Source organism: Serinus canaria, chromosome 2 (assembly GCF_022539315.1).
Source record: "Serinus canaria isolate serCan28SL12 chromosome 2, serCan2020, whole genome shotgun sequence".
In the NCBI taxonomy this organism is placed as follows: Eukaryota; Metazoa; Chordata; class Aves; order Passeriformes; family Fringillidae; genus Serinus; species Serinus canaria.
This window is the reverse complement of record NC_066315.1, coordinates 27,591,621-27,663,709: the sequence shown is the minus strand read 5'-3', so window position 1 is coordinate 27,663,709 and position 72,089 is coordinate 27,591,621. Positions and strand designations below refer to the sequence as shown.

General features: G+C 38.8%; 1 protein-coding gene across 2 annotated transcripts; it reads right to left on the bottom strand.

The window, feature by feature from the left end:
- Window positions 1-21,602: 21,602 nt before the first annotated feature.
- TMEM106B (transmembrane protein 106B) lies at window positions 21,603-38,412 on the bottom strand. Of its 2 annotated transcripts, XM_050970590.1 has the most exons (9): window positions 38,296-38,401; window positions 35,852-35,911; window positions 34,983-35,204; window positions 32,223-32,286; window positions 30,744-30,903; window positions 29,804-29,944; window positions 29,653-29,702; window positions 28,059-28,112; window positions 21,603-27,326 (listed from the first exon to the last, which is right to left on the bottom strand). In XM_050970590.1, the coding sequence occupies exons 2-9, from the start codon at window positions 35,865-35,867 to the stop codon at window positions 27,188-27,190; spliced, it is 846 nt and encodes a 281-aa protein (XP_050826547.1). In that variant the 5' UTR covers window positions 35,868-35,911; window positions 38,296-38,401; the 3' UTR covers window positions 21,603-27,187. The 2 variants fall into 2 exon arrangements, with proteins under 2 accessions (XP_050826547.1, XP_030085860.1); XM_030230000.2 differs by lacking the exon at window positions 35,852-35,911 and having other exon boundaries at window positions 38,296-38,412.
- Window positions 38,413-72,089: the final 33,677 nt, after the last annotated feature.

The window sequence follows — 72,089 nt, the reverse complement described above, 5'->3', positions numbered from 1 at the left end:
AGTAGTACCAAACAAGGGAAGTTACAAAAATTAAAATTGTAGAAGCATGTGTTATGTTCCTGTTTCATAATAAGAATAAAAATAACAGCCTAGAAAAAGAAAGTTTTATTTCTTATTTTCAGTGTTAAGAACACCTACATGGAATAATTCCATATTCATAGCTGTTTCTCCTCTGCAGCTGTTATCTGTAAGCTGACATGGAAGCCAATACAGTCTAGTGCAGTGAATGGAGTCATTGTGAGAGTGTAAGAACTTTTGTCTTCTTTGAAACCCTCACACTAGCTACAGGCAATTATGAATTTGCAATAGAAGGAGAGGACCCAGCAATCTGCACAGCCCACATAGTGCATCCCATTGTCTCACAGGCACAGATTATGGATACAGCAGAGCTAAAGTGGAGAGTAAATACCTTCATGTCTTCCTTGCTTATGTCATTCCTGAGCATTAGCTCTCCATCAGTAGAGTACTGTCTGAGCTGCTACAGATATGTCTATTCAAATGTTTCTCAATATTCAGCTGACTGTGCCTTTTTGACATGTCCCATCAAATAGCCAATAATGATGTCTTTTTTGGCATTCCTAAAACTGCTCCCCATGTCTCTCAATTACTTGCCCCCAGCAAAATGGCTGCAGTTATTAGCTGGTGCTTCACTCTGTCATTTGTGTTATTCCTGTTCAGTGTGAAGTAGGACTTCCTGCCACTTATTTGCTGATGGCAACTAGCTGCCTTTCCTTCCCCCCTGAGGTTTTGTTTCCCCTCCAAAACATACTAGATTTTTCACTGGCCAGAAGCATAATTATTCTTCACTGTCAGTAAATTCCTCAGTTTCTGTTCTGTTTAGGTTCTGTTCACAACCAGCATATAGCTACCATACTTACTTAGTAACAAATAAACTTCTAGAGTATAATTAAGAGGTATTTTCAAAGTACCAAATCCAAAGAGCAAACAATATGCTATCTGACATGGTCAAAAAAAGACAGCCATAGAAAAATTACTTGGAACTTACGATTATGATTTTTTTGGTTGGTGTTGTTGATCACCTTGGATTGTAGTCTTTGACTCCAAAATAGAATTTCATATTAACATATGCACTGTAATGCTACAAACTGCTTTGGCAGAGGTTTTTTATTTTGGTTTTGTGCAGAAGAATGAGTGTTTAATTTAATCTTCTTAGAATCAGCTATAAATAAAGCCCACTGAAAATCATTCCTGTCTGTGTTATTTCCATTTGTCAGAAGAATATAACAATTTTGTAGATTTTTAAAATTCAATCTCCATTAAACACTGGTTGCAGAAAAAGTCTTTTGTCTATTTCTGGGCATCACACATAGCTATCTTGAAGTTTCTGATGAAACTCGTGGGGGATTGTAAACACCTAACAATACACTGAAAACAAATAAAATCCAAACAGTAAAAAGAAACAAACATCTGAAGTCAGGATAAAAGGCAGTCGAAGCATGGAGGCAACAGAAGCATGTCTATCCCACATAATCCCATGTTCTGGCCTACTTCATTTTTCCCTGTACTGTTTTCTGTACATTGCATTTCCAGATGATTGTGCAATTGGATGATTGATTGTTGACTGTACACATTACAAGTGGTACTTCAGCATTCTAGTGTTTACTGATCTGTTTAAATGACAAAGTGTGCCCAGGCCTCTCAGTGTTCAGCTTTGAATTCCCCCCTGTGCAGTCATCCTTCCCCTCCATACTCTGCTTGGCAAAGTGGCAGCTCTAATCCTTCAAACCACAAATGGGTCTGACATGATGAATTTGGGATCTGGTGAACCAAGTCTCTGGGTGAACAGCAAGAACAGATATGAAACCAGCACAAAGATCATGTTAAATATGTAGGTTTGCATTAAACAGTGCCAGGGACTATTACTAGGAAAATGATAAATTCTGAGTTCCCATGATCAGGTTGGTCCCTGGCCATATGAGCCAGTGTTCTGACAGGCCACCCCCACTTACAGGACACTTACAGGGATGAGCTCCTTGAGGACCACTCCCAGCAGGCAGTGTGTGCCCCACCACATTGTTTATAGCCTGTTTACATGGGCAGGGTAGATCAGGCCTCTTGGTCTCTTTAGCAGTAAACAAACCTTAATACTTTTAATACTCTAATCTAGATGTAACTTTACAGCCCTGGCATCCCTTAATGTACCATAGGGGTAGCTGCCCTAGACAGATAATAGCTACCCTATTATCTAATATGTCACTGTGTTAAGTTTTGGACACAGGAAAAAACACAATTGTGATCTATTTCTGACTGAAAGAGCATTTTATTTCAGTGGAACAGAAGCCAGGAGTTTAATTTTGTGCCATATATTATTATGTTTGTATATACTGGGTTAGATGTGTAAAGTATTAACTCCACATTATTTTGTCAGGGCAGAATTGCTCAGCATTCATTTGATATCATGTACAATATCAGATTTAAAAGGTTCAGGATGAGAAGTGTGAGAGGAAGTGATATAAACAGATTAATAGAGAGCTGTTTAGACCAATTTTTATGGTGTATCATCTAAATGGATATCTGTTTAGCTATTATTTATACTGTTGTTTAGTTACTACAATATTCTTCTCATACTTTTTGTTTGATAGCAAAAATTCAGCCTCTGTCTGGACTACATTTCAGACTAGAGAGTAGTAAAAATGTTCTGAGTAAGTTTCTTTATTACTATGACTACTTTTAGAGAGACTCCACAGATTGACATGATTTGGGAAGAAGATATTCACAGGAAACCTTGTGGAAGAATGAGAGACCTGTCATCTAGAGAGATTGGCTATTGACCTGAAAATAGAGGCAGGAGGAAAGCACCATTGGACTGTCTTTCACAGCTTTTTAATTCCCACTCTTTTCTCACAGCAACACAAATTCATTCCCCTTACAATTTCCCCCTCAAATCAGACTTACATTAGGTCTGCAGCCTAACATAAAAGCAACACAGAAATAGTTGCAAGGTTTACAAAACAAGTACTCTTCACAACATTAATCAATTGTCCTACATTTTATTGGGTAAAAGTCATCAGCATAGGCAATAATCATTAAAAAAAACAAGGAAAACAAATCTGTTTCTCCATCAGGTTCAATATTGCTAAAAAGCAAAGAAATGAGAAAACAAAACCAAACAATGTGAAAACTGTTTATAACCAAGATAGCTGGGTAAAACAAGCAATTTGAATACATCCTGGAGGCAGCAAATGTCCCTCTAAATTGCCTGCACCTGAGGGTCCCCATGTATATGCAATTCACATAGAAATCAGTGTAAAGCTCCAGCTATGCTTTCCATTGCTTAGCACCTCAGAGAAACACAGCATGAGTCCCCCAGAAGACAAAGAGAGGGTGAGACTTTTATCTTGGCACCCTTAATTTAACACAAAATGTAAAGAAAATGGATAAATTTTAAAATGTTTTATGTTTGTTCCAACAACATCTGAAAAACAAGGGCTGTAGGCTTCAGTTTGAGTTCAGTCCTGCCAAGTGCTAAGAAAGAAATCCTGGTGTCACCTCAGACACAGCTTAAAAAAAAAACCATCATCAAAAGGAAACCTCACATCCACCACACTTACCTTACTTGTTCTAGGAAAAGGTTATACATCTCCTCTGAAGTAAATGCAGCAAAATTTGCCTTCATTTTTAGCACAAGGAATAAGCACACACTGGAGAAAAAAATTCACCCTCCTAATCTGTATGTGGGGGGGGGTTGCAGACTTTCAAGCATTTCCCTACAGTGGTGCCAAAGGATTGGTTTTGGTAAGTGATTTTGAACAAGCTCCTCCGAATGAAGCCTGCTGAAGCTAATTGCAACCATATTAAATCGAGAGAATCAAATGGTTAAGTGGGGAGAAGTTAAATAACTTTAAAGCTACAATGGAAAGCTTGACCATTTCATTAGAAGTTGCTGTCTATAATGCTGCAAGGGATGGAAAAATCTGGTTTTCTCCTGGCAAATAATTTTGGCTGCCCTAGGCAAAGCCCTTCTTAATTAACCAGGTGACACACATGTAGCCTTTGAAGTCAGGGTATCTGATCACAAGGATTACTCACTCCTGTTTCTAAACAATACACTGTTAGTTAAACAGTGTCTTTTAGAAACAGCATCTACTTCTTTATTTAATGCCCATTTTGGGCTGGGCATTAAATAAAGTAAGAAGCAGAAGCTCCCTCACGTAGCTCTGTTGCAAACAGCTTTCAGAACAGTGAGGATTCAGCTTTCAAACAATGAGAGAGAGATTGTCCAAGTGAGAATGTACCATTTTGGTACACAGTACCACTGGCAAGAGGGACAGGTAATAGGAAGGAGGCTGGGAGCTGTCCCTGACTGATGAGTAGAGCACTTCTCTGCAGTCTAGGAGGCCAGCAGAAGTTGAGATGGTAGCTTTGGCAGCCAGCATGGAGCCTGTGAAATGGCTGCAACTTTTCACAGGTCTGTGAAGCAGAGACCTCTTGTGCCCCAGCATGTAATTGGATGCAATTGACAAAATGCTGTCCACAAAATGCACTTGTCCTGATGGATGGTCTTGGGCACAAAGCAGTGGAAGGGCCATGAAAACACGAAAGTGAGGTTAGGAAATGAGTTTCCCAGTTTTAACTGCAAAAGGATTTATATTGCCCACCACCAGCACTTACTGCCCCTGCAGTTTGATGAGCCTTTGATGTAGTTATGTGTGACAGTCTCACTGTGAGGTGAGGGAAACCTGCTAGAAGAGCTGGGTTTGCTGTGGGGACAGGGCAGAACTGGTGAGAAGCACCTCAAGCCCTTCCCAAGGGCTCTTTGACAGAGTGGGAGGATGTTTTTCAGAGGGTTCATCATCCTCATAGCCCAGAGGTCTGGACTTTTACCTACCCCACATAAGCAGCTTAGTCTGGGGGGACTCAGCTATCTTGAAAGATGTACAAGAAAATCCAACATATATAAAGTGGTGAAACAGTGGGATTGTTTGTGTCAGGTTGAAATGAAAATAAATAAATGAATAACGTTTTTGTTTGTGTTGCATGCTTTGGCTGATGTAGTTTATGGCTGTCAGCAGCTTGTGACATTGCAGAAACAGTCCTTGTGACTCTCAGGCAGGGTCCAAGTGACAGAGGTGACAGTGAGCAGTGTATTTCAGGAACCTGGTAACACTCTGCTCAGGGCTGCTCACTGCTTCAGCCCCTGGCACAGCACAGGTTGGAAAAGCAGGGCTATGCCCTAAACCCATGTTTCCTTCAATCTCTCACACACATTCCAAGCAATCTAGTTTGTGCTTCTCCTCTTAATACTGAAATTGTGGTGGGATCTGATTAACCTGCTCCTGGTGGATTCAAAACAGGCCCAGCAGCTGTGACTTGCACAGTCAAGAAGAAGGCAGGAGGTATCTTTCATGTTTGAGGGAGGCTGTATGTTTATCTGAAGAAGCTGGTGTTTCTGAGCTTAAAATTAAAACATGATGCCATGAAAAATGTCCATGTCCCACAGTACTTGTTAGATTTTCCATCACTCCACGAATGCAGGAAACACTGTCAGCCCATTTACACCTTTGTGGCTCAGTAATGAAAGTCTGTTGTGAGGGAAAAAGGAAGAAAAGCCTGGAAGAGCTAAGCCTAGAATCCAGTCATTACTCTTCCTGTCAGTGGCTCTATCTCAGTGAAACTTCATAAGTAATTCATGATGGTCCCTTTGGTTTTTTTACTCCACAGCACAGTGGGACTGTCCATTGAGACTGTGATTCCTTGTTGGGCTTTACAAAGAGTCAATGGTTGACCAGGAAGAGACAAAGGAGGTTTGTGAATCTGTTGAACTGAGGGGCTATTACATTTTTAGCTAAATTTGAGAGGAGGAAAACGTCATCTAGAATAAAAGGAGCATACTCAACCCATATGTCAAAACCTAATAAATCCTGTCTTTAATTTTGGGATTGTGAATGGATCAATTAAATGGATGTTACATTCCTGAATGAACCCTTGTAATTTTTATCCATTTGTAGCATAAAAGCATTTTCCTGAGTGGTAACCAGGGGCTCAGAAACAAAGGACTCTTGAGCCCACTTTCATTTCCTTTTCCCAAAAAGCTCAAGTCTGAAATAGTCTTCAGATTAAACCAGAAATGAGGACTCAACACTTAAGCAAAGTAATAAATGAAACCTCTCCACAACAGTGGCTAAATGATAAAATACATAGACAAAAGCTTTTCATTTGGAGCATTTCATGAACATATTTCTAAGAGGTAAGAGTACTTCAGAAGCTGAGAAACATTTTTTCCCTCCCTTTCACAAAAAACAGTTCTTCTATAGAACATAGTAAGTGGCAAGGAACATACTTTTCCTTCCCATTCTGGGGAAGGTGACAGGCTCTCCTCAGAGCCAGGAAAACAGGTGGAGCCAAATGCTGGCATGGTGCCTGCAGCACCAATTCACCTGTGCAGAGTCACACCATAAACTGAGCAGCCACAAAGGCACAGATGGGCAGGCCAGGACCAGCATGACTTCACCTTTGCACAGCCAAGATGACAAGCAGGCTTCACCCAGTGGGATATTGCCCAGAGGTGAAATCTGTTTAATGGAAACAGCTGGGAAGAAGAAAGGACAAGCAGAGGGCATCATGCCAAGGCAGTTCTGAGACACCTGGTGCCATGAGCTGTGAGTGAGCTGGGTGTGCTCTGCGTCAGCTGCTGCCCCCAACTCAGCTGGTGTGCACAGCAGGTCAGGGAGCCACACTTGTCTGAAATGAACCAGGGATGCAGCAAACCCCAAAGAACTATGTCATTAAAGACAGCAACCATGCTCCTGGCACCATTGCAGTTTCTTTCTGCTCTCCACAACTGTTGACACATATCAAAGGCAGAGATTTCAATTCCTCCTGGGTTTTGACCCTCCAACTTCCACTCTCCTCCCAGAGATTCACAAATACCAGCTACCTCCTCCTCATCTCAGAGCTAAAGTTAGCTCAGCATGTGAATATTTGCTCACTGCAATGACAAACAGGAAAAGTTAGCTTTAATTTTGTTGTTCTGTGTGACTATCTGCTTGCCTGTGTGACATCATTAACACCCCCTGCTCCAAAAAAATCACCAAGAGAATAAAGAATTTCAGCAGTTCCCATAAGAGACAGGCTGATCAGGGCATTAGGGAAGAAAATTTATTCATAACTTGCATTTACACAGGGCTCTTCCTTAGTGTCCAGGCAGCAGAAAAGGTGGGTTCATTTTCACCCCTCCTTTTTCAGATGTGGGAAGATTACAACATTGAGAGAGTAAATAATTACACTGAGGTCAGTCACCTGTGGAGCAGGACACAGGACCTGGGGCTGATTTACACCATCCTCTGACACCAACACAGAGTGAACTCAGCAGTGAAGCAAGTTTCAGAAACCAGCTCCAAATCTGGTGTATCAAAGCCACATGAACTGATGAGAGATGCCTATGTATCTCATGAATAAACTTGTTTATTCATGCTCCCTTTATCCCTCACCTGCAGGGCGTGGTGCAGAGGGTTTGTCAGGTTTTTCATGTTCGGTGAAAATTCAGTTATTTGACTCCTGCATCATGCAGAGCTCCATTCACACAAGGATTTGCAAGGCATCTCCAAATCAAAACGACATGAATAAAATCTGTGGGTGAAGCAGCTAACAAGTACAGTCATAATGGAACAGAGACTGTCAGATTTTAGCTTGGTTCTTGAGACCCAAATAAGCACACACAGAGTATCTGCCTGCCTCCAGCTTGCCTGTTGTCTTTGAACCTGCTCAACACCACCAAGCAAACACAGAAGCAAAGACAACTGAGATATCAGACCTTTGCAATTGCTGCAAAAATTGAGAGTCATGTAAAAGACAGATGTCAAAAGTGCTTCCATTGCAGGAAAATCCACCTTTTATGGACCACAGAAGACTCCATACAGAAACAGTCCAATTGCAAAATATCTAATCTAAAGGATTCGCTGATTTATCTGATACTGTAATTACTGTGAAAAAATGGAAAAGAGAAAGTGTAAGAAAAGTTTTAAAGGAAGGAAAATTAGGGGTGCCTGGATTTCCAGACACAGCATCCCTCCAAGAAATAAATCCCAAATTAGTCAGTGCCATAAATAATCCCCGAAGAGCCCGTGCTTCTGAGATTGTGACCTCAATTATTTTTGTCATGAGACTTAGAAGAGATTAAGCAGATAGGGGCAGAGCATGCTGATTAAGGAAAAAGTGGTTTGCTCAGCAGATGTCTTGTCAAAACCACATCCTTTAATCTGAAGTACAAACACGCTAAGACCAGCATTGCAATGATCTGTTTTAGCCATCAGAGCATAGAGTATTCTGGGGCACAGCAGCAGGAGCATGAAGGAGGTGTGGTCATTAGGGCACAGAGGAACTATATGGGAAATGTCTTTCTGTGCAAGGATAAACACGCTTGTCTAGGCAGTTTCCCACCAGGAAGAACATGGGCACAGCTCTCCCTTGTTGTCAACACTCAAGGGACATTGTGCTGCCCTGAAGATGTGCCAGGGATGGACTCATCTCTCTGTTTTTTCCAGGAAAAGGATGCTCTGTGCAGAGCCCATGAGCCAAGCAGCACTGAGGACAGGAACAGTGGTGTGACCCCAACAGAAACCATCCCAGCTCCTGGAAAGCTGGAGACAGAACAAACTCATCTCTCTCCAGAGAGCATTGAGAATGCAAAAGATTAACTTGGACATTGAGCTCAACTCCATGGCTGAGACTTTGTAGTCTGAAGAAATCTGCAGCCTAAGAGACTGAAGATGAGGCTAAGAAAGTGGAAATCTTAAGTTCTGTCGATGTGGTCACTCACATGACATGTAAACTTGTCTACATGAGAAAATCTTTCATTTTTATTGGCTGTAATCAAGTGCTTTAAAGTGTTTGTTCACACAAAATTGAAAACAGCAATTTTTGTCCAAGTGTGGGATAGATTCAGCTTGCTCTTCCACAGTTCAGAGGAGACTTTGTGTAAACAGGAGCTGTACAGTCAGGAACCAGGGGCTATAGAGAGCCTTTTGCAATGTTAATTCACAGTTCAATCATAATGACCAAAAAATAACTTTTTCAGCAAGAGACCTGGGATAAAAAGCCCATTGACAATTCTAGGGCTTGCTTCAAGCTGGCTGCAGCCAGTACATTGCATCAAGGTAGCCCAAGGAGGGATGGAACTTACATTTCTCTGCAAACTCTTAGTCTAAGAAATATCTTTTTTTCTTCCTCCAAATGTAATTAAATTCTGTGTACGATGTGCCAGAATTTGCTTGAAGCCTTGAATTTATGATGGGACACTAACTCATCTAAGCACATGTTGTTTAACAATATAAAACAGCATGGGAGTCATATTTGCAGTATGTAGCCCCCACAGCTCTTTCATTTGTCATTTTTGAAAATGTAGATACATGGCAAAGATTATCTTCTGTAAAGTATTTTATCCATCATAAATAATATTATATAAACCTAGTTCACCTGAGACTTAAAAAAAATAACGATGGTTACCTTTTTTTATGAATCTGATCAGTTTTCTGAACAGTTTGGTGAAAATTTTAATAGAGTTTGATTAAATATTAACAGTGTATTAGCCATACATGTGATCTTTATACCTAAATGTACAATGACCCAAGGGTGCAAGAATGTGAGTGTGAATATTTGAGGGAGTAAACATGTACACAAAACCATTGCCTTGAATGCAGGCATGAAATTAAGATTAAATAAGCAAGCAACTTCTGTCCAAGGACATGAAATCCCCACACTGATGTGGTCTGACAAGCAGGGTTTGTCACACTGGGTGTGGAGGTTTCCTGAGGAAAGGCTCAAGGGACTTTGCTGCAGGATGCACAGGATGTGTCAGAGAGCACATCTCTCCTGCCACCCCATGTCCATGGAGCACCTGCTGGGAAAAGGCAGAAGAGTGAGGAAAGCCACAGGGACTCAGGCAGAAGGGATGAAGTGGTGTGAGATGTATCAGAGCACCCTCCTCATGGGCACTGTGTCTGCACCTGAAACTGAAAGGACACTGCTACCCTGGCACTGCCACCCTGTCCTTCTATCCCTGCACTTCCAATGGGGAATGTGACTGACAAGTTCCCCAGATGAGCAGCCTGAAGGTACATCAAACAACCACAAAGCTAAGGGCTATTTTCCAGCTGTCCGACAGGATTGTCACATCCATTGCAGGAGCAAACGGAATGGGGCAGAGTGTCCAGACAGGATTTCACATTACATTACAACCTCTGGATATTATTTGCATCCAGCAGCCTCTCCTGTTTAACTCCTCTCCAGTTCCAGCTCTGTACTGCTTCTGAGCAGGAAGCAAATGTTATTGTAGCTCTAGAGGTGCCAGCCTTTCCAGATTACATTGAAGTCCTTGGCAGAGTGATGATTGCCCAAACCAAAACTGAAAGCTCATTATCTAATCTACAACATTCCTTTTGGCTCTAACAGAAAAAGCAGCTTCTTGTCTTATTTAAATTATATTAAAAGTTTCAATGACATTTTAGCATAACATTTGACCAAAGATCTCAACAAAATTTCATAAACTTCACAAAACTCTTAATAAAAGTTTTTAAAAATCAGATACCTAATAAAAGTTCTTTTTAAATATGTAACCAAGTACATGAACAAAGTTTTGGAAAAAATAATTTCCTTGATTCAACTAAATTGTGCTCCAAAATCCCTGTTCAGTGAGTCTTCTGCTGACTGTATTGGGGCTTACACCTAGTCCACAGTTAGTTTCTAGTAGAGCATTTTATTCTGCATTGACTGTTTACCTTGGTATTTGCAAAATGTGACACAAAAGGATATTTCTGACTGATTTCTTTAGGTTTGCCAGAGGTGCAGAAAAAAGTTTTGCTAATAATTTCTAAAATTAATATTATTGGCCTCATACTGTTCATGTTTTTTGCTGCAGATTCCACTACAATCTGATGTATAAGTCATGTATTCTGGATACATGCACAGGCATATGTATTCATATGATAAATAGAAACAGACAATATGGAAAACAATCTGTTAAACAATCTCCAGCCAGCAAAAAGGTGCAATTATTTTTGCTGGAAATAGCAAAAATTTAATGTAAGAAAATTATTCTTGAGATGCCTTTGTTGGAAAACACCGCAGCACAGAGGGGAAATGGAGGGATGGGTTTGTGTTCTGATTTCCTTCCTTCAAGTCTGTGAATGTGTTCTGTGGATATCAAGTGTTTCACTCACAGAATATAGAAGGCTTTAATGTTTGTTCCTCCCGCCTTCACAGTCCCACTTCTGCTGCTGGCCTGGGCAGCCTTTGGAGGTCTGCTCTCAGCTGACTCAGCTTTGTGAGCTAGGCACAAAAATGGTACCTAGATAGGAGAGTGTAAGGACCGTGAGGCTGTAAGACTCATTTTATGCATGAACAGATGGAAAGTTTTGTCCTGGATATCCCAGGGAAATGCACTTGGGTTACCTGTATTAGCAATAACTTTAATATTTGCTTTCAATGAATCTCAAATGACATCTAAACTAGAAACTGTTTTTCCAGCATCATCCACCTGACATGTCCTGGCTCATGGCTTCCAGGTACCATTGTGTTTTTGCTTAAGACGCTTTCAGATACAGCCTACAAGCCAGAAACTTCCATCACACACGTTATGAATGGATGCTGCACCATTTGAAGGCAGAAATTAGATCAGAGGAAAGCAGGAAAGGCTTTTGAATAAACTATGTCAGGGAATTATTTGGATAACAAAACACTGAGGAGAGGTGATGTATACCAATATACAGAATCTGCCTTCAGCTTGAAATACTGTCACATGAAGCCTTCAGTCTGTATGTCAATTCAGTTTGAGCCATTAGCCATTTTTCCCCAGTCACCCTGCTCTGGGAGGAACATCTCTCTAGAGACACTGGATGATACAGTCATTATTTATCATCATGACACCGCTCCCGGGACTGGGAACAAATGGCTCCTGAAAATCTGTCAAGACCATCAGTATATTACAAAGATGGCAGAGATGGTCATTATATAATAACTCTTCCACAAAAATGTAGTTTAAACAATGTGATATTAAACACTAATAGCCTATTCATCAGCAAAAAACCAGAACAATCCTTAGACTCAATGACCCCATCAATGTTTATGTCTTCTATCATGGGCCTTCAGAGCTTATTAACTAAAATGTTTGTTCATATATGTGTACACATACACATATACACACCTCTTCATGTGCTGGAGGTGAAAATGGCAGTGCACTTTTATGCACAGAAGAGAAGCAAACCTGATGGGTGAAGGCTGTCAGAACAGCAGTGGTGCTTGGTACTGCCAATGTCTAGTTCATAGTTTCTAATTGTTTTCTAGTAATCAAACCCTTCACTAATCAGTGGTCTCCTATTGTAGTCTTTACCAAATTCAAATGTCCCTGTCCTGGATTGCAATGCAAGATGTGCCATCTGTTAGAACCAGGTGGGGCAGTTATCTTCTGTCATGATAAAGCCAGGTGGGGCAGTTTGCCTTATCCCTTCCACAACCTATCCTCCCTCCAGGAGATATCTTCTGTTCCTGGGCCATTGAGTCTCACTGCAGGAATGATAAAAATTACATCATCCCATTGTAAAATGCTCCACCCAGGAGGAGGAGCCAAGCATTCCTACCTGGATATAAGCTGAGATTTGGAATACAGTCAGCCTTTTTCCACTGGATTCCCAGAGCAAGACCAGGCCCATCTACACCACCACTGGCCCTTCAGAGGAAACCTTACATCCTTTCTATGGGATCACTTCTTCAACAGGCTGAGTAGCCACCATTTGATAGGACTGATACCAATACCCGGACCAACAGGGTGTCAGGCTGTATTCTGACTCTGTCAGTGTTGTTTTCTATTCCTGTATTTTTATTTTTTTTTTAAATTTTCCTAATAAAGGGCTGTTATTCCTACTCCCATAGTTTTGCCTGAAAGACCCTTAATTTCAAAACAATAATAATTTGGAGGGATGGGGTTTACATTTTCCATTTTGGGAGAGGCTCCTGCCTTCCTTAGTAGGCACATCTACTAAGGACAAGACACTCTATTCCTGATTTAACCAATTTTATTCCTGATTTAACCAATTTTAGGTCTTCAAAATGCTGGGTTGAGCTATACCTAATAGATTCCATAGAATCTTCAGTGTTTTTCTGTAACCCAGATCCTGCACTCACAAACCACAATAAGGACTGAAGCTGCCAGGGGGACCGGGCTCCTACAGCTGAGTAAAATACATTACTTGATAACATCCTTATAATCTGAGTTTCCAAAATCTATTTTAATCAGCATTTTCCAGGCTTCCTGGAAAACTCATGATTTTTTTTCTGATTCATAATAAAATAAATTTTTTCCATGGATACCAAATGTCAGTTAACACAGGTAGTTTAATGCTAAGACTTAGGCATTTGAGTAGTTATTTGCAAACATCTATAGATTATACAGTCTATAAAAAGAAAGATCAAGATATTAAGATTACAAAAGACAAATGTGTCTTTGGAAAATTGCTTTGGACTTTTAGTATTGCACTACATTAATAAAACAGCTCTTCCTTCCTGTTTGTTTTATATTACTTTCTAATAGCAATAAGTGTGCAAGGGATAAATCATATTTTAACCCTACCAGGAAAAAGCAGTGTATCTTTCTATCCAACTTCTTGGAATTCTACTAACATTATTTTAATTACACTTCTCGCTGCATTTGAATGATTGCTTTCCTTATACATGGCACATTTAATATTTCATTAGAAGGACATTTAATTTAAAAATTACTTTAAATTATTTATTTTATATTTTTAATTTAATGATTAAGTTGACAAGGAAAACACCAGTGTATTTGTAACAGACAATGTCAAAAACCCCTCTACATGACAATAAAAAAAAAGAAAAAAAAACCCCAGAAATATTCTATTCAATCTGAGAAAATAACAGCTAAACAATGCTGCAAATTGATTTTTGTATCTACTTTAGCGTTCCTCCCTCTAATACCTACATACAGATAGTTTTGTTATGAAGGAGCTAATTTTCCTTTTGAATATTTTTTTTTAGTTAGTTAGTTCATTGACAGTGATTCTTTGAGCAATTTAATTTCTCCAGGTTCTGCTGTTTCCTGTCATTATCTGCCAAATGAAGAAGTGCAGAATCTAAATCTATTAAATGAGAAGTAATATTCCTGCCCAAGATCAAAGTCCAGAAGCCCACTGAGATGGGTATCCATTCATCTTTGAAATGAATGGTTTCATTTTGGAAGCTACAACACCAATGCAAATCTCATTAGCTGTCCAGGGGATATTTAAAAACCTGTCCACTTTATCAATGTATCAAATATAGATTCAACATTTCAGGCTAAAGTACTATCAAAAGTAACACATTTGTACTTCTTGCCTGGTAATTTCTGTTGGGATACACACACACACACACACACACACACATACATACATATATATATATATATATATATATATATATATATACATATATATATATATGGGTTTTTGGTGAGTGTGTATGTATTACATGTATTACCAAAAATATATATTATATAAAGCATGTGAACATTATTTATTTGATATATGTTACACATTGTATGGTATATTTATTATATACATAATCTACTTTTTAAACTTTTTTGTTTTTCAATAGGATTCACCAACAAACTTATTACATGATGTATTGCATCAACTCCAAAGAAGTTTATTTGCCATTTAAGAGGATTTTGTCTATACAGACTTAATATTTCCTTAACTTTGCACATACTTATATGGCTAGATCTTTCCTAATTATGACTATGCTTTACTATTTACACAAATATTCAATATTTGCCATTTTAATGCTTTTTTTCACAGGGACACTCAATGTTATTTGGTGAAAGTGCTCACTAACCTCAAGCTGAAGTTGCACCACTACATGACTACAGTGGTGCTGAGCAGAAATACAGATCTTCTGTGACATCATCAACTGTAAAGTCAGCTCCAAACTACCCTGATGACATCACTATTTAGCATTTGTGGAATACAAATGTTTTTTGGACATACAATTTGTTTGCTTGAATTAAAGGATAATCACAAAGAAAACACAAAGTATTGATTATCCTTCATATTACAGACCTGAAAAACACCTTTTGTGAACAGTCTTATGCTAATAATAAAATTTATTACCCCGAGTTTTCAGCATAGAAGTCACAAATCTCTACAGTAGTTATTTCAAATGGGCAGGCTCGGGTAATGAAACCGACAAAAAACGCCTGCTGCGCTGCACTACAGCAATTCACCAGAGGTCATGGCCACAGTGCCTGGCAACATGACCACATCAGCCTCACAACAGAAGCTGCCAACCCAGATCCAAGCTTTCCTGAAGATATAATGGCAAAGAATTGGAGTCTGGATTGCTGGATATCGTTAATCATACATACATGGACCATTGGTGTTGAACAATTATCCAGAAGCAGTAATGCATGAGATTCCACCCACTGATGTTTCAGTTTCAGTATCACATCATCAGCAGCACAGAAAGGCTCTCCAGAAGACTTTCCCAAAAAACAGGAATGCCAGGAATGTGCTAAGTGAAGTTAATCTTAAGTGTATTACATTGTCACGTGAAGGCTCCGCTGATTACCCTGTAAGGAAATACTGCTAATATTTATTATTCAAACAGTTCAGGAGACTAAGAAAAGAAATAAAATTAAACAAGATGCTATTCTCATCAACCTAAAATTCCAGACCAGTATGTCTGTTTTGTCGTCACTGCAAATATATTCTGCAGGAGCAGAGATGTTCTGCAGTGCCTTAGAGATGCAAAAACTACGGAGGAACATCTGACACACTAAGAAACCTGATTACTGCATTTGTTGTTACACTAAACTTTTACACCCTCCCAGGGAGATAACTCATTCACCCCAGGCTATTTTTTGGTGCAGGTATACATTTTATTACACAATTAAATGCCTCCAGGAAATAGATGCCACTCCACATACACTTGTACATGTAACTCTCAAATATGGTCCTGTTCATACAATAGGAAAATTGTTTTTCATATTCTGATTTGCATTAATAATGATGATTAACATGCAGTTCTTGAAAATATTATATCCTAATCAGTCTCTCTGTAATGAAGGAGTAAGACTTTCCACATTTTCAAAATAGGGCAGTTTGCTTTTTAAAGGTCACAATTCAAGAGCCTGGGAATTAATTCAGGAATTTCTTAGTTTTGAAGGCTAGGTCCAAGCCATTAAGCAGTATGGCATGACTAACTAACTTAATACATATTACTGCAGTTTTCTGAGGTCCCAGGATGAGGGAAGAGACGACAACGTTGACTCCATGTATCAGAAGGCTTTGATTTATTATTATATGATATATAAGATATAGAAACTATACTAAAAGAGTAAAGAGAAAGGTTTCACTACAAGGCTAAGCTAAGAATAGAAAAGAATGTGTAAACTGAAGTCTTCTCAGCCCGAGACGGGCCGAACAGGTGAATTGTGATAGGCTCTTAATTGGAAACAGTCTGACGGGGCCAATCACAGATTTTCCCGTGGCATTCCACAGCAGCAGATAAGAATTGTTTACCATTTTTCCTGAGGCTTCTCAGCTCTAAGGAAAGGAAAAATCCTAAGTAAAGGATTTTTCATAAATTATGTTGGCAACAAATACAATTTTTTTTAAAAATATAAAATTCTAGTCTATTATGTGAGTGTGCTAAAAATTACACAGTGATGCGTGTCTGAGAAATAAGATTTTCCCAGGCATATGTCAGAGACTGAATTAGGGACAGGTTTCTCAATGTGTTGTTAACAGCTCACTATCTAAGGATGATCGTGTGGTAAAACTCTAACAGTCTGAGCAGGTATAATTGTATCTCCTTACCTAGGCAGCAGCAAAAAGTACATTTTGATGTTAAATATTGATTTTATGTACTTTAAATAACTGATGAAGACATCTGATGAAGAAGAGGATCAGACATTTACACCAAGAAAGCACATTTGCACAATGAAAAAGAGATTATTTACATATCAGTACTTTCTAACACAATATGCATTTAAAGCCATCTCTCTGACACTGTGGAGGGAAACATGCAGAGGGGTGAGGTCATGGAGCTGTCTCAATAATAGCATATTATTATAGTTTTTAACCAAGTTTTTAACCAAGATCATCCCTTCATGGTGTTTTCCTAGCCCAGAGGATGAACAGACTATCTCACAGAGTTCCTCTGTGTCTAACACACATTTGTCCAGTTCTACCTACATTCCTGTTGGTATAATGGTGTCATGGCTGTGTCAGTACCACCCTCCCCCACAGGTTTATAGTGACCTTGCAGAGGTTCTAGATTTAGGAACAATTCAAACCAATGGAAATCAGAGGCAGCCAAGGGTCATGGTGTCAGCAGGATATGAAGTAATGTTGATTTACAGGAAATTAGAATATTGCTTTCTTTCAGAGTAATCTTGAAATTCATAACTCTATAACTGAAACATGTTTCTCAGTAGTAGAAAAGCTTCTCCAAAACTTTCCTTCTGCCTGGGGTCTTAAATTCACTGCTTCCTTCTTTACATACTGGGTCCCTCACTGCCATTCCAGAGCTGTGGACTCATCCCCTGCAATTCTGCATCAAGGGATACTGGGAGAAACAGCTGATGACCTTGCAAGGTCAATCTGCCATTTTTGACTCTGTGGAAATCCAGCTACACAGACACAAAAAGGGGTGCTCAAGAACTTTCACTAAATTAAATGTCTCAGCATCAACATGATTCTCTCCACTGCTCACTGAACACATATCCAGACCTCTTCCATTTTAAAATCCAAAATAGACCTCTGAGTGGGAGTGCTTCACACATTCAGAATGAAAGTCATATACTGGATTTATTAGATTGAAAGCCCATTTCATCTGAACAGTTCAACCAGGACAGCCCTGCTCTTTCCTGGGAGGTTATTTTTGCTTCTGGCTGTGCTTAAATACTGGAGTGAGGTGGGCAGTGAGGGGCTGGGAAGCAGAAACACACTTTTAACCTTCTTTTCTTCTTCAGAGAGCACTTTTCAGCTCCTCAAGCATCACCTGAACTACCCCCACCTCACTAAGGAGGCTGCTGCCACTGGCACATGCTGCAGGCTACTGGCATCACTGATGGAGGGAAGGCAGCAGCGCTTGATCACCTTGGCATATAAGTTTTCCATATTAAAAAAAACCCCTACAACCCATCCCTATCCTCACAATAAAAACTAGAATGCCTGAGACTGCACTATAAATTATATATATATATATATATATATATATATATATATTTGTATATATCATTATATATACAAATAAATTGTTAATAATAGTGGTGGAAGGTTGTTTGTTTGTTTATTTGTTAAGGTTTTTTTAGGGGGTGTCTTAGATGCCAGGGAGCTTCTTTCTGTTTTTTAAATCAAAGACCCTGCACACACCTTCCCCTGGGTTTAGCTGGCCTCATCAAGGTTACTAAGTAACCTTGAGTTGTATTTAGCTTTTCTACTGTTCTTTTGAGAAGGAAATTGAATCCCTCCCATGTTTGAGAAGCCCAGCTTTCAGTTTAAATAGGATTTTTCAAGTATTAGCATATCAAACAGTATAGTTGACAGCATGCAACATAAGATTAGCACATTTTATTTTTTCCAAGTCTCAGCTTCCTTCTGTCCTGCTATTTTGCATTTTTACTGAGAGCAAATCAAAGGCAAGCTTAGTAGCCATCTGCAGGAGCAAGACACCAGGTATATTTACACAACAGCTTGATTTGCTTGCAGGATTCAAAATGTGGCTTTCATCCATGAACACTGCTGACCCTCAGGAAGTATACAAGGCAACAACATTTCAGCCCTGACCCCTGAAAATATTTACCAGTACTGAAGATCTGGATCCCAGAACGCCACAGAGGATGTCAGAAATGCTAAAGAAGCCAGGATCCTCTCCTGATCATAAATTGCTCAGGGGACATGCCAGGTCACGTAGTACATTAAAAGGGACATGGAAATAGCAGCTCTGCCCCATCTCTGGATTGGCAACAAGCAAAAGTGGCTGTAGACAGTATGAGTTTTAGAATCTACATTCTGCAGAAACATTTTGGGCTTTTAAGTCTTATTTTACCATTTTGTTGCATATTTGATGAAAAGCTCACAAATTTAGTGTCAGTGTGGAAAGCAAAATATTTGCATTGATTGTCTCAACATGTTTAAACACACTGAATGTAAACATTAGTCACAGGTTTATAATGGGCATGGATCTCAGGGCAGACAGCCACTAACATTCCACAAACATAAATTATTTGAGCCAGATTTCGTAATTAAGGAATGACATATAGGATATCCTATATACATATATATATGTTTAGGATATAAGCCTCCAAAACTCATAAAAAACATTGTAGGTCTTCACCTGCTTTTTAGCTATTACCACCTACATAGGTAATCCTTATATCACTCCTCTGACTATACCAGAAGTCCTGTGGTATAATTGTCATGAGAAAAGACAGACTGAGGCAAATTACATTCATTTCTCAACCTCAACTATATTGCTAGGACCACTAGAAGCATTACTTCCTAAAAAGCTCTCAAGTATGCCATACATCATTACCTTCCAAGTATCCATAACTGCAGTCAGTGAAATGTTACATTACGGTGATGCCAAAGCTCCTTAATCAAGTTCTACTTTTCCTGCATTAGGTGATTCACTGGTTCATGAAAAAGCAGCTCCATTATGGAGCAAGGTCAGCTCCACAGTGCCCATGACAGCTCATTAAGCTGTTTGGAACCTGCTACCCATCCACAGGAAAAACACCTCAGCTCTGAGGCTTAAGAAACAAGAATTCCTGAAGAAAAACAAAAAGAAAAAAAAAAAAATCACAACAGAAATGCAGCAGGATTGTTACCTCATCTGACATCAAGAGACTCCTAGCAAAATTAAGTGTGTGATTTGGTACTCCTTAAGTTGTCAGACATACATCACCTTTACACTGGAAGGCAATTAGTGTCATTCATAATCAGTGTACCCAGAGCACTCTCAGGTGCATATGTCCCAAAACCACATCCCAAGTATGCACTCAGTTACACAGTTATACTGAGATCTGTATGACATTTTGAGAAGTAAAAGGAAAGCAATGTACAGACAGCCAGGGAAACTTCAAAATCTTTCAGAAGTTTCTGTCAGTTAGGTCTTTGAAATGAGTCTATTTCAAGACGTCAGACCTTTCAGTAGTTAGATCTCAAAATAATCTGCTTTGGGTGTTCCAGAATAAGAATTTCTAGGTCTTTCAATTTGTCCAAATTCATATTTGAGTATATATCCTCAACTGCTAGTGCATTTATTCACTTTTAATGCTCTTTATACGCCCCAGACAGGCAAAGTGGCATTTGAAATTTACCTGGTAGAATTTTACCTTTGTAATCCCCTACCTGCTTTGAATGGGAAAAAAAAAAACAACACAGGAGAGGAATACAAATAATGTAGTTTGATGATTTTGGATCATATAAAACTGTTCATCATTAAAGATATATTTCTGTCAATCCATCTCCAGATCAGTAGAACAAGACAGAACCAGATCTTTCCATCTCTTCAAGCTCTTATCTAAACAAAGGAAAGTAGTGCTTAAAGGTTGTTCTCCCATTTAGCGTTCCATACAGGAACAGGGCTTGGACAGTTGTAACAATGGTTATGACAACTCTGGGATGGAAAAATGACTGTATGAAAAAGAAAACAGCAAGCATGACTGTAGTTATTTTCCCACCTAAATTCAGTTAAAAAAAATAAATCAGCCTTTCTAAAGAGATTCACAAGCTGAAACAAAAACCCTCTACATACAAAGACCTCCATTCATGATCCAAACCAGAAAATTGGCATAACACTTGTGAATATACAAGTTTTCTCCAAGACAAACACTAAAAATATCACCCTAAGTTGTTCCAAAACATCTCTGTAAAGCTATTTGTAACATTTGAGTATTATGAATGTTCTGAATGTTCCAAAGTCATGTTCTTTGTTGCCCAGTTTTTAAAGATTCTGGTTTTTCAGCAACAATGGTTCCTTGAAGTCCCTTTGTAGATAGGTTTAACTGCATCCATCTGGGAGGGAGTTAATTTTCCTTACAGCATCCCAGCCATACAGCTCTGTGCTTTGGGTTTGTGGATGAAACAGTGCTGATAACACACCAATGTTTTGGCTAATGCTGACTACAGTTCACACAGCACCAGAGGTTTCCTTTTTCATTGCCTCTTCCCCCCTTTGTGTCTGCCCAAACCTGCAGTGCCCAGGCTGTGAGTGGTCAAGAAGAGGACACAGCCAGGACAGATGCTCCTAGCTGATAAAAGGGCTATTCCATATGGGATCATGCCCACCAAGAAAAGCTCAGGAAAGGAAGGCTAACCAGAGTTATGGGGTTTATCTTCCTGTTGTAAACACCTACCTGCTCCAAGGAAATAAATTTATTTTGTTTTGCTTGTGAACACACCTTTGCTTCTTGTATTAAAATGTCTTCATCCTGACCCTAGTTTTCTTGCTTTTGTCCCAGTTCTTTTCCCAATCCTACTGGGAGGGAAGAGCATACGAGCAATGGCGTGGGGGCCAACCCACCACAGCCCAAGTTTGGACTCAGTTACTTTAGTAGCTTAGTGAGAAAACACTAATTCATTTACATATGGTGTTCAGCTTTCAGATACTCAAGTTTATTACAGACTTAACACAATAAAACATAGTATAAAAAAAGTAGATTGCAAAGTCTTCACATCATGGAATGCCAAGTTACAAAAATTGAAGTCATATCCTTGAAAATACATGAAAGCTAATGGGAAAATATGGTGAGATAGAGGGAAAATTTGTGGGAGACAGGGAAGAAGAGGAAAAAATACTAAGTCTGTTAAAAAAAATATATACATGATCCAAGCTTTTTAAATAGAAAATTTAATATCCTTCTTTGAATCAAACAATCCTGTCTAGAAACATATTCATAATGAAATTAGGCCCAGATTTTGAACCTCTGAATAACAAGATCCCTTGTGCCCCAGTTAGCTCACGTTAACATAGTTTCTGTGTCCTACAAGTCATTCCAAAATACTCTTTGACTTCTAGAGTTTTTATCATGCTTTACTGGATAGATTGTTTGCTACACACTTACAACAACATTTTAAGTTACAAAAATAGTTATCACTCATTAGTATTTCTATACATATCTCAAGCTATTATATGCACACTCTGTACATTGGATGTTAACAGCAGTTAAATTTGCTTCCTTAAAACAAATAAAAGAACTAAATCACAGTCAGACCCAAAATACTCAGGCACCATAATACACTTACATGTGTGGTACTAAACATCTCTGCCCATGCAAAGCAAAAGCAGTTTCAGTACCCAGGAAACACATGCATCCAAGTTGTAGGACTCTTGTGATGGCTGGAGGACAGTATGAGGATCAGGATGTTATTCCCACTGAACAGTGTCCCACCAAATCAAACAAAGTGTGCAGTTCCCACACAGACTGGTTTTCCTGGCCAACAGGCCTGCTTACCCATGGAAAAGCAGATTTACATGGCAATAGCTGTAGGTAGTAGAACTACCCCAAAATAACCCTCAGAATTCCCAAGATGAACATAAAATAGGAAGGTGACTTCTGAAGTGGAACCAACACTGGGTGCTCGCCACTGCCAAATAATTGTTGTCAACATCTTTTGGCTGGGATCTATTCCTCCTTCCTTGGGCCAAAAGGGGAAATAATGAGACTTTTTGGTGTGACCAGGGCCATCACTAACAAATATTTTGCAAGTAGTCCCTTGCTGATGTATATTGGTTGCACTTGCATTATTGATACTTTCAGTAGTGGTAAGCCTGGAAGCATTACTAGGGTTGTGGCATTTTGTTAGACAGGCAAGTAAAAATTTAGGTCTTAGAGGTACCATTGCTGGTCTTTCTCATCTCTTAACTCTACAAGTGCACTTCAACTGACATGAAGCTTCCTGCAGCTGCCCAGCTCCAGAACAATTCACCCATTTCAAAAGGTGCTGTCTGGGAACAGACAGATGTTTCACTACAGATTAGGGGGGTGGGAAGAAAAACAAAACCACAATTACCACCCCTCCAAAAAATAGAAGAAAAAAAGGGAAACCTTAAATGCTGAATAAGAAATAACACTATTTCTCTTTTGTCACTTCCTTAATATAGAAATTTCTCTCATAGCACTCCAAGCACCATCCTTTCATCATGAGGGCACAGCACTTCAGTCAGGTTAAAGACCCCCATGGCTCAATCCAAGCACTCAGAGGTTCGGTGCTTAAATGGTTCCCTTTATAAACCACAAGCTAAAAAGCCCAGGCATGTTTGCAATGCACTACTATGAAAAAAATATATTCACTTGCAGAACTGCAAGGACAATTTGAAGCAAAGTCAACTAGAACATGTACTCCAATCTGCCAACATCAGGCTGCAAAATATAAACACTACAATGTTAATATCAAGGTCATGCGCACATCAGAAGTGCATAAAGAACTTCAGTTATACCACAGAGAAAAAAGATACTTATGGTTGGTCTTCACAAAAGATTGGGAATTAAGCAACCATCCCTATGACACTGAGATGAGTAAAGAAATTATGAATGAACTTCTACAGGCTTTTTCCCACACCAGGAATTCAGGAATATTCAGGCATGTCATCTTTTAATAAGAGTGCCTCCCTTTAAAACTCTCCAAATAGATATTTGATGATTAGATCTTTGATGGTTTGGATCTTGGATGGTTATTTATTAATTCTTTTATTTTTAAAGCAGTATATTTGAAATATACAATAACTTTGTTCTCAAATGGTCAAATAGTCAGCATTTTTATGCATTTAAGTGTTCCATACTTCAGTTATATTTTTGAAATTTATAATTATTTTAAACAGAATACATTAAACTGATTTTCAATAGTGCCATTACAGTGCAACATCCAGACTATATTTCTTACTGTTTTAAGAAATAATAATCAGAGCTTCCATTTTAAAGTGCAGCAGGTTTTGGTAAAGGAATTGCTACAAAGTATTCAAGTGAAAAGAATTCTACCAGAAATAAACACACTGCAATATCAGCATATTTGATAGTGTTTGAAGACCAGAGGAAATTACAAGTGAAATATAAATCACTTCAGAAGACACACATAAGAAAAACCAGGAAAAAAGTTTTACTTTTTCAAGTTGACTTTCTGGAGAGAATTGTATTTATTGATTTACAACTTAACTGAAAGGTTTGCCTTTTTTATTTTAAGATCAAGATAAAATTAATGTGAAAAACGAAAGGTCCGGCACTTGGATCTATACTGATCCCTTGTTTACAAAGTTATAAAAGTTAATAGTGAGTTCCTTTGCTCCCTTAGCATGTTTCCAAGCCTGGTCACATAAAGCAAGTACAAGTTAAATATTCACACAGATGTTTACCTGTTTATCTGATGACATGCTATATTAAAATCAGTAGATAAATTGAAATACTTGCCTTATTTGGTTAGTAATATGCTGACAGCTGTGCAAGGGAATTCTAGCACTTGGAACCTAAAGCCTTTTACTCTCCCATTATTGACTTAATTTGTGAATTCAGTAGGATTTTTAACCCACAGTTTGTTTCTTAAGATGAGAACTCTTCATCATTCAGTAAGTCTATCACAAATTGATGTTTAGATATCCTAGATGAAATAAACTGAGTTTTATCCTCTCTCTTCTGACACATACACACACGGAAAGAATAACTCCACTCTATTATTTAATTTAAATCAGAGAATTCCAAGCACTTCATGCAAGGTTAAGAATCACAGATTTAAGTATTGATTTAGCTCAACGTGTACATAAAAAATTTCAAAAGCCAGTTTAAGTCTCAACACTGCATAAAGTGTAACTTCCCCCTGCCATGCTTGTGCAAAAGCAGTATTCAGTATCATCACCAAATAATTTGATCATTGTGCCATTCCAGTTATTTTAGATTACTTTTGATCCTTGGAAAAAAGATTTGTTTTAAATCAATATAACTATCTGCCTACAGCTGTTTTCTTCTTTTTCTATTTCAAAATCCACAAACAACAGCCCCCAAACAAAAACAACACTCCAGGGTGTAAATATTTAAGCCTAGAGGAAAAGAGCCTGTGTCACTTGCTGGCAGACTTCAGTTCTGATATGATTTAAACCAACATTCTCTCCCTACTTGCCATTATCAGCATATCTTTCTACACCAGGTATCATGAGGTTACCTCTCTGCTTCCAGCCAGCTCCCCACTCTCCTGGTCTTTAGTTATCACCTGCATCTTTACAGGCTACCAGACAAGCTTATAAATGCATTTTAGCAGCTACAGGACTGAACCCCATCTAGACTCTAGAAAGGTGAGTCAGTTGTGGACTAGTTTCCCCCGTGACTGTGAGCTGTAATAAAGAATGTTTACTTTTAAGGGCCCAAAATCAAGAATAGTCTTCAGAATATAACTACAACAAGTCATCTCAATTGACTACCCCAGCTACAGAAGTTCTCTAAAGGCAAAAGATGAAGGCTTCATCTTATCAATGACATGAAACTGATACATGACAACAACTACATGACAGTTGAGGTTCCAAAGGTTTTCATAGACTCTGAAGTGCTCAGAGCAATTGACATGGAGGGGTATTATGGTTACTTAATGTCTCTTAAATCAGTCTTACATCACCCACATTTTTTCCCCACCCACCCCCTTAGATCCATCTAAGAGAGGCCAGCAAAGAAGAGAATAATGTAGACATGTATCTTCACTGAAGTACTCAAGCATCAGAGATTGTTAGTGGCAAGTTACTCAGAAGCCTTTTTCTATTGTGTTTATTGCCAATTCATTTTGTGTAGCTTATTTCCAGGAGATAGGCAGCACAAACCCAGTAATACCTACTTTAAAAATACATTTTTCATTACAATGCAACAGTCTCAATAGTACCTTCTTACAGCTGCATCTCACCTAATTCAGAAATGAAACAATCCTGATCTAGCTAATTAAAAAGTTAACTCTCAGAACAGTCAGCCTTTAGGAGTCAAACAACTTTGGACCCAAAGTTTATAATCATCATGATTGACAATTACCCCAGAAATTGACATGTGCAAACTGTGCTACAGAAACTATTTTGTGCTGTCAGTCAGTAATCTCACAAGTCCATCAGCATTTACTCCTACAGAAAGAACTGCTTCACCTTCCCTTACACAACTTTGATGTGACCGTTGAGTGCTCTGGAGGTACAGATAACTACTGCATTTCCCTACTGAGCCTGCATGAGAAATGAACACAACCCAACACATTAACACTTAAAAGTTGCTTAGGTACAGAATGTATTAAAACAGTAAAAACCACAAAAATTTACACCAAGCTCTCCAAACCTAAAAGTTTCCCACCTAGTTCCAACTGCGCAATCTTGATTTTAATACCTGTTCTAAAAAGCTTATTAAAAAACAGACTGGTAAAGTCTTGTTTGTTTTCTAGAGTCTTGTATTTTTCCTTTGTCAGTAATTGTTGTGGGGGTTGTTTCTTGTTTAGTTTTTAAACCCAGCTTTAAATCTAACAATATATATTCTCTTTATAACATCCCAGAGGTAGCAAGAGGGAATATGAATGAAAAGATGCCAGATTCTAGAAACTGCACATTCAACTAACTATAGTGTCATTCAAGAGACCTTTCCTAGCTCTCATAGACTGCATGTCACCTCTAATCATGGATAGCAAATAAAGTGTAGAATCCCAAAATAAAGAGCTACTGCCACTGGGTTACTAACAGAAATTTCATACCCAGACACCTCAAAGTAATCTTGTTATTTAAGTAGTAACATTCCATTTTCAATAGTCAAATATCAAGAACTGAAGTATAAACTGAAAATTTATGAGTATTACTTTTTAAAAATGCTCATTAGTGACACATTTCACCTAAACACAGACATACACACAGTTACTCTAAGTTGATGTACCACGCTGTAAGGAAAAGTCCCAGTTCTGTTCAAGAATCTGATATTCCCCCTCTCCCCCCCACCACACAACTTGACAGAAGTGCTTACAGTAACAGAAAGCAAACAGAAGGGGAAAACACAACATTTAACAAGTGCACCTATTTACAATTTGCACCTTTCCCTCCTTGCATCTAAAGTGTACAGATCTCCACGTTTGCTACGCTGTACATCGCATGTACTCTCCACTCCATGGAACACCAGTTCTATCCAAAGGATCTCTGCAAGCACCAACTGCAGTCATTCCACACCAACCAACAGGAGCTTTTACTGTGGAGGCTGAAGGACATTTAAATATTCTGACTGGCCCAGCTGGTAGGTTGTGTTTCCTCCACAGTCCACATACTGGTATCTCTCCTGGGATATTTGCTCAGGGTGGCCTAAGTACGAGGTTGTCACTGTCACTCTTAAAAAGACAGAAGAGAAGAGATTTTGAGTTTCCTATTCTAAAAATCACTGTGTTTATATTACTAGGGTTAATAAGGAAAAGGTTTTGGAACAAAATATGTTTTAAATAAACTTAAGAACATTACTGATTTACCACTATACATTTTCTCCATGAAAGACATCTGGTTCCTTTTCCTAAAGATGCTAAAGCTGAGGTTTACTTGTAATATCCACCACTACAAATAATATTTCTTGTTTGTGATAAGAAAGCAAATGATTAAACAAGCTACAAGCCTTGCCATATGTAGTCTAAAGATATGCCCTGGTCCCTCACCAACAAAAGACCCCACCATTCTGAAATTCATGCAATGTCACAAAGAGCACTGTCAAAAAGCAGTCACTGACAGAGTGCTAAAGCCAGGACCTTCTTCAAGATCAAAGATATCAGCAAGTTTTGAACAGTGACTGATACACAAAGTAATTTTAAAGTTTTGAGATATCAGTAACTAAATGGCTACAGCCCAGCTGCACAGCAGATACAGTAACAATCATTCTCAATCCAGCCTTTACACCATCAGAACCTGTCAAAAGACACAGTTCACTTTCTGTGACTGTAAGGTACTACACTAAAAAGCAACTTCATTTATCTATGATGCAAAGACTCCAGGATTAAATATTTGAGTATTATTTTAATGAGAATTACACGGCTTCTGAAGTTGTTTCTCACACATAGGAAGACTACCATACTTACTGCATCATCACTACTATGTTATGTACTTTGATAGATGGTAAAGTACAGAAGTCACTGCAAAACAAGAAGAACAATTGTTAGATTTACATCAAACTTTTCCAGGGTAATTATCTGAAAAGCAAGACTTCTGGCTTCAACTGGAAATTCTGCTGTCTGTATATAGAGACTACAGAGTTGCTGGCAATGGCAACAGAATTATTTGGCAGTGACTGTATGCTCACCTGGACCACTGCTACATACACAGTCTTACTTACACAAGTCCTGTCTTCACATGCGTTTGCTTTCATGTAATGCTGAGGACACAACAGAAGCATCCTCAGAAAGTGCTCATTCCATCTTCCAGAAGCTAACCAAGGTTAACCTGAGCCACTACATTTAAAGCCAGTCAGTATCACTGTCATCTCTTTTTTGAACTCATCCACTTCTATATTATACAAAATAACCTTTAACCAACATACAGATATTCCAAAGTCAAGGTTATTGTTCTCTTGCAAGTTAACCTTTTCAGACTTTCATTTTCTGACACATGCCTACACACCAGCCATAAAGAGCACCATGTAAGTGCATACTTTTAACCCCTGCTTCTTAAATCATTGCTGTTGGTCACAAATTTATCAGCTCTAGAATGAAAAGTATGTGATCAGTGCAGTAAGACTGCTTGGCAGCCACCTACAATATTTGCATTCCTATTTGCAGCCTTTGTCACTCTTTCCCCCTGAACAGCAAAAATAAAATATGAAGAGTCAGTGAACTCAGCTTATCCAAATTGTAAGAAAATACAGCATGAGTTCTATGAAGTTTATTTATTCCTCATGCATCCAAAGTGTGGCAGATTCATAAGATTCAGTGTTTACATAAAGCTAACTTACACACTTTTAAAAGGTGACAGAGGTTCAACATTTTCTGTTGATTTGAAGTTTGTGCCTCTCTTAGCATTTCACACCTATTTCATTTTATTGCAACAATTGAAAGCAACAAGGTTTTCTCCAATCCCAAAGAGGCTGGCATCCACTAGAGGTGCACACAGACCTGAAGCCTCAATAGTTAACTCCTTCTGTTCAGTCTGGATTCAAGTGTAAGAGAACTAAAATTGAGGTTTGTGACCAAGATATAATGAGGTAACAGTCTGTTGGACAAATGAACTTTCAGGAGCTATGAATAAAGCCACTCAAGGGCAGGCTGTAAACACTGCTTACTATTGTATACACATCATGTGAAGACAAGCCCCTAATTTGTATACCACCAAATACAAATTTCCTTCTACTGCACAGAAAGTTGCAGGAAAGTTACTTGAGAACTTGTCAGGGGAAGACACCTGCACTTCCACCCCTAGAGCAGCAGTCCTAACTAGTGCCAAGCCCTATAATACCATAACAGAGATACCATTTAAAGGGTTTAGAGCCAGGTACAGCAAGCCACTATATGAAACTAATCAAGCAATTGTGGTTTACCTATCTTTCAGTAATACTAAACTTAAAGAAAATGCCCCACTATCTCTTCAAACAGATTCCTGCTAACTTTGGAAAAAGTTGTTTGTAACAGCACTGCAACTTTTAATAAGATTCATGCGATATTTAATAGTGAGTACACTTACTACATGTAGCTCATTTCATCTTGTATGACTGTGGGCACCATATAATCAATCTAAAAGAAAAACCACAATAAAAAAAGCAATGAAAACACCATTAAGTAGATTTTTAATGAAGATTAACACATGCTTAACTTTGAAAGCCTGAGCTACTTACCTGTTTCATATCCAGCGGACCAATGTTGGTGATGTTGTTTAACCGTGCTTTGCCAATAACTGTTTTTGAAAACTGAACTTGGGCTGTGATATTTGCCACTTCAACAGAGTAGTAGTTGTTATTTGTTATATTAAGTGTGTTCTGAAAAAACAAACACAAAACAGTAACACCTATTCATTCTGTGTATCTCGATAAGCAAGCATTTTGAATTTTGTGCATGAGACAGTGATACCAGAAATTCTGCAAGGAGATTTTCCTGCCTGTGAGGACTGCAGAGAGGAGCAGGGTCACCATCACTGTTGAGTTTGTTTAGTGATTATATTGAGTAACACAAACTTCTGCACAACTTTCCTGATAACAACCCTCCACTTCAAATACAGCATTTCTTCCTATCCTCAAGCATTATTCCTTCAAGGAAATTTAGCTATCAAAGGACCTCTTTCTCCCAGGGCATCTTTGCTTTATTTAAAATGAAGAACTCTACCAAAAGTCTTTAGGCAAACCTGTATGAAGGTAATTACGAAGAAATCAAGAATTGTCTGGGAAGAGCTCCTTTAAGTTTTAAGGTGGGTAAGAAAGTACTTTTCCTCAACACCAATTTTGACAGAGGCATAATACCAGGGCAGTAGCAAAAAGCATTCCTACATACACACACTACATTTCAGACATATTCCAAAAGTAACACTGAGAACTCCAAAGTTACTGCTCCCTTGAAAATAGCATACACAGTGTCAGCTTACAACTACACCTCTATTAGCTACAGCTATAGGAACCAACCACAGCAGGCTCAGTCACATTTTTCAAACTGGTCATTGACTCGAGTTCTTAAGGCACCAACTAAGCTTTTCAGCTAGACCACAGTTTCTACCTACATTAAACTCTCAAAGCAGTATCTCCTGTTGCATTCATGCATTCCAAACACCCAAAAAGTCAGACTCACCGTAATATTGAGATAGATTATCCGCCTTTCCTGTTCGTAGGTGACATATACTGACTTCACACCAATGTACTGCACATCAATCGAGCGAGGAAACAAGAAAAATACAGCCAGCCCAGAGAGTAGCAAACACACAGTTACAGAAGCAGTCACATACAGCTTTCTGGAAGAAAAAAAAAAGCACAATTCAGAGTGAAAAGCACATTAAAAAACAATGACATGCTATTTTAAGTGATAAGGAGCAGGACTAATGAATGCAATTAATTCAGTCTATTTCTAGCTTCCATTAGCTTCTAAAAAGGGAAAAAAAAAAACAATGCTGCACTTCACAGCTATGTCTTAAACAGCTGTTACTCTTGCATTAAAAATCAGAAACCACATTTCAAATCATGTGGTTATCCCCACATTTGTAACTTGCAAAAGAAAATGGAAGAGGTAAACATTTATGTGCTCTGAAACAAATCCGCTTCCTCTTAACATTTATTTATAGCACAAATTCTGTCATTTTGTGAAAGTCTCACAAAAAACACCCAGAACACAAAATAAAGCTCTTATGACAAAAAATCCTGACTTCCAGGGAAAGTGTTAGGACTATCTAAGGAGCAGGAAATGCACAATTAAGGTAGTAGAAAAGGGTGTGTTTGTGTGGGTGTGGCTTTGTGGCTCTGTGTTATGTGTGTGTGCATATAGGAGGGTGGGGTGGTGGTAGTGGTATGAGAGATAATAAAAAACCCTCCACAAATAAAAAGATCTACTTAAGTTCAAATTTTGTCAAGATTTGACCACCAAAGTTATATGTTTCATATTTGCACTACTATTACATCAGATATATTATCCAGAATAGTATTATGTGAAGCTAATATATTTCTTTTACCTGGAACTCATTTCTGTTTACTACAAAAATATCAAAATATTAAAAAAAATTTAAAAAAGTAAAAACCAAAACATGTCAGAACAAGAAGCCCTGAGGATTGTAGTGAACCCCCTAAGCAGATCCTAGAAAAAAAATTAAATATGCCGTATCATGAATTGTTGATTTTTCTAGTTGCAAAATCAGAATATTAAAAATTAATTTAAGGTGACTTATTTTGTAGTAGTGGCTCAAAGATGCTACAGATTAACTCAAACTCTAACAGTGAAGATGTGACTGCTTAGATCAATTAGGATGTTACAGAGATTAAGACATACTCACATCATTACTGTAAACATGAATAGGTCATACAGTATTCCTTAGCTTTGTACTTAGCTAAGATGTATTGTGATGGAAGTATGCACACCTGTTAATAAATAACTCACCAAGAGTTAGAGGTTAAGGCTGGTATTACCCACAAGCCCTGTTCTTCCAATGATGAATGCAAGAAAGCATTCCAGTGATTTTTTTGTTTGATTCTTCTTATTGCTATCGCCTTTGAATTGTTGAATTTTAATTAGAAGAGAATAATTAACTGTAGATTCAGGTATCACAAACAGCTATTTACTTACGTTCTTCTTGGCCTCAGTCTCTGATCACTGTATGGAATTAAGGCTACCAGCTGATTTTCCTGCCCTGGAAACAAAAACACCTTTTCAGAATTTAAACAAAGAATAAGTGTTGTTGCAGCTCTTTTAAACAAAGAGTAACCGATACAATTTAGTGGCACAAAAGAATAAACACTAAAGATAAACATTTAAAATCCAGATAAGGACCCAGGTCGAATGCTACTGTAGCTGATGTCACTTTCTGAAATAGAGCACAGCTTATGCAACACCAAGATGAAAAAACACTAAGTCCATAAGGACCAAAACAGCAATAAATTCTGCCTCTGTGCTGCACACATGACCAGAGGCAGTATTTCCTTTGGCACCACTTCCTGGAGAAAAAGAGATGCAGAACAGCTCTGAGCTATTTATGCCAGACCATATGAACTCATGGGACAAAACATTCAGAAGCTTGGGCAGTAAGAACTGATCCAGAAGTCATTCTGCACGTATTCTTCTGAAAAAGCAGAGATCAGGTTTGGTTAAAAAACCCCAACAAACAACAAGCCCAAACTGAAACAAACAAAGCTAACAATACAGCTCATCTGGGCAACACAAGCTATGCATACATGGCATTCTGGGAATCAGAAGTATACAAAACCATATTTACCATGGTGCTGCTGAGCTGTAGCACCCTGGAAATCAAAATAAGTATCTGCTGGAATTTCTCCATGAAGGTTATGTCACTGGACAGCATTTTTGCAGGGCATATCTTAACAGCAGAAGTAAAGAGAACATGCACAGAAGAGTAGTTGAAAATACGTGCACTACATCTGCCAGTAGAGCTTTTGCTATTTGTTGTGGTACTGTATGAAAACAGGGGCCTCCAGGCCAAGTCAAATTGGTAATTTTTAAGCCAAATGCAGAATTTGATCAAATCATCACTTAGCTAACCAAGCATTTGGCAACGATTCCATGCTGAATCACTAAGCTAAGCAAAACATGCTAACCAAGCATACAGCAGCATGAAAAACACCAACATTCTAAAAAGCCTCTACCAATTTAAAACACATTTTCATCTCCACTTCAATGAAACATCTTAAAACTTTAAGAAAATATCACAGTACTCCTTTCATACATCACACTAAAAACTAAAGCTGTTCAAGTAACAAAACAATTTCATGGATTTATTATAGTTTATCACATATTAATTATAGTCTTACTAGTCATGCTGTCATTCTTAATTTTTCCCCTCTCCCCTCAAATGACCTCCAAACATGACATTTTTTCTTCACTAAAATACTAAGGAATGATTACAAACACAATCCTCTTAGCTCTAATAACTCATTTTAAGTTCAACCACATTATTTCATTAGAATGTATAAACAACGTGCATGTTTTTATAGTTACTGCAATTTTTTTAATAAAATAATTAAGTAACATTTATTTAAGTATTACATCCAAGGATTCTGCAGTGAGATTTAAGAAGGTTTAGAACATAGAAATCCTGCTATTTCTGCACTTTGAGTAAAAGGTGCTATTGACATTAACAACTATTTCAAGTTAACAAGTTAACAGAACAAACTTTTTTACCCTTTCTGGCTAAGGCAATTTTTAGTTTCATAGCTTTTCCAGGTGTGAAATTTGCTAAATTCAGAGGTACTCCAAGAATACATTTTGGTAGAAAGTTTAACAGCTAAAACACAAATCTCTTGTGGTATTTGCAACCTCTGAAATATTCTGTGCTCCCTGGTCCTTCTACAAAGGTGAGATGCAAGTGTTTGTGAACTGTGTCATAACCTAATCTCACTGAAGCACATGTAGAAGGACAACATGGCACAGACAGCACTCAAATTTCCTGAGCTGCTGCTCAAAAATCAGTTCCAAGAGCTTTTACACCCAATAATCTATTTTGGGTAAGAGGTCTGGCAAAGACAAACTCTAACATGAAATCATGTCATCAGCTCTTCTCCAGTGAAAGGGAAAATCTAACAGCTGAAGGAAAATGCTGTGCCTTGGCCCACTTGGCTCTCCTTCTGCCCGGTTTCAAATATCCCACGTTCTCCATTCACAGGTCTCTTCATAAATATTGAGGGAGCTTATAATTTAGGACAGAAGCATAACAAAGCAGCATGTTTTACCAAGAGGAAAAGTAAAGGATGAGGTCAAAGCAAACAAAACAGTTAGGTATGTGTAACCTACTCCTTTCTGAGGCAGCCAAAGAACCTATATATTTTCAACTCCAAGCTGGAGTTATCTACCTAGCAAACACCAGTGGAACAAAAGCAGGATAAAGGAAAACCAGGGACGCTGGCAGCAGTGAGGGCAAAAGAATTCACTATAAATCAGGGAAGAGGTGTTTCAGCCCAGGTCTACTTTTCCATCTCTTTATTTGCAGCCATTTTTGCAGTTATGTATTGATTCATAGTTTAAAATAGGTAGTTAAAAAAAGATGCAATAAAATGTCATGAAACAAAAGGATTGCTAATTTAACTTGCAAGACCTATGGTTATGGGTGGATTCAAAGCTGAGGAGGAAGAAACAGTTGCATGGTACAGACAAGTGGAGATCCAAGTTGTAACAGCCAAGTTGTAACAGCTGATCCAATTTGTTACACTCATCAAGTATAACAAAATGCTTAGTGGTGAAAAAAAAGTCAAAAATATGAGAAAACTGCAATTTGAGTTGAAAAGCTATTTGTTACACATTATTACAACTGCATAGGGTTATGATGTAAATTTATAGGTTAAAAAAAGAAATAAAATAATAAACAAAAAAACTTACCTCGTGGAATTCTTCCCGTTCCCTGGCAGGTTGGGCAGGTGACACTGTCCCTTCCTGTAAATTCCACATAGGGAAACTGTGACACATCTCCACATCTGCTGTCCTCATTTTGCACTTCTGAGTGAACTAAACCATTCCTCACGTTATCAGACACTGAGCTTCCATCATAGCCATCTTCCTTGCATGTATGCATAGGCAGGTGAGAAAGTGATTTTCCCATGTCTGAAACAAAATCAGAAGGATGTTTTCAGGGAGAATGATTCAAACATGGCTTGCATTTATTCCTCTGCACCAGGTAACTGTTAGTGTGTAGCCACAGTCTGACAAGACTCAGTTCTCCTTTGTTCAGACCCCTTAGGACCTGCAAAGCACTAAGGCCTGGTCAAGCTGGAGTCAATCCCAAACTATAGAGAACCTGAATTATCTGGAAGCTTTATTCAGATTCTCCAATATGCACAGGTTGAAAGGGGATCAATGAGAGCCTTTAAAGTTAGAACAGTATAACTGCAGGCAAAAGCTGCAACAGCTTTTTAAAGGATTGTTACCATACAGGCTTTAACACAGCACACTCAACACCGAGCCATAGAAAGCAATTTTGAGCAAATTCTACACACATGACAGACCCAATTTTAGTAAATTTTTTTAGCCTGGACTTGTTTTGAGAACATAGGATAGACTGTTATTTTCCAAGCTAGAAATATAGATCACCTGGTATTTAAACTGACGACTCCCTTTAATTCAAAAGAGAACTAGTTCACAGGGAAGTCAAGTGAAAAATGTGAGTTACTTAAACACAGCAGATACCAATATATAGCATTTAAAAAGACTTGTTTAAAAAAGAGTATCACTCACAAAAACATTTTTGTTACCTGTGTGTATTTTCATTTTTCCTCAATACTGCAGCTTTTCAGCCATGACACTGAAAATACCTTGAAACACAGAACATTTGAAACTAAATTCTGTAAAAAAGTGCAGTAAGCAGAAACACCCTACTTTGCAACATGTAAGAAAAAACCTCCAAGAGAAAAAAAAATAAACCTCTACAGCAATGGCACTTAGTTGTTCAGGTGATCCACATAACCCATTTTAGTTACCTAACATATAGAGACAGCAGCCACTCAATTAATCAGGTTTTTGAGGAATAAAATTGATTAACTAATCAATTGATCAATCAATTGATTAAAAAAGAATATGCAAAACTTCACCGTGGCTTTTTTTTTTTTGTCCATAAAGAGGTATTTTTAGAGCAGCAGCTAGGAATTTTCATGCTGGTTCACTAAAAAGAAGGCTTAAGAGGAAGATAAAAGAGGAAAATAAGCCAGAATACTTTAAACCAACTACTCAAGACAGAAATATCTCAATTCTGATTGAAGTGCAAACACAACACTAATTCATTACATTGCCACAAAGACTAGGTGAATGGGGGAGACAGAAAGCAACTCAACAAATGCCACCTAGTCCCAGTTACTGCCCCAGCAAATATGCAGGATTATTTTTTTCACTGATGTCATTAAGCCCTTACAAGCAGGAAAGCTATTTACCCTTCTGCTGCTACAGCACTTTTTAAACACTCTAAGTTTGGGAGCCATTCAATAATGGAAATTGTTGAACTGAAAATTAAAACTACTGAGCTATTAAAAAATCCTGAAAAAGCTGCTGACATTGTTGACAATTATTTCACATGGGGTTTTTGTTTACTTTTCTCCTTGCAGCTGACCTACAGCCTTCAAGCCACGGAACCTGAGTCTTGCAGCTTAGGCAATAGCTGTCACAATTACAGATCTGAACGCTCAGGGATCGTGCTGTTCTGCCACCACTTCATCCAACACCCACTGACAACTGAAGTGCACCTTCTAGTTTTAGCTTCTTCCAGAAGGAAAAGTTCACACACTCCCTGATCACACTGTGACATGAATAAAAGGCAGGCAGCAGGCAAGGCTGACTGGGAGCTCCTTCCAAGAGCACATCCTTTATTTGAATTGAAGTACTAAAGCAGGTGCATCCTTCAATGCCAACTGTACCTGGTCTTCAATAACTGAATTTAGTGGTGCCAGAGACCAGAGAGAAACATCTTGGTTCACAAACAGGAAAGCACAGAACCATCTTCAAGCAAAATTAGATTCACCAACATGCTTTTTTCCTCTAGCCAAGCCTGAACCTTACTACAGTTGACCACAAATCAAAAACAAGTTGATCTTTTATCCAGCACTAAGAGGCTAAACAGTAGTAACTCTGACAATATAACATTTCCATATGTCGTGGAGAGCTGGACAGCTTCCATGCCATCACCAAAGTCAGAAATCTTACTTCACGAACAGCTCTGCTTTGGTGCAGTCTCCCTTGCAACTGGTGTTACGTTCCCCTTGAACTTAGCTGGGATTTCCGTGAATTCACAGTTTGTTAAAATGGGTTCGGCAAATTAAAAATGCGACAAGTGGCTTTTGTTTACGACCGCACCTTTCAGCTTGCTGTGCACTGCAGCACAATGGTACATGGACAAAACCAAAACAGTGCCACAAGACAGACTGAACCACTACAGCCTGAGCTACGTGCAAGACTAGAGAAAACAACTCTGTTTATAAACTCAGTGAAACTTCATAGAGTCAAACGAAATTGTTATACTTCTCCAGCAAGTTAGGCTGATGTTCTTACCCTTTATACGCAAAGGTATAAACTTGACATTACAAACCTACTTCTTTTTCACAGCAAAATATTTCGAATCGCAACCACTGTTTGCCCCACCAGCTGCGCCTTTACCGCGAACATCACAAGCGCCTCCGAAGCAGAGGACGCGGTGGGAGGGTAAGGCAGTGACTTGGCAGCCGCAGGCTCGTCCAGCTCGGCCGGGCACGACCAGCGCTGCCTTTCCCGACCCCGTTACAGAGCCCCGTCTCGGACACTGCCTGAGCGGCAAGGCGGGCGCTGCCAAAATAAAGGACTCAAAAATCCTGGCGTTTAAGGATTCCATCAGCGCTAGCTGCTCTCACAAACATGGCGAAGTTTACAGCCGGCAGGCTTGGACCAAGGCCCGGCGAGCTCGGCTGCTGCTGGGCTGCCCGGCCGGCCCGCGGTCCCCGCTCGACCTGGGGTGGTCTCGGCGCAGGAGCCGCCCCGGGGCAGGGGCAAGGCAGGGCACGGCAAGGGCCAAGGCAAGGCCAGGCCAGGCCAGGCCCCCGGCCCCCCCCTACCCCGCCGCGGGCCTGCCCAGGCCCCGCTGAGGCCCAGGGGCGGCCGCAGCGACCCCCGCCCGGCGCGCAGCTCCGCCAGGGCCCCGCAGCCCCCGGCGGCCGCGGGAGCGCCCTCCCGTCCCCACCTGCGGCGCGGACTCCGCGGGCCGGGCCGGGCACGGCACAGCGGCAGAACCGAAGGCTCCTAGAGCGACGCAGCTGCCGGCGCCGAGCCCCGGATCGGGCGTGTGCGCAGCCGCGGGGCGGAGCCGGGCCCGTCCCGCCCGGCCGCGGGCGGAGCCGAGTGCGCGCTGCGCTCCTGGCCGTGCCGGAGCCCGGCATCCCAAGGCTCGGGGATGGCGCTTAAACTGCCGTCCCACCGGGTGCGGGGCGATCCCGTACCCGGGAGTGGGATCAAGGGTCGCGGAAAGGGGAATAGGGTGGTCGCGCATCCCCGCTTTGCGGCAGAGGGTCCAAAGCGGACAGAGCGGGATCCCATCCGGGGTTTCTCTGTGAGCCGTCGTTCAGAATCCTATTAACAGAATCATCTAGATTGGAAAAGCCCTCTAAGGTTGTCGAGCCCAGTCTATGACCGAACCACCATGTCCACTAGACCACGGCACCAAGGGTCCGTAACAGAGACAGTAACTCCACCACCTTCCAGGGCAGTCCATTCCAGTGCCTAATCACCCGTTCTGTGAAGAAATTCTTCTTAATGTCCAACCTAACCCCCGGTCAGGTTAAACCCATGTCCTCTCGTCCTGTTGCTGCTTTGCCGTGCTGCCCGCAGCTATGAGCGCCCCCTCCTTCTGCCCTCAGCTTCGTGGTACCTTGTGAGGCACCATCGCTATTTTCTGTGTCCTCTTTGGTAGCTCTGGTGGAAGTTCCTCGCCCCCTTGTGCTCCGGGAGAAAGGAGATCCTGCTGGGTGCAAAGCGGTGGGAGGACAGCAAAAAGAGGCGCCCGCCCAAGCGGGGTTTATATATTTTACAATGTTGCACATTATACAATGTTGTTTGTACAGAGGATGTTTATCCAGGGCGTGGGAATTCGATGTTCTCCCAAAGATTTGCCAGAACAAGATGAAGGGCATTGTTGTTGTGATGGCTTCTCTGCATGGGTCTGCCTCTTGTTCATGAAAACCATTACCTGCTGTCTTTGGAAATGCTCCAGACGACTCTGTGGGGATGTGTGAGCACCAAAGGGATGAGATCTGTGCAGGGGGAACACAGCTCAGAAGGAAAGCAGGAAGAAGCTCTGCCTCATTTGGGAACCTGGACCCAGCTGCAGGAATGAATCAGGCTGGGGGTAACTCTGTGATTCACACCACGTATTGCAATGACAAGCACAGGGTCAAGGTTCGAGGGAGAGAATGAGGAAGACAGGTTCTTATGACTCCCTGGGGTATCACAAGGCTGGGGCAGGGTGCCAGGCTGCTCCAGAGGCTGGGAGGAGACAGGCTGCCTCCAGCAGCCACCCAGAGCAGGTGCAGCTCTGAGGCCACCTGCAGTACAGCCTTGCCTGTAGTGTGCACAGCACCTGGTAGTGGAACCAGCATATGATCAGCACAGAACAGAATTTTTCCCAACCAAGCATGTGTTTAGAGAAAAAAAAAATAATTCATTTATTCTTAACCAGGCTAATGCCAGTCCGTTTATTCTCTTTATCCTTGGAACTTCTTGTTGTTTTCTGGGAGTTTTAGAAGTCTTGGCTTGCAGCAGTGTCTAGCTTTCATTATCGAGTCCAAGTAATGGTGAATCCTGCATCACAACTAGCTTGCCTCTACTTATCTAGCCAGGCACGGTCAAGCTCCTGGCAGTTTTGGCATGTTCTGGCATGTTCCATGTCCTTTTCGTAGATCTCCACCTGAATCTTTGGCCCATCACTGTTCAAGGTTCCTGAGATTCCCATTGTAGAGCAAGATTGACCATGGTGTTTTGTGAGTTCTTACCTACAAAATGGTACATGTCAGTTACCTTGAACAGGTGCCTGGCATGCTCAGGATTGGTATGGAGTTTGTATCTTGCTTTAAAACATCAGCAAATTCCAAATTTGGAAGGCTCAGGTTGACTAGTAATTTCACTGGCTATTAGCTTTTGGATCTGGCTCAACTGTACATTGATGCAGGGAGCACAAAATGCACTGTGACAAATACTCATAACTTTCAGCTGTACAAACAGAAAGTAAGAGCACCAAGTCTTTGCCTTTCACATTGTTTTAGATAATAGTGGTGGCCAATCACATTGACCTGAATCATCACACAACAGGGGATGTGCCAGAAAGGTCGAGAAAAAAGGTTTTTGGAGTAACTTTGAGAGGTCGCACTGAGATCTGGCAATTAAATTTTTCAAGAGAAATATTACTGGTAAATTGTAATTAGCATGGAGATTTTTTTATCAAATTAGAATTTTGCACCTTGAACTGCAGTAGTTTTTGTCCAATGCTTCCAGCTCTCAATCTGACTTATAAAGCCCCATGCAGGCAAGAATATTATGACTGCTGGACAGAGTTTTTTCCCCTGCCATGAGAGAAACAATAGCTAAAATCAGTAAGGGCTTTAGAGATAATTCTCCATTAATGTAGTAAATAGAAAGTTTCTGGTAAAGACTCACTACTTGGCAGAGCCTTTCCTCCATAACTTTGACACAAACAGAACGGTTTGGGGTTTTTATCTCTTTACAGCTGTCATGATGAAAGGGAACATATATCTGACTATCTGTTTGCTTTGTGTTATTTTCACTTTGAAAGTACATGTTAAAGATAGCATTGTTGAAAGAGAAATGGAAACACTGTAGGGATCAAACTCAGCCATAAATCCTCAAGGTCACCTTAAATATAATTTATTTGGTATAAGCTGAAATAATTCAAGGAAAACATAATAAACAATAATATAAAGGTGAAGTGTCATACTGACTGTATAGTCTTGAAAAAAAAAAGAAAAATATGTGGTGAGAAGATGTAAAACTTAGAAGCAGTGCTTAAATATGTTATTTAAACTTAAATAACATATTTAAGCTTAAATATATTATTTAACTTAAAATATTACTGTAATGAGACCGAGGTTGGGATAATCAAGGCAGGGTTCCTGTGATTATAAAAGAGTATTTTGCAGTAAAGAGATACAGAATGCACAACATCCGATATTGCATGAACTGAATAAATTATATCTAGATGAGGACTGCATGCCTAAACAGAGTCACAGAAATTAAATTAATTATTAGTTCAAAGATATATGGTAAAGGGGTGGCATGCAATACTAGTGCTAGTAGGAGGGGTATGAAACAGAAATACTCAGATGGCAGAAGGAGAGAAGCTGAAATCATCACCTTTGGACTGAGTTATGGGACAGCTGCAAGTAATATAAGCTCTCGGTTCTCATAGATCACTAAAGGAGTGCAGTTTATACTTCTGATAGTACATCAGTAAAGAAATCCAAGCAATGAATCTGCTTTCAAGTTGAGTTTTGTGGCTGGGATATGATAAGTGAGTCAAGGCCTTGAAAGGTCTGGAGTTAGCAATCCATAAAGGAGCTGATTGCGCCAGTGTGTAGCCTCCCAGGTCCTGTGAGCAAGAGACTTAGACCCTAGAAGTACCAGTGAAGAATTATATTTACTTCTAATTTTCTCCTAAGATGAATAGCAATCGACTAACATTGGTTATCTGAAAAAACTTCAGGCTGTCCACATTTATTTCATCCTTTAGGAATATAAGCTACTAATTCTGTGATATTGAAGGTAATGAAGCCTGTTTTTCTGCAGAGTTTCTTCCTGGTTGACTATTATTTACCTAAATTATATTTTCTCTTATGACTGCATATACTTAACACCTTCTACTGCAGAGCATTTTGACAGCAAAGAGCAGGTTGCCATGCTCAGAAGTAGAAATCTGTAGAAATTTGCTGACTGGATAGGAAGTTATTTAATGTTGGCTCCTAAATGTTTAGTTCCTCGTGCCTCCTGTCTGGTTATCTATTTCTATGAAATTTCTGTGAACGATATTATCTCTCAAATTCCACTGAAGCTGAATAATGCTTTCAAGGTTATTGGAACTTGGGACAGAGAGAGACAGAGATGGCATAAACCTTGTTTTCATGTAGCCTACCAGGCTATAATCAGATGGCATCCTGTCTGAATGCTGAGCTGGGAACAGAACCTTTTTTATCTGCAAGCAATCTCCAAGCCCAGAAAAACAAACAAACAAACAACAAAACAAACAAGCAAAAGAATATGAAATTTTAATCCCCATCTCATATAGTGTATAAAGGATGGGAGACTGTGTCCATTTGTCTGATGGTAGAGAAGATTTTTATGAGTTCCTGTAATTAGGTTCATCATTACTTTACTGGGAGTTTTGTATATAAGGAAAAGCAGGCTTTGCAGAACTGTTACAACTGTTAGTTGTTTGTGTATTGGGTTCCTCCTCTACCTTAAGTAGTCCAGGGAATACTTATGTGCTGCCACATTATAAATATCATGTTTTTTTCTAAATTTCTCTCTAGTTAATGAGGACACCTGAAAGAAAATGTTTGTTCTCTATATTACAGTTTTCTTAGTAAGAAATATTGGAAAAGAGATACAAGTTAATCAGACAAAAATAAGAAATGTAATTTTTAGTGAATTTACCCTTTATTCCTGTTTTTTTTTGCAAGTCACCCTGGTCCCAAGATGCACTAGACTGATTTATAAATGTTTGCAACAGTGACTTAATTTCAGTTTTGCAAAATATGCTAAATTTCATCATTGAAGGGCAGGTAAAGTCACAGGCAGGCCAAAACAAACAAAAAACCCCCAAAATCCTAATATTAACGTATATTAAATTGTTATATTAACTAAGATAGACTACCTTATACTATCTTAAAAACATATTCTACTGTCTTAGTATGGACATTTAAAAGTTCAGTTTTGAAACATCCTTTTTTCCCCTCCTAAAGTATAAGCTGTACTTGTGAATTGCTGTTTTTAATGGTATTCTATGGTAAATATTTTAAACATGATACTTGGATGTAATTTATCACAGATACTTTCAATGCTCTGAAATTTCTGATGGTGGGGCCAGAGCACAGAGTTATTTTTCATGAATAAAACATAAGCATATTTTATAACTGATGTATTTCTGATATATTTCATAGCTACAAGTATCTGTCAGGGTTGCAACACTCCCCAGTCTTCTGCTGTGTATACTTTATAGCTGCTCTTTGTTCATCACATGTGCACAAACCTTAAATTCTACATTAGTTAACAAAGGAGTAAGATGATTGCATTAGGTAAGAATGGGTTTTGCCCATTCCTCCACAACTGTGACGCTGTATAACAACTGTGTCACACTTCCTGCAATACATGCTGCCTATACCTTCTGGGGAAAATGGCCCCTATTTCTCCTGTTTACATAGTCTCACCTCTCTTCTTGAAAGAACATTAGCTGAATATTGATGAGGAAAAACTAAAACTGACAACAATCCACAGGTCTAGACAAAGAATAAATCTTTGGATTGACTGGGTGAATGTCCTTGTGATTATACTTTTAATGCTTTTAAATAGCTTCTTTCAGAACAGGGTTTTTATAACTTACATGCAGAACCATTTGTCTTTACCTTAGAGGAGTAGTAGTGGGTGGCAGATGTGGCCACTTTCAGCCATGGATATGGGCATAGAAAAATACTATTGTGAGCAGTCCCATAGATCTGAGGCTCATCTAATTTACAAGTGATCTGTGCTGCAGCTTCTGGTGGAGGAAAGTACAAACAAGGACATTCTATCTTTATTATTTCTAATGCGTGACTTGTCTAGCTTTATTCAAACTGGCTTCTGCAGAGCTAAACCTATTCCTGAGAGACTTTTAAAATTGTGTAGCTCCTCAGGGAAAGACTTCAACCACCAATGGAATATTTGGCCTTTAAGCATTCAATGTTATTTAACTTTTAAAAAGAATATGTTTTTAACATATATTTGCAAAAAGTAATGACATATGTATGAGTTACATAAACCTCTGAGAAGATCTAGTTTCATGTGGTTGCAAAGTTGTGTGAGTGATGGTGACTCACTTCACTAACAACAAAATCAGTATGTCACAATGCAATAAATACATGAGTTTGCTATTTTTTTTAATTTAAGTTGATCAGCACTAAGAAAATCCACTTTTACTTAAAAAGTTCCCATATTGTTCTTCTAAAACACCTTGAGAGAAATCTGGTACTGAGTTCTCCATATTTAATTGAGGACTCTCCCACCTGCTGTAAGATTCAAGAGTCAATGTGTGCAACCTTCTGCACAGTTTATTCTATTATTTATATAAAGATATTGATTATGGCATAGGTCTTAAAGAAGCATGGGGTACTTTTCTGAGCCACAAAATATGAGAAATGGTCCCTGTAACAGATAAGTAAGAGATAACAGAAGGTGCAGCATCAGGAGCAAAAATGTGAACAGATAACATTGAGGAAAATATTTCACATACATCCTAAAGCCTGTTCCTGGCATTTTAGCTGAAGTGTCCTTTATTGTATGCATTGCAGCAGTAAATATCATGTTTATCAGTAGCATATGTCAAGACATCTTTGATAGCCTGCCTATTGTAGCAAAATGATAAGCTCCTTGGTCAACTCTTAAAATCACATTTTGTTAGCCTGCCAGCTATGGCATTTTGGGAGTGCTGCTAAAAACTACTAAATTACTGCTTGTGTAATGGTTTTGTCATTGTGGTCATGCCTTGCCCCACACAGCCTCTTCTGCAAGTTTGCCAAGTGAAGGTGCCAGAAGATGCAAGTTTTTATTTCTTGGAAAATAGGTAGAGGCAACTAGTTCACAGAGATTACTTACATCTCTAGAAGTTTAGCTTTCCAACAACTACAATATTTACTTATTACTGACTGGACCAGAGACAGAAGCTTTGAAAGGGATTTAGAAATTTTTGTCTTAGAAATGGAACACCCTGAGTTCCCTTGCTTCTTAACAGGGTCTTCCACAGAATAGCAATGGTAATTTTTCATTCTTGCCCACTCAGGTGGTTTTTAGCTTTAATACTTCATTTAATAAACAGAAGCTCTTTTTTTTTCTACGTCCATCTCTTAAAGGTTTAATATTAGAAAACATTTTTTATCTTAAAAAACTGCATACAGTTTTTGAAGGCAAATGAAAATAAATCTGTTTCAGCAACTGTTCTGCTGAAGTTTATACTCTAAAGTTCATTTTGTTTCTTTGGAAAAATACTTTAATAATAATTTTAGTTGGGATATTTACTGTGCCAAAGTGCTATCAGAGACAGTGTTCATGTTTCTGTTGTAAAATGCTCTGCAGTATTTTAATGGAATACATATAGAAGAGATGGACCTAGAAATTAACATTTTAACATATCATGACCATCAAAATAATTTGTCATGGAAAAGATGATCATATAATTGCATTGTGATTATATTAATAAGTGTAATTTGTTATGTCTGATTTTTTGTCCACTTTTGCACTTCTTCAAAATAGGATCCTATTAAAATGTGTTTTATTACTGTCATGAGAAGTGCACTGAAATATTTTATTGATAATTTAAATCAAGCTATAATTGCATGATATCTTACTGCAAAAGTAGTTCAGCCAGTGTGGTGGGTTGACTCTGGCTGGATGCCAGGTACCCACCAAAGCCATTCTATCAGTCCCTCCCCAAAACTAGACAGGGAATTGAAAATATAGCAAAAGGTTCATGAGTTGAGGGAGGGAGAGGGAGAGTTCTCTCACCAATTATTGTCACAGGTGAAACAAACTCAACTTGGGGATGTTAATCGAATTTATTGGTAACAAAATGACAGCAGGATAATGAGAAATAAAATAAATTTTAAAACCACTTTCCCTCCACTCCTCCCTCCTTCCCAGCTCTACCTCCTCTGAAGCTTCATCTCCTACCCCCAGCAGTGAAAGGAGACAGGGAATGAGAGCTATAGTCAGTGCATCACATGTTGTTCCTGCCACTGCTCAGGGAGAGGGGTCCTTCCTGTGCTCTACCATGGGGTCCTTCCCACAGGAGACAGTTCCTTCCTCCAGAAACTTCTCCAGTGTGAGTCTATCCCATGTGGGTCACTCTTCCACAGGGTGCTTTCCTTCAGGCACAGTCTGCTCCAGGATGGGTCCCTCACAGGGTCACAGGTCCTACCAGGAGACCTGCTCCAGCATGGGCTCCTCTTGGCACTAGTCTGCATATCCCTGCCAGAAGCCTGCTTCAGCATGGGTGTCCCATGGGTTTGCCTCTCAGACATCCACCTGCTCTGGTGTGGGGCTCCTCCACAGTCTGCAGGTGGATCTCGGCATCCCCGTGATCTTCTGTGGGCTGTGGGACACAGCTGCCCCACCATGGGCTGCACCATGGGCTGCAGGGGAATCCAGCTCTGGCACCTGGAGCACCTCCTGCCCCTCCTTCTCCACTGACCTTGGTGTTGGCAGAGATGCTCTTCTCACATAGTCTCACTCCCCTCTTCCCTGGGGTCAATTACATCTGCACAATAACTTTTTTTTTTTTCTTATCACAGAAGCAATACTACCACTGCTGATTGTCCAGCAGCAGGTTGTACTGGACAATACTGGAGTTGCCTGGCACTGGGTCTGGCAAACCTGGAGAAAACCTTGCCAGTTTCTCACAGAAGCTACCCCTGTAGCCTCTCTCACTACCAAAACCTTGCCACACTAACCCAATAGCCCAGATGGACTTGTTACAAAGCGAGTGTTGCTACAGAATAGTGTGTGTCTGGTCAGTACACAATGACAGTGTATTCATTCCTGTAATACCCAACGTAATTTAATTATTTTTAAATGAAGCAGAGAATTCCATTCCAACAAACAATGCCATTTCAAAACATTATTATACCATGTATTTTTTTACTGGTGATACAGAAGGGAGCTTTAGTTGTATGGCACAGTGGAAATTTGAAGAATACAGACTTTAGCTTCTTAAAGATTAAACTTTTATCTTTTTATTTCCCCCAGTGAATCATGCTTATTTCAATATGTACATAGTGCTCACAAATCTCAGATTTTAGGTAGAGTGTTATTCATTCATAATTGATTGCTTCTCTGTTGCTATGGCTTTAGATTTCAAAAATTAACCTCTACTTTTTCCTTCCTTTTTTTGAGTTGCAGATACCATAAATAATATGAATTTGTTGCTAAATAGATTATGAATTTCCATTTTATCTTGCAGCTATGAGCCTCATAGAGCTTTGGTTGACATTAAGTGTTGTCTTAGCAAAGGATCCAGTAACAGGATTATAAACCTGCAGCTAAAGGCTTGGTGTCTCAGATAAAGCAAAAATCACTAAGAATAAGTAGATCTAACTTCATTTTTAGATGTCTAGTATGTTGTGTGTCCTATAATCTTTTTACAACCACTTTCCCATGTGTATACATATAAATAGTGTCACCATAACTGAGAAATAATCTAAAATATTCAGAAATAATTTTATGCCAGTTGTGAATAGAAAAACAGCTGTATAACATTTGTATGATGTCTGAGGAAGGTTTTAGCCATGGTAAAAATACCCCTTTCACTAAGTACAAGTAATTCAAGTAATAGCTAACTTGTTTGAAATTAGAAACAGAGTTATGATACAGGTAACCTGAACATTCAAAGGAAAATGTAGATTTATGCTTGTGCATAAGGCAAAGAGCAGAGTGAATGACATGAACTGGCCTAGATTAGACCATGAGAAAATAAAGCTTAGAGGTGAACATGTCTAAAATATATATAATTACTGATTAGGTTTTTTGGAAAGTGTGGGGAAAAGTAAATGCTTGAAGGACAGATTTTATGAATTGAGAAGTTCACAGCTTATTTTGAAAGTGCGAAGATTTCACTGATGTAACACAGTCACTGAAATCTGTGTTTCTGAGAATGTTTATGTGCAAAATAGTGTTGTTTGGACATTTCTGTTAGCAAGCGTGAAGAGCAAGAAGATTTTATCTCTCAATTAGATTAAACATATGGAAAAAGTTGGCTTACATTTCTCCAGTCTGCTGATTTGATTTTCATTCATGTAATTTCATACTCTGTGAGATGAATAATGTTATTCAGGGAGGACATGCCAGGATGAGGATAGGTGGACTCTGGTGGGAAAGGATATCTAGCTAACAACTAGTCACCTTAAAAAACAAGGACTAGAAGCAAGAGCAGCATTAAACACTGGTACAGCAACACTGAGGAAGAGGAGATAGCAAGACAATAAGAAATACAGGGGTCCTTTGGACACTGACTGATGGCCACTGAAGGAACCTCTGAAGCATGGCCTTGAAGAGGTTCAACCAGAAATTTGTTGCTGAAAGAGCAAAGAAAGCAAGAAACAAGATTATCATAGAGCTCATGGGGAGGTGCAAGCTTCTAATGGAAAATCTGAAGGGACTTCAGAAGTTCTGTAAAACTTCCTAAGGCGGATTGAGGGAATGAGCAAAATTTATTATACCACATATAGAAAAGGGGCCAAATGCATGGAAAGGAAGAGATGGCGAAGAACCAGAGAGGAATGAGTGCAAAAAAGGAGAGGAAAATAAATCAGTCCTGAGTGAAACAAGCTGCTGGCCAGTACAGTTCCCTGGTTAAACCTTTGGGCTTGATTACCTCAGGGTAGATTATCATGCAGTTAAACTGCTGTTCCCACGTGGATGCGTCTGATCAATAGTGAGCTGGTGGCTGGGATGAGCATTCAGGCTGCTGACACATGTACACAGGTCAAAGGGGGGCATAGTTCCAGGGGACAGTGACAGGAGAGGTGGGGCAGCTGGCAGAGGGGCCCATTTGTGTGTCTGAACAGCACAGCTGTAGGAGCCAGTGAGCTGAGTAAGAAGGCTCTGAGCTTGGCACTGGAGGGGCTGGGGGTCTGATAGCTGGTGACTGAAGGGACCATAGACCTGGAACAACTGGCATCAAGCCTTGTGTGTATATGCTGGCAAGTACTGGGTCTGGTTAGCTGGCAAGTAAGGCATGATCAGGCCACCAGTTTTGGTCATGTTCATGTTAGTGCTTTTGGTGTAAACCTGTGGGTGTGCAGGGGCCAGTGAAGCCACTGCCTTCTCCTTGGGTTGCTCTGTGCTGACAGATGTATGCCTGTGTCCATTTGGGATACCTGCCTAGCCAGACTTCTGGACCTGGGAAAGCCCACAGCATACTCAGCAGCAGGAAAATGCCCTGGGGTCTTACAGCCCACCAGACTTAGCTTACCCCAAGAGCCAGCTCCATGTCCTGATATCTGTGTAACTGCACTGTGTCTTGGCTGTGCACAAACATAAGAGCTGCAGGTTGGCAGATGCACTTGTCTGTAAGGAGAAGTCAGCATGTCAGTAATTTGTGGCCTTGCTTTTTAGCTCATTCTCAGAGCTAGTGATACTGATTTTATAAACATATATATGTCCCAGAATGTGGAAACTTTCTGGAGATAACTGAAGTTAATGTGCAAGTGCAGCAGAGAAGTCTGAAAGTGTAGGTGTGTTTATAAGAGCCCTATTCATATATTACAGTAGCACATTGATTTAATGTCTTATTTCAGGTCCACCTTGTGGATCTCTGGGAATGACATAGCTTTTGCCATCAATATGGTCAGACTGAAAAGTTGTTTTTCTGTCTTCATTTTTATTCCCAAATGTACACTTTTGACACTTGATTTGTGACAGCTGACACCTCAAAGCTTATATATGGCTCAAGAGTTAAGCAGCACAGGGCCAGACAGAATGAGCTAGCTATAATCTCTCAAACATACAATACTCTCTGACATGGAGTGTGAAAATCATCAGCTTGTGAACAGTGTCATATAGAAAAAATACTAAAATTAAATAGAAAATTACTTGAGTTTTGACTTAGAGATTGTTACACTTTTAAACTGCCTGGTATATATTTTTCATCCCCTTCTCTTTCTTTTCAAGGATATAGTAATAAAAATTTTATTCCTGTATTTCAAATCCACTCACATGTTTCTTTTGATGAGGGAAGGGAAGGGAAGGGAAGGGAAGGGAAGGGAAGGGAAGGGAAGGGAAGGGAAGGGAAGGGAAGGGAAGGGAAGGGAAGGGAAGGGAAGGGAAGGAAGGGAAGGGAAGGGAAGGGAAGGGAAGGGAAGGGAAGGGAAGGGAAGGGAAGGGAAGGGAAGGGAAGGGAAGGGAAGGGAAGGGAAGGGAAGGGAAGGGAGGGAAGGGAAGGGAAGGGAAGGGAAGGGAAGGGAAGGGAAGGGAAGGGAAGGGAAGGGAAGGGAAGGGAAGGGAAGGGAAGGGAAGGGAAGGGAAGGGAAGGGAAGGGAAGGGAAGGGAAGGGAAGGGAAGGGAAGGGTCAAAGTCTTTCCCTGCAGGCTTCTGGATTTTTCAGTGCTGCGCTAGAAGAAGGGACAATTAAACTACAACGACAGACTTTGTTTTCTGTTTTTGCCAGGAAAAGGACAGTTGAAATGAAGGCAGAATTTATCAGGCTTTTTTACCAGGAAAGGAAAACTGAAGTTGCTACACCCCAAGTTACTATACCAAACTTCTATATCTGTTTAAAATCAGTTTGCTGTAAAGCTTTATTTTTCCTGATGGGAAGAAACATGTTTTGTATCTCAAAAAATCCTGAAACTGACTTTGAAGGTTTGGAAATATTTAATTTCACTACCAAGTGTGATCATATATAGATGATCGATCAGATTGGAGTTTAGGTGAGAATGGGCTGCCTTCCTCCAAGAAAACAAATGGTGGAACAGATTTTGTCGGTGAAATGTAACAGATGACTTCTAAAAATTTACAAGTGGCTAAGAGGGTTAGAAGAAAAGACAAATACTTGATTTCAGGTCTCAATCAGTTAAGTATGTTTTGAGAATAGTTTCAGTGACAATTTGGAAGTGAAACCTGAGTGCATGGGAAAGGATATTTCAACCTCCTTAAACTGGGATATTTGCAATAATGCATGAAAGCAATTTCCAGACACTGAAATTATTTTTTGTGTCAGAAAGTCAGAAGGCCTTTCAAAGAAGCCAAATTTCATAGAATTGCAGACTCATAACTTTAATAATAGAATCATAGAATAGTTTAGGTTGGAATGGACCTTTAAAGGTCCTGTAGTCCAACTCCCCAGCAGTGAGCAGGGAGAGGCCTTCAGTTCCATAAGGTTGCTCAGAGCCCAGTCCAGCACGACTTGGAATATTTCCAGGGATGTGGCATCCACCATCTCTTAAGGCAACCTGTGTCAGTCTCACCACTCTCATAATAGCAAATTTCTTCCTTATACCTAGTCTAAATCTACTCTTATTTATTTCAAAATCATTACCCCCTGTCCTATTGCAACAGGCCCTACTAAAAATTAGTCCCCATCTTTCTTATAGGTCCCTTTACATATTGAAAGATCTCCACTGGACCCTTCTCTTCTCCAGGCTGAATGACTCCAGCTGCCTTGGCCTGGATTCATGGGAGAGGTGCTGCATCCCTCTGATCAACATAGCTGGCCCTCCTCTGGACTCTCTCCAACAGGTCCCTGTCCTTCCTGTGCTGGGACCCCAGAGGTGGATGCAGCCCTGCAGGTGGGGTCTCAGCAGAGCAGAGCAGAGGGGCAGAATCCCCTCCCTCACCCTGCTGCCCACACTGCTTTTGGCTTTCTGGGTTGCAAGTCCACATTTGTGGGTCATGTCAACTTTTCCTCCACCAGCATCCCCAAGTCTTTCTCTGCAGTGCTTCTCCCAGTCTCTTCATCCCTAGTATTGATACCAGGGGCTGCACTGGCACATGTGCAGGACCCATTTTATTCACATGGACCCACTTCTCAAGCTTGTTCAGGTTCCTCTGGATGGCATCCCATCCCATCCCATCCCATCCCATCCCATCCCATCCCATCCCATCCCATCCCATCCCATCCCATCCCATCCCATCCCATCCCATCCCATCCCATCCCATCCCATCCCATCCCATCCCATCCCATCCCATCCCATCCCATCCCATCCCATCCCATCCCATCCCATCCCATCCCCAGACATGTCGATGGCACCACTCTGCTCTGTGCTGGCTGCCAGCTTGCCCAGGGCACTCTCAATCCTGCTGTCCATGCTGCTGATGAAGACATTGAACAGTTCTAGTCCCAGGAGGGACTGCAGAGGGACAGCACTTGTCACCAGTCTCTGTCTGGGCATTAGCCTCACTTCTGGTAATTAGCTGCCTCATGCATCAGGGATCAGAGTGAAGATGTACCATTTCTCCCCAAAACAGATCAATAAACAGATTTCAGTAGAAAGAGACATAAATATACTCTGAATATTTTGATCATTTAAAAATGTTTAAACAAGGATCAAAACCAACGACAGTGTGGGGAAAAGGCTTGCTTCCATTCAGTAGGACAACTATTTTCCATTTTGACATGCTAAAGAGAAGCCCTGTTGTTTGGCTCACTGGAGTCCAGGTCAGGAAACTGAGATGTTTTATGATCCCATTGGGATGGTATCAATCTTGCTGAAATTTATAACCCAGTAGTGAAAAATACTAATTCACAATCATGTTTTTAAAATAAAGCACTTACTGATGTATTTTGTGGAAGGTTCAGTACTACAGCTGGTGCCAGCTGTGCTGAGCACACACCTGTTCTTAGGTTTCAGTTTTTATTGTATTTCTAGGTTTTACTAAGGATTACAAATAAGGGTAAATTCTGAACTCCCAAGAAGAGTAGTCTGAAATTTGCTCCAAACATGTGATGTTTGATGAACCCCAGGCATCACTCAGAGCTGTAGCAGGTGATGCTCGGGGGGGCCTTCCTCACTCTGGACATAAAGTGTATTAAGAAACCTAAGTCTTCTTTTGGTTATGGATTATTTTCTAAGCAATTCTTAAATTCAGAGTTTAAGTTTGCTTTGAAGATCTCAGGAGAAGCTAAGCAAGCAGAAGGAGATTGAATTCACAATCTATAATGTGTTTTTTAAACTTGGAGATATTAATACAGGATGCAAGACCAAGTCTGCTTTCCTTTTGTTTTGTTTTTTTTGGTTTTTGTTTTGTTTTTTTTGTCATGTGTAACTTTTAATAATAAAGAACCTACAGGTTTATATCTTTATAACAATCCCTCCCCTTTGCATTCATGAACCCTGCTGTCTGCCTGTACAAGTGCAGGCTGAGCAATAGCAGAATACTTCTGCTGCCTGGGGTTTGGGTGACTTCAACAGATAGAGAATCCTTCTGCAGTGCCCTGAGTATCCCATCACTGCCATCAGCTGTACTTGTGAATCCTCTTCCAGCTCAGCGTTTTGGTGGCCTACAGTCACTGATACCTGAGATTGAATGCATTGGGTGAATTTATCTTTCTTATGTTTGTTTCTTCAAGCTGTTGAGGCTAAATAAACAATGTGTTCTTTAACTTTCTAGCCATAAATTGTTTAAACTTGATTATGTTTGCTTTTGGGTAATAAAAAGCTCCCTTAAAGTGAGCTGTGTAACACATGTAAAGATAAGAGTTTTCTTTGCAGTCCGATTACAGCTTTGGACAACACTTTAAAGCCTACTAGCAATTGTAAATCAATATATGTCAATTAAATGTACATGTGGCTGCCAGATCAAATTTGTTCTGTGTTTATTTACTCAGTTTGGCTGCTACCAGTTATTTCACCTTTTATCAAGTTCAAGCAACATGAAGCTAACAATGAAGAATGATGTAAATGTAATGATCTTATTGACTGAATCAGAGATTGGTCAGCAGAGAGAGATTGACTGCACCTACTGAAACAGAAGATACTTAGGTAATGGACTTAGGTGAACTAAATATCAACTGAAACTCTTACAGAATGGACATCATGGTATTCTCCTCCTGAGAATATCTAGATAATAGTCAATTCTTGTCAGCAGCAGTACCACAGCCCTGCTTCTGGGAACATTAAGGTTCACCATAATGGCTTCCACAGCTCAGAAAGTTCAGAAACACCACAGGTAGTTTCCCTTCAAAATACTAAAAATAATTTACAGCTATGGTTTTCCTCAGCCTTACAAAAGATACAATCCATTCTTTCTTTCCTTTACCTGCTGCATGGCCAGGTTTCCTGTGGTTTGATTTCAGTCCTACCTGTGGTTTGATTTCACCTACACTGCAGGTGAACAGTGACTATAGAGAGCTGTCAAGTACAGCACTGATCCCCCTTAGGGACAAATGGGGAATCAATACTGCCTGAACTCTGTCTGCTGATGCCTCTGCATTGCTTGTATAAATTGTTGTTCCTAATAAGTGACTAACTCAACATCCATTTGTCTACATTAATGGGTTATTTCAAGATTTTCCTCTATTTCAAACAATCCTCTAGACAATGGCATAATTACAGGAAGGTACCATTTCTGTGATATTATGGCCAAGTTAAAATGTGTGATGGGAACTTTGATTCATACACTAGAAGTGCTCTTTTCACTTTGCTTCTAAGGTGTGTGAATAAGATTTTCCTCATTCATTCAATGGCAAGAGCACATGAAATCTCATCTTCCTGATGGTCATTTATTTACATAAATGCCGAATCACTCAACCATTTTCAGTGCTACGTTTTTAAAATACATTTACAAGGTAGACTTGACAGTTTTCCAAGCTTAGGAGGTGACTGCCAGTTCTAGTGGCCCAGACTGACATCCAGCTCACAGCACCAAATTGGTTAGGGGGCCTCACTCTTCGCCTGTGCTAGGACTCAATCCCTGTTTGAGTACCAAACCTGGTACATAGTTGTAATTTGATTAAGAGATGCCTGTATGCAGAGAGAAAGAATAAAATCTAAGATCTGGTAATGCTTTTTCTTTAGCACTAGCAAGAAATGACCATCCCTGATTTGCCAATAGATTGCACTAGGTGTCATCTAGCTAATTTTCTACAAGCTAAAAAAGCAGACCAGTAGCAGTAAAATAAGCCGCTGTCTCCTGAGGATCACTTGCATGGACTTTTGTCTGCCCATGTACCTACAGACAGAGTGACAAAATGGTCTTTTTGTTCCTGTGGTTTGCACAGAGCAATGCAATCTGTTCATTGCCATAATGGACATTAATCATTATTCATACATATGTGTGGAGTTTTCATTTATTGGTCAATCTGACTTTGATAAGAGGCATCGTTATTACAGTCTCCATGAGTTAATGAAGTGGTAAATGCTTCTGTCACATGTCTTGGAAAGGAAAGGCAAAGAATGGGGACAGATGAAGCATTGAAACTTGCACTGAGCAATTCACTGGGTTTTGGTTTAGCTTTTTATAATGAAGACTTTCTAATAATACGATTATTTATTTATATTTTTCTACATTTTGCTTGGCTGGTTTTGGTTTTTTTGGTTTTTTTTGTTGGTTTTTTTTTTTTGAGTTTTTTTTGGTAAAAATAAGAATTTATATCACCTGATTTCAAAGCAAAAAGATGTGCTCTATATTTTATCCACAGAACAAGGACAGTGCAGTGGCAGCCTGCTGACGTGCAGCCAGATTCAGACTCATCAGAGCTCTTCCACTTGGAATTAGAAGTCCCACACAAAGAGGAGAATGTATAGTTTAATTTCTGTCTTTCCCTTTCAGACTGTTCTGCCCAGGCTCTCAGGCTGTATTCTGACACTGAAATGCTTACACTTGCACTGATCTGCACGGATGTGAGATGTTACTGTGAATACAAGGCCAAAACCTGAAAGGCTTTGAGTCAGCGATGTTCATGTGCATAAAACAGTGCCAACATCTGCAAGATCAAGGCTCAGGGGAGCAATTAGCACAGATGGTTTTGTGTGGTACATATCTGTCTGTTAGGGTCTGGCCTGAGACCAGCAACTCATTCTACATTGGTCAGTGAATTACATTTCATATCAGCTGTAGTTTACTTCTGGTCTGAACTGAACTGGAAATGATGAAATGGGATTTGATCTCTTAATGGGCTCACTGCTCTTCCCAAAAATTTGAAATGCTAATAATTTTTTTTTTATAGACTTATTTGAAATTAATTTGAAAGTCATGCTCTGGCTACCATTCCTTTTATTATGCATTCTTGTGAAACATATAGTAAGGATAATTGAACTAAATGAATATTGAATATTTTCATGGTCGAATTCACTGTAGTTCTCCTCTGGCTTGAGTTAGCATGGTTTGGGTTTTAGGTGTTTCTCTTTTGTTTTGTTTTCTTTGGTTTTCTTTTTTGTTTTGGGCTTTTTTGATTTTTTTTTTTTTTTTTTTTTTTTTTTTTTTTTTTTGTTTGTTTGGTTTTGTTTATTCTCACTTTTTTGAAAGAAGGTTTTCAGGTTCTCCTATGTTACTCAAATCTTCCTCCTTCCCCAGAGGTGGAGTATAACTTATATTAGGACTACAGGGCCATTTCTTGCATGTGTGTGGCCTTTCCTTCCTGAAGGCCCAGTAAGTGACTTTTGGTCTCCAGTTTATTCCTTTGAGAACACATAATATTTTCAATGTATAATTCAGCTAAATTAGCAAATCTTGTTTCATTAGAACCCCCTCACTAAATGAGCAGGGAGCCTAATTAGATGTCAGCCCCCTGGGGTACAGCAGCACCTGCAGAAGCAGGCTTAGATCTCAGGTGTAAGCCTGGGGGTGATTTATCTCTCCCCTCCCACCCCTTCCCTTCCCAGAGTTGTTATTTTACCTTTAAATGCTGATGGATTGCCAGCTCCTGAACTGTGATGGATTCTGTGTGGCAGGGTGGGTGACAGTGAAGCAGCTGTGTGAGAACAAAGGCTGGTTTGTTGGTGCTTGTGTGATTCTGTCTGTAGGGGTTCTTTCTTTTAATTTCAGCAATTTAGACATGCAATAATGTGGTGGTTTTGTAGTTATATTAGACTTCTGCACCCGATTTGGGAGAATAGCAAAATTTTGGTATCTCTTTAAAACAAGAATATTTATAACACAATTATATTTGTTAAGAGCATATTTCCACCACTCTTCATTGATCCACTAATCTTTTCCTTCTTAGTGTGGGGGAAATAGAGTAACAGAACATAGATGAGGAGGCAAGTGTGGGTGGGAGAAAAGCATAGTGAAAGGAAGCAGGAAATACATCATAAAATTATCTTCATCAAATATTTTTGAAATTCTTTTTGCTCAGAAACTTTCTGCAATATTTTCTTGCAAAATGTTGTTTTCTGCATGTAATAAAGAATATTTATCCTATCTGTCTATAACTTTAAGTACAAAATGCTTTAATGTTGGTACTCTTATTTAAACTAAAATGCAAAACTCCAGTCATTCCAAAGACAAAGGAGCCCAAGGGCAAAGTAGTAATTAACACTGAAAATGCTGCAAGGGGGAAAAAGAAACCCTTATATATCTGCATGCTAATGTGAATTAGAAATGAATAAATTTCTGGAATAGCTAAAATGTTTTCATATTTACAGCTTTAGTCAACATTTGAAATGATGACCCCACTTGGATTCTCAGCAAGGTGACACCATGAGAATTACTTAGTATTTGTTCTTAGGCTTCTTTATAATTTTTCTAGTTTTACTTTGTAAGTGATTGCAGTAAAGATGTGATCATTCCCTTATTCCCTTTAAAGGTAAACTAGTCTGAGAACAATTTGCATGAATCTATAATACCCTGTTGGCATATGGTTTTATTAACAAAGTGCATACAAACAACAGGAATGGAACTTTTAGGGATTTTTTTTTTTTTTTGGTATAATTAAAAAAACACCTGAGCTTTTAACCATGTTATCAGAAAAAAAATTATACTGTTATTAGGGAGGAAAAAAAGAAAATATAAAGAAAGCAATATGGAGTTAATAGAAAACTCAGTGAATTAATTGATCCTTCTGATAGCAATTCTATATCAAAGAAACAAGTTCCTGCTCTATGGTGGTAAACAAGAAGGAACCACAGAAGATGCCAAGTTGCCTTCAAATTCTCAATTATTTTTTGAGTAAAAGAAAAAAAACACTGAGAGACTTCTTAGGTTCTTCAGCCTTGGATGTGTCACAGCTCAAACTGAGAGTCTTATCACAGATTGTCTGCAAGGTTATATAAATAACCAAGGCTTCAGCAGTGAAGTGTGTTTTCCTTCCTATTTCCCCATAGTCTGTGACAAATTCACTCTTTTTTTGTGTGTGTTACTCTGAGTTGAAATTGGCTTTTTGATTACATATTAAATTTAAAAGTTTGATTACATAATAAATTTAACAGTTTCTGAACAGTAAGGAAATCACACTTGAAAAGAGGAAGAGAAAATGGAAGGGAGTCTGTAAAGGTAAGATTTGACTTTGCTGAGTGTTGGCAAAAGACCAATCAAATATGTTAGCGGGTGCTTTTATGCTTTGATGCTTTTTTCCAACTTAATTATTTTTATTTATGGAAAAAAAGAAATCTTATGAACTTTTAAGAGCTAAACTCTGGTCTGAATGAAAGGTAATGTTAGATCAGATACTGATGTAAGAAAAATTAGGAAAAAACATTGTGTCCAACTCAAGTTGGAGAGAGGATTTTTCTTACTGTCTTTTCAAATCCTTAACCTAGCTGAGAAACCAGCTGATTTTTTTAAACCTGCACTGAATGTGAATTTTCTGGGCAATGCCTTCTACAAAGCTCTGCCTATCTGTAGTTCTGTAGTGCACGTGCATGCACAAGTGAAGTTTGCCAAGTGTTTGGAAAAATATTCCTGAATGTTTTATAGTTATGGAGATGTATTCTTGCATTTCATATTTAAAGTGTTGTGAACTGAATTCTTCAACAAGTATGTCCTTTCCTATTGCTCATTTCCACTGTGAGAAACTGGTGACATACTTAACATCTGTGTTTATCCAATATATCAACAGATGCCTTGCTAGGAATTACACCTTCTTTAGGAATTACACCTTCTCCTTAAGCAATTCCTCTTGCTGCAGCAGAATCCTTAGGTGTGTTCCCATCAGCAGAAAGCATGGGTTACTCACTATAATTGGTAATCTAAAGGACACTGATACTCAGTATGCTTTATGTTCATATTCAACCAGGCAAGCACAGAAGAGGAAAAGGCTGCAGGAATAGCTGTGGTTGTCTAAACCAGTAAGGCTACATGGCTGGAAGGAAAATGACTGATTGCATCTCTTGCTACTCAGAGACATAAGGAATTCATTATATTCTTTTTTTTTTAGGAATTGTTAAACAGGACTGAAGATAATCTCCATTATTACCCTTTAGATTCACTAATCTTGTAGAAAAAAAAAGGTTCCTGTGCTTTAAGATTCTTTTTGCACTCAGAGCATGGTTATGTAGTAGAATTAAAGCACCATAATGAACCAAAAATAGTGTTTAGCCAAGTGTTTATTGGCAGGATTTAGGAAGTAACATAAATTAGTTGAAGTCCATTGATGCTCTAGGACATGTTTTGGGATACATTATCTGTGGCAGATTATATACGAGGATGATGTGACTGTCAAGCAAATTAAATGAATCATCTCCAGTGTGTGAAGTGACAGAATAATGAAATTTAAATACAAATAATGACTTCATTTATCTTAATTTAGGGTCTGCACCCTGAATCAGGTGCAGATATGAGATAAAATAGTCTGAAAAATGACACTCGTTCTGTAAACTCTGGAAAATTGTCTGTTCGCCTCTTTTGTCTGAAGGATACTTAAATACCAATTTTATGTTTGATCAGAACAGAGCTAAACAGTTCTACTAAACCTGGACCTGCACAAATAATATATGTTTTTTAATATCTATTGTTTTTAAAGAAGCTCTATGTCATCCTAATAGAAGCTATTTGACATATTGTCAAAAATGTGGTTGCTGTGATCTACTTTGCAATATTCTTGTTAGCATCTACAAAAACAGTTTGTAGGGAAAAACCTTCTCAAAACTGATTCAGAGTTAAACTGAAAAGTGTAAGTATATCTGGGTTTAAAATCTGAGCTAAGAACCTGGGTGGGAATATGACAATTCTTAATAGTTGTTTATGGATGCTTTCATAATTGCAGTCCTGCTGCTCAAATTAACGACAAGAAATGCAGTTAACATGGTTAATCTGACAAGTGGGTCACACAGAGCCACCTTCTTGATTTTTCTTTCTTTCATTCTTTCATAAATAAATGAAGAAAAATTCAAGCTGTTTGTGCTCAGATCTGTAAGATCATTTGCAATACAAGCGATTGCATTTCAAATAGGACTGGGGGCTTTTTTTTTTTTTTGCCCTGGGTTTTGAGGCCAGTATTAACATTTCATAGTTTCCTTAATAATGAAAGGCACAACAGGGAAAACTAGTATCTATCTAATGAAAAAGAATATCTAGTGATTGCTATGAATAAACCAACAGATCTTCTAAAGTGTGTAATGGCAAGCTGCAGAGTTAAATGAAAGCGAGTGATGCTCATTAGAGCCTGCTATGACACCTAGTTAGATTCATTAGTGCACAGGCAAAGGTTGAAACTGCAGAAGACAGGTAGGTAGTTTCATCTGCACTGGGTTGTTAGTGAACAAAAGGAAAAGGGAACAGTTAAGAAAGAAAATGGTATTGTGAAAGTGCCATGTGGGAAACTAATTAATTACTGGTTGCTTACCTTAAAAAAAAAAATTCTCCTTGTGCCACTTATATGAAAAATAAGCATCTAAAAATCATAAAATCTGAAATGAAATTATCAAAGCCTCTGAACTGGTTTTCTGATCACTGACAAGCTTTTTGCTTTAGGATTACCTGTCTCAAATCCATAAACCAGCTCTCTATCAAGGGTTATTTCTGCTGCTCTGCTTTCCAGCAGGACCTGTGTGATGATATCCAGTTTTAAAGGATGCTACCAAAATTTAATTTATTTTTTAAAATATTACTTCTACCCTTATTTTGTGTCAACATTTTATGTTATTAATAAAAAGAATATTAACCTGCTAATTTCTTGGCACTATTTATGTAACTCATCTATTTTTTACCTGGGCAAATACAATGGCCTAGATGATTTCATGGTATTTTTGAGCTGCAAGCTCAACAGCATTGACTTTAATAATATAGCTCTGATCACAGCTCCTTGGGACAGGAAGGGAGTTCCTGGGAACTCCTTTCAAAGGGACTTCCTACGTTGGCACCCAGAGGGAGGAGTGGGCTGGGGCACACTCCTTCCTGAGCAGGGAGAGGCAGTCACTGCCTCAGGCTTTCTCAGCTGGAAGGAGGTGGGAAGCCAGGACCTCCTGGACCACAACTGAGCACAAGAGGTGCTGTCCTGGCTTGTGGTTCCACTGCTGGAGAAGTGGAACCACACTTCTCCACCAGTGCTGAGCAGATGCAGCTCAGCACTCTCAGGGCTCTCTTCCTCAGTCCTGTGACTGCTGCATCCCTCAGCTTCTCCAGAGGGAATCCCCTTACTGCAGGGAATGTGGGTTGGACAGGATCCTCCTCCTCAGTGGTCTGATATAGGACTACAAGAAACCAACAGCAGTCACTAGGCACAGACAGATGAATTTTTTCTCATAAATATGTGTAGGTTAGTAAAAAGGTTAAACTGGTCTTGGTGCTAAAAATATTAACTTTTTTTTTTTTTTTTGTGGGAAACTTTGCCCTGCTTACTTTGAATATTTTCTGGCTAATGTATTTCTTCACTTTTTTTTGGTTATATACAAGAAGACAATGGAATTATAATCAGCCTTTCTAGATTTAAGTCAACTACAGGCCTGCTTTGCAAATGAGCTGCTGTAAATACTGCAGACCAGCATGCAGAGTTCTATCACTCCTGTAAAATTGCAGAGCAGTTGTGTGTTCTGGGTTTTGTCAAGTGGCAGGAAGCTGCTGTTTGGATCTCATTACTAGAGTAAGAACCTGTTTTTCAGGAGAGTGTTTTGGAATGGGTAATTATGTGGGAAGAGTCATTTAAGTGCACTTCTTCATCATAATTAATAATAACTGAATGAATGAGTCTAGTGAGATTGAATTATTAAGCCCAATTGCAGTGCTATAATGTGCAGCAAATCTTAAGCCTTTCTGCTGGAAAGCTTAAAGTTTTTCTTAGATGTTAGAAATTCTGGTGTAGCTTTGGCAATGGTGGTGATTTATAGAATAATAAAAACCTGAGTTCTTTCAGTCATTGCCACATCTCTTTATAATTTATAATACAATTGTCATCAGTCACAGCAGTTTCAAAACATTTAGGTGACTTCTGGGACATCAGGTTTGAAGTGAGGCAAATTATGGGTTCACACTTCCAGGCATCATGTTTTATGAGAGCCTGTTGAAAAAGAAAGGTCACCAAATGGCCCAAAACAAAGAAGGAATTTTAATTATTGGTCTTAGCAAACTAAATAATTCAAGTTATGCAAATTATCTGAGTAGTGTCAGGTTAACTCCTGACACCATAAATCAAACCTATGGGTGAGCTGTGTAACCTTGTGAACTAGTCAAGGACTTCAGAGAGCTTGAAAGGGCATTCTCCAGCTTACAGGTTCTGAAAATAAGACAGTCTGGGTTGGGGGAGGGGGGTTGCCTCTCCAGACAGCTCTGGAACAAGAGAAATCCTGTGTTATGGAAGCTGAACAGCAGAAGTTTTCTGGGCTTCAAGACTCTCCTCAATGAACTGTTTGCATAGTTCTGGAACATTCTCACCCCTTTTCTAATCAAGCCAGTACTGTTTTGGGCAGCAGGCCCTTGTCCCTACCCGTGCATTTTTTCTGGAGTCACCATAGCCACAAAGGAGCTACAGCGTCTGATTAGCAATCCAAACAGCCAGGAAACAGAAGAAATGAAAAATAATGCTTTATAACCCAAGTCAGCATGCTGATATGATGACAGAAGTGTAGAAAGACCAAAGTATCTTAACAGATGCTTTAGTGTAATCCAAAGGGGAATATACTGTAAGCAATGCTGCACTTCCCAGTGCCAGTGAGGAGCTGCTCTGCACATGGATAAAACAGAGGAATTAGAAAGTACCATGCTCTTGTGGTCAGGAGTTAATGAAAGGGATGTAGTCACTAGATTTCTTGGCTTTGGGGTGACCACAACTCTGAGAGCAATAGGACTGGATTTATTCTTTCCAGCTTCCAGCTCAGTGTTCACTGAGCTCATTTAAATGAGAACTCAAATTCGTTTGGAAGAGAAATGAACTCATCCTTGTGTGCTGCTAACCTGGCCTGAGCATAAACAGAATGTCCATTTGGTTTTCTCATCACACTTCATACATATGCCAGAGTAGAGACAAAGTGAATGCATTTTGTTGAGTCCAGCAGTGGACAGTGTCAAACAGAGTCTGTTCCCTTTGAATTTTTTGTTTGTTTTAGGGTGTTTGTTTTTTTTTTTTTTATTGTAAGCCCTCAGTTCCTCCAGGAGCCATCCCAAAACCATGTTCTACTGGGACATTATGCTGCATCTCAAGTGCTTAAATGCCTGCTAAATGATGCATCTTGTCACCTGCTGTAGCTAGTGGCAGGTGAGGTGCAGAGGGAAGAACTTATCTACCTCAGTGTGTGGTGCTGACCCAAGAGAGGGGAGGGACTCCCCACAGTAATTCCTTTGGAGTCTGCAGCATGGGATTTGCTTATCCCATCTCTTTAGAGGCAGAAATGTTACAACCATAAAATGATCCAGCTAAACAGAAATATGGAGATAATTTAATACAATACTCTTGCAGAGTGGGTAACATGAATGAATATATAATTTAATATAGGTAAGTGCAGGAATGAGCTGTTGATTAAAGAGACACCATTACTTCTTGTTACTGGGGATTCAAAAAGATGGAAGTTTATTTCTCTGGGACTCAATTATTCTTTTTTCCTTGACTGCACAGTAAACAGCAGTCTAACTAATGGGCCTGACTCATTTAAGGATAAACAAGTGCCACCTTCCTGTCTAGACATGTATGGTATGTAATGACCAGCCTCCCAATTAAATGCCTTTGAAAGCTGTGGTTAAAGCCCAGTTTTCAGTTTACAAAGATCATTCAAGAAAACTAAAACTAGTCTTGAACAGACAGTGTGCATCCAAGATATCTTTTAGTGTAGTTCAAAAAGAAAAGCAACAAAAAGAAAAAGTAATTGCTGAATATTTTGACGAAAAATAAATGATTCATCTTTGAGAGGTAATAAAGGTACATAAACGACATTTTCCATCTTGAAGATTTAAAAATAGATTGTTAGGCATAAATCAAAAAAGGCTTTTATTATTTTACAAAATAGTATGCCAACTGACCTCAGACCTCAATGATACAAATTGTTATAAACATACTTTATGCATTTGAATTGTCATCTAGTCAATCACTCTTGGAAAAACACATTTTTAACCAACACTGTTTACAGGATTTGACCTGTTTTCATCTTGACCAGTTTTAGATGTTGTAACTTAATGGGCAGCCCATTTCTCAGAACTGGCAGAAAGTTCAGGGGTTTGGAATGGTTTGGAGATGCAGTTAGATACAACAGCCCACAGATGGAGATGGTGCTTTCTTTTGATATTATTTGGTAATTATGCATACCTCTACAGATGGAAATTTAAACAAGAAGAAATAGTTATCACTAGGTGAGTTTCTTAAAAGACAAATTTAAATATATTGTAATTTGTTTCCTTTTGAGTTTTATTAAAGCTATTAATGTGTTCTTAAAAGATGAATTGAAAAATGAAGTAGATTGTGCAGATAATAATTTCAGCTTTGGAGAGGGGAAGTTACATTTAATTTTAGTATTCAAAAGAAATTTAAATATCAGGCTATTTATTTTTTGAGTCATCTTAAGTGTTTGCAATATTTAAGATAAAAATCTTTACTTTAGAAATACAAAGGATAAGTATGTCATTTATTTGGGGGTTAATATTTGTATATCTATTCTTTATAAGCATAGCTGAGTTTATCCTTTTTTTATTGAACTTTATATCCTTCATGCCTTATAGCTCTGTCTCATAAAGTCCTCTGTCATCTATTCCCAGGTAAATATTACCCTGTGTACCATTACACACTTTTACGATTTTTTTTCTGCATGAAACAGTGATTCTTGATGTATTTCTGCTTTCATTTCATGCTATCTAAGCCTCTATAATTCAGTTGCCTACTTTAATAACAGTGTTACCATGAGAGGATAAATTTTCTGAGGTTTATTTAAAATATATTTTAATTTTGCAGTTGTTACTCTCAGGGGGTCTAGAAGGCTCCAGCTGACACTGGAAGGAAAGGTGATCTAGCACAGGCAAAGTCTCACAGTAACAAAAAAATAAATTTTTTTGTTTTTTTCTGGTTAACTACTGCTGTCTCAGAATAACCACAATGGCATTAGCCTTTGCAGGAATTCCAATTCCTACACATGTCTACACATGTAGACTACAGTAGCACAGGGGGACAATATTTTTAACACAGATTTGACTTAAAAAGGAGGAATCAGTTGTAGGGGAACTGAAGGCATGGTTATAAATGATTTAAATGTTGCCTTACAGCAGGGTTAGGGCTCCAAGAACTGCATAGTACTGACTTTTCCTGACTTCCAGGGATTAAAATTTCTAAATAGACTGTCTTTTGAGCAGTATATTGCATGATGTAATGCCCATGGCAGTGCAGATAAGGACATATTCTCCCCATGTTGTGGGAAACAACAGGGGAGGGCTGTTCAGAAAACTGTTTTTTTTTTTTTTTCCTGTAGAAAAACCAAATGTGAATACTTCAGATAATAATTTAAGGATGTTGTAGCTATGTCCCATCAACTTCATAACTCAAGTTGAGCACACTGTTCTTTGCAGTGTAACTAACTTACAGATTTCAGTGTTTTTACAAGGGCCTTTTGGACTGGTTTTAGAAAAGAGCCTATCTTCAGGATCTTCTTTTCCCTTTTTTTCATATTTTTAACAAGCAAACTTTATTTCTGATGAAAGCAGCAGAGTAGGATGGAATTATGAGAACCCCAACATGGAAATAACACATAACTGTCTTATAGGCAATTAGAGGAAATGACTACAAACTTCAGGGTCACAGTGAGATTCTTAAGACTGGTGAGTTAGATTTTCATACTTATCAATTTGGTCATTAAAATATTCTATCAAATCACTTTTTTGCATTATAAATTAATGGGCTTTCAAAGTTTTACACTAGCAACAATTTTCTACTTGCAGTTTGTAGGGTAAACTATAATTTTATGTAACTACAAAATGGTTGAGCTGAGAAGCAGCTGGAGGTTTATAAAGCCAGATAGAAGTTGGTGCACTGGCATACTGTCCATTATGTGGTCACCATTAAGATGCCAGGACTTAAGAGCTTAAATGTCTTAAAATTTGCAAAAATTAAGTGGGCAAGCCTGGCAACGAAAGCAGAGGATGAACTGAAACTGGTGCTATGAAAGAAAGCACCAGTTATGAAAAGACTATGAAAAGACTTTTGCTAACAGGTTTAGACGAATGGAGGGCATAAATAGCAGCATCTTTGATATACTAAAGCTACTAATTTCATTATTGGTTTTTACCAGATGCAATGCAGGCTATCTTCATAAAAAATATGTTTGCTCATGGCTAAAGGGTGACTTTCTAGTGAAAATGACTGCTTGGCACTTTCTACTGTTTATATCCCCCTAAAGGCTGTTTCTTAAGCACAATAGAATCTCTTTTGTTTTGTTTTGAAGGGACAGAAAGCTTTTTAAACTAGGAATCCTGAGATCCTGAGTGCTTAGTTTGTAGATATTATTTTAATATATTTTTTAAACAAACACACCACACAGAACAAAAAAGTGTCTTCATATATATATACTATATATATATATACCATATAATCATATCTATATATTATATCTATCTATATATCTATATTATATCTATATATATTTATATATCTTTTTTTTTTTTTTTTAAAGCTATGATGTTATCCCTTACTGAAGGATACCTATTTGGGAAATTGCTTTAGGCAACTTCTAGTTCTGAAAATCAGAAAATAAAGGCAGAATTAAGGTTCACAAAAAAAAAAAAAAAAAAAAAAAAAAAAAAGTAGTTCTAGAAACTCAGAATGTTCCTCAAGATGTAATGTTATCAGCTGATTTATTTTTCTTAGTTTTTCACAGGTGAATCAAAGGTAATTAGCAAATTCATCTCTGTAGAACACAGAATTAGAATTGATCAGGTTTGTATTGGCAAAATGAGTGAATCCTAGTACTGCCTAAAGTTATGGGAACCCTACTTCTGCTTCATGCTAGTTAACATAGCATCTGTCCCCTCACCTCTCTTCATAAATAAAATTTACTTTAACCAACAATTTGTTCCATAGATGTACATACCGTGTCCATTGTACTTTTTAAATGATGAAATAAAATAGATGCTTTCCACCGCTTCTGGGAGGGAAATTAATAAAATTATTATAATGTTATAAGGCACCCAGTCATTACAAAGGCTTAAGAGAACATAAAGCAGAAAGATTTTTTGAGAACTCTAGAATATCACAGAAGTTCTTCAAAGCTAAGTATACTTTCTAATTGCAATTAAATCTATTAGAGAGGCCAAACAGCTGTGTCATACCAGGCTCCATTTTTCTCTCTCTTTTTGCTTGTTTTGTTTTGGAGGGGTTTTTTGTTTGGTCGGCTTTTAAAGTTTGCTTGTTTGGGATGGTTTTGTTTTCTTTGGGGTTTTTGTTTCCTTGGGAAGAGGGGTTTAGGGTTTTTTTGTTTTGGTTTTTTTTAAGGGGAAGATTTTGCTGGCATCCATCTCCGTCACACATAATTGTTTGCTTGGAAGATGAATGCCATCACTAAAATCATCCCTCACTTCCTTCTTAGGCCATATGCTGAGCATGATACCATATGGAGAGAAAAGTCCCTTGGGTCCCTTGGGGTCAGCTGTCTCAGCTGTGCCCCCTCCCAGCTTCTTGTACTCTCCCAGACTCCTTGCTGGTGAGGTGAGGAGCAGAAAAGGCTTTGACTCTGTGTAAGCACTGCTCAGCAATAACTAAAACATCCCTAATTACCAAAACTTTGCAACACAAACCCAAAATAGAGCCCCATGTTAGATATCATGGAGAATATTATCTCTTCTCCAACCCAAACCTGCATAATTCCCTTCCTACATATTCTCTGCAAAAGGACAGTAACTTGAAACTTGAGAGATCAAAGGGAGTCACCTATGAAAGGGACTGACATTTTGCAAGCTGGTTAATCTTGCAAATTGTTTAATTGTACGTGCAAGCAGGTATTCACTAATTGGATGCTCAATTATCCATTTTTCTCAAAGAATGGACAATTGTGTATGTGAAATTAAAGGCTTTATGGACAGCTAACTCTTTCCCAGTAATGAGATTAAGCCGAGACGATCTTAAAAGACATCATCAACATTTCAAGGCTTCAGAGAAGTCAAGGGGGATGAAATTCTCTTATGAATAAGCACTGTGTAGTGTTGCCTAACAATTAAAGTATATATGTGGTAATATTAATATCAGAAAGCAGCAGAACCCAATATAAATGATAATTAGGAGAAATGACAGCTCTGCAGAAAGGAGCGATAGCATCATTAGTGCCACTAGGGGCTTTGGGAAGCCTACTCTTGGCTGTGCAGCTCTGGAGCAGGGAAACAGGGAAGGGGGTGGGGAACAACAGCTTTTGATCAGGCCAGATAGTTCTCTGGAAATTCAAACCGTTGCCTAGACAGATTGCAATAATTTTCTCATTTTCAGAAGGGTTTACATATGGCTTTGCAATGTGATTTCAGTCAGACATTGTGAGTGCTTTTTGAAAATAGGACTTAAACTTGATTCCTGAGCTTTTCTTTTGCCTCCTCTCCATATTTCATTAGGACAGTTACTCTACAGCTACAAAGGGATAGCCCTGGAGGCTTTTAAAAATACACTCAACCTAAAATATAATGAACTATGCTTTGTGGAGTAGAAGATAGGATTACAGGGATCCCATTTAATGTTTCTCTGTTCCTGACACCTGAGGATTTTGTCTGCCTTGTGGGGTTGATGTGACTTTTATCTACATTCATAAAAAAACTTCCTGAGCTTTGAGGTAAACCTAAGAAGGGAAGAATAAGAAAAAACAACATATAAAGTTGAGAATTGTTTTACTTTCTAGCCAATATTTTGCACATAACTTTAAACTACCTCAAAGGTGCATAAGTTTATTTTTTTTAGAATATATAATGGCCAATAGTGCCTTCATTGTATTAAAAACAATAGAAGAAATAATTACATAATTTTCTGAGTATCTCAGAGCCTATAAAGATGCTTCTGATTTTGTTTATCAGTCTTGTTAGTAGTTGATATGCATCCACAAAATAAAAGCCTGTACCTGAAGTTCTAAATCCCAGAAGCTCTCGGTACTGAAAAAAATGTTCTGCTTTGATTCTGCTTCCCTTCCCTCATCCTCCCCTCTCTTTTCCACTCCATTTTTCCTGTGTGGGTGATTACTAGTCAGTTTTGGGTAGGTTAGAAGCTGTGGAGAGAGTAAGGTCTGTCCCAAGTCCCATCCAACCCAGGAGTCTTGTAACCTTTTGAGTTCAGAGTGGGTTTTTTTTCTTGGTGGTTTGTGGTTTTTTTGGGTTGTTGTGTTTTTTTTGTTTTTTTTTTTTTTTTCTAGAAAAAACCAACAATACCAAAAAAAAAAATCTGAAACTCTAGCTTCTAAAGTCTCAACCCGTACACTGGGCATGATTAAGTTTCTCAATGCAGAGTTTAAAGCTCAGACATTAAATTTCTATTATTAGTTAGGTTAGAAACATCTGTGTGGCTTATCAGCCAATATTTCTGGCTTTCAAATATGCAAATATATTTACATGAGCTGTCTGAAGTGACTAGAACCATGTCTGGGATGAGAGGTGAGAGTACAGCCAGATTTTGGTCTAGAATTGGTGGAGCAAACCAAAGGATGACAGAATATTCTGGATTAGAAAGGACTCACAAGGGTCATTGAGTCCTTTAGTGAATGACCCATGTGGGGATTGACTCCAGAACCTTGGTGCCATTAGCACCATGCTCTGACCTACTGAGCCAATCTCAGGGCATTTCAGTCATGGCAGCAAAGAAATAATATCCCAAACAAATCAACAGGAAACTTGGCTTTGAACCTCAAAGATAAGAGGCTGTTTATTATTTACTTACGTTTTATAAATCCCTTTTTTGACACTTTTACACCATTTTAGGTGATGCTATTGATTTTGATTGGAGTGCTTGTAAACAGAATTTTGTGTAGGATAAGACAGATGAGTTATTCCTGCCTTTTCTCTTAGCTACACCTATCCTTTCATTACATGCTGTGATTATTGCCTCATTTCAAAACAAACAAGCCCTAATCTGATCTAAATAAAATCTGAAAATAAACCCCAAACCAGAAAATAAAAAAAAAAAAAACAAACCAAAAACCAAGCCACCAACCCCAAAATATTTCCATAGTCAAGAAAGGAAAATTTCCTAAGGTTTCAGAAGACCCAGTCATAAGAATAGACATGCACAGTTATTATTTCCCCCAAGGGATTTTAGAAGACACAAACATAGCTCAGCAACCATTTCTGCTGGGCAATTTTTATTATGATATATCTTCTTCTGGTAATGCCTCTGTGATACCAGTTTAAAGCATTACAGCCAGTAAAATGTCTTTGAATACTACAGCACAAAATATTTTTATATCCTACATAGTCTAAAAAATGTGCTAAATACTCCATATCCACATTTCTAAAATAATCCTTTAAGGACCATTTTATATGGTCCTTTATAAGGACCATTTTTTAAGGACCATTATTTTTATGATAGTTTATGCTGTATTAGTGATCAAGTCAGCTTAGACAATGTGACATATTTTCTGAAGTATTGGAATAATGCTCTATTGAAAAATTACAAAATTAGTATTTGTGTATGGTATGCAATATTGCAGTCTACTAGAAAATTGTCATGTTTTAAAAAAATGCATCATCACAGTAAAATTGATAATAAAGTGCAAATTGAAAATTCACTGTGGAAAATTATTCCTATTTGACAGATGCACTATCTCTTGATAGTGTCCCTTGGAATAATGAGCCATTTTTCTGAGCCAAAATCACAGTGAGGTGTGGTCAGCATTTGGCCATTCTTGGGCAACCCAACACAGGAGAGGACATATGATGTTTAAAATTGAAAATTATGTTTTTTATATTGTAGTGCATTAAAAAATGACCACTTCTAGTGGTCATGGTCAGTTCATATGTCTTAGTGACAGGATGACTTGGGTAGGTTAGAAGCTGTGAAGAAAGCAAGGCTTTCCCCAAGTCCCATCCAATCTGCTTTTAACTCATAACCATAAATGTTTATGTTGTCAGACCAAATGCAATAAATTTTTATGTACAGCATGCCATTTACACAGCATCTGCATAGGCATCAGGTATTTGCTCTACTTAAAAAAAAAAATATGGCTAAAAATTGAAAGAAATGAAAGCCTACATGAGCTTTTCTTACCACATATACTCCCAGGGCCAAATAGCATGATCTCACTGCATATAGCTCTAATAAGTGGATTCCCTTGAAAGAAAAGTAGGTTATAGGAAGGGTTCACTGTGTGATAATGCATTTCTTCTTATTGATGAACTAGTGATTTTTTTGCCAGGACACTTAGGGATGCTGTTGGGGATACATTTTTAGCTCTCTACAGGTGAATTTGGGAAAATTTTACCCTAGTCTACTTCAACAAGAGTGGATTTTTACAGTTCCTGACTTAGCAATGAATTGTGTCCTTTCTGTCTTTGATATGTGGTCCTTTGTAGTAGATTCAAGCCTTGTTCATTCTGTCAAAATTTCAGTTATGCTTATATGTCTTGAAACAGGATTATCCACATCTTTCCTAAGGGATGATGAGAGTAATGAGCAATTAGTTCACAGAGGGCCAGCTTTTCATGTAAATTTCTTCCTTCTATGTAAATTCTGCTTTCGTTAACAGAAATTGACCTTTATTTTTCCAATTGCCAGCTCCCTGGGGTTTCTCTAGTCTCCAAACTATACTAAAAAAAAAGAGCAAATAAAAGAGAATGTTTCAGTAAATTATCCTTTGTCATTTTAATGCCAGTGTAAACATTAAACTGGCAAAAAAAATTCTTTATTTAGTAGATAAATAGTGTTAAGAAGGTTCATTATTATTATTAAATAAAGGTGATATACAGCTGTTGTTTTATACAGGCATTACAAAT

Excerpts from the sequence above, each read along its gene's own strand:
- TMEM106B (XM_050970590.1), bottom strand. Across the intron at positions 29,703-29,803 it reads GTCCGCTGGATATGAAACAG|ATTGATTATATGGTGCCCAC; the intron begins GTAAGTAGCTCA and ends TTTTTCTTTTAG. Across the intron at positions 27,327-28,058 it reads AACATAGTAGTGATGATGCA|AGTGACAGTGACAACCTCGT; the intron begins GTAAGTATGGTA and ends TGTCTTTTTAAG.